This window comes from Coregonus clupeaformis, chromosome 28 (assembly GCF_020615455.1).
Source record: "Coregonus clupeaformis isolate EN_2021a chromosome 28, ASM2061545v1, whole genome shotgun sequence".
Lineage (NCBI taxonomy): Eukaryota > Metazoa > Chordata > Actinopteri > Salmoniformes > Salmonidae > Coregonus > Coregonus clupeaformis.
The window spans coordinates 33,644,196-33,715,297 of NC_059219.1; the positions used below are offsets into that span (position 1 = coordinate 33,644,196).

Here is a 71,102-nt window from a genome sequence, read left to right on the forward strand (position 1 = left end):
CATAGAGGGGTGGAGTTCCCGACCATACCAGCAGATGGAGCCATAGCTGTCTGGGTTTGCAGCCACCTCAGGGGGATGTAACGTCCCTCCAGGACACAGCCTCTCGTGACATCACAGTATGTACGTACGGTCACTGTGGGGACGACATCATCGATGCACTTATTGATGAAGCCAGTGACTGATGTGGTGTACTCCTCAATGCTATCTGAAGAATCCCGGAACATGTTCCAGTCTGTGCTAGCAAAACAGTCCTGTAGCTTAGCATCTGCGTCATCTGACCACTTTTTTATTAACCGAGTCACTGGTGCTTCCTAAATGTGCTTACAGTTGTGCAAATCTAGGCCGTGTTTTGCTCCTTGAGTGTAAGGTTTTGCTAATTGTGGGAAAGATTTAATTTTAGTGTGTAAGAAATTGAAAAAAACTGTAATAATAATGCAGAGGATTTTCCCAAGGTTGCTGTTGATGCTTATCATACGGTAGTTATTGGGGTCAAATTTGTCTCCACTTTTGTGAATTGGGGTGATCAGTCCTTGGTTCCAAATATTGGGGAAGATGCCAGAGCTGAGGATGATGTTAAAGAGTTTAAGTATAGCCAATTGGAATTTGTGGTCTGTATATTTTATAATTTCATTTAGGATACAATCAACACCACATGTCTTTTTGGGTTAGAGGGTTTGTATTTTGTCCTGTAGTTCATTCAATGTAATTGGAGAATCCAGTGGGTTCTGGTAGTCTTTAATAGTTGATTCTAAGATTTGTATTTGATCGTGTGTATGTTTTTGCTGTTTGTTCTTTGTTATAGAGCCAAAAAGATTGGAGAAGTGGTTTATCCATACATCTCCGTTTTGGATAGATAACTCTTCGTGTTGATGTTTGTTTAGTGTGTTCCAATTTTCACAGAAGTGGTTAGATTCTATGGATTCTTCAATTACAATGAGCTGATTTCTGACATGCTGTTCCTTCTTTTTCCATAGTGTATTTCTGTATTGTATTAGTGATTCACCATAGTGAAGGCTCAGGTTTTCTGGGTTTCTATGTTTTTGGTTGGATAGGTTTCTCAATGTCTTTCGTAGGTTTTTGCATTCTTCATCAAACCATTTGTCATTGTTTTTAATTATCTGATGTTGTCTGCTTGAAATGTTTAGATTTGATAGGGAAGCTGAGAGGTCAAATATACTGTTTAGGTTTTCTTCTGCCAAGTTTACACCTTCACTCTCTCTCTCTCTCTTGCCCCCCTCTCTTTCCCTCTGTTTGTTATCCTTTCAGCTAATGGACATAGGCTACATAGGCAATGAAACTGACTGCACATCATATGATAACAAGAGTGAGTGAGAAATGCATTTTGGTGACCAGATAAAAGGAAAGGTGACTCATCGGTCACTACACTCCAACATTCATGGATCTGGTCTCAGGGACGGCTAACTGGAGTTTCCTTCGATCTCCATTGAGTTAGGTAAACCTGCTTTTAGTTTTTTTGCACCTTACTTGTAGAATAATCTTCAAGGTTCTCTGAAATTGGATGTCATGGTTCCTCTAGGGCAATTCAAAAGGCTGATTGAGAACCTTTTTACTGAAGAATGTTTTTGTTTTCTATGATTGTGTTTTGCTTTTTGTGTATTGATGTGTATATTGATGTGTATAGTGTATATCAGGGATGGGCAACTGGCGTCCCAGTCCCAAGGATCAATACAAAATAAAAAATAAAAAATTAGTAACTGGAATAGTAGAATACACAAGGTGCAATTTCGAAATTTGGTTGTGCATCAGCAGTTTTTCTCTTGTTAAGTCATTCACTCAATTAGCCATGTCAACTAACAGTTTTTAGATTGGTAAATTAGTCTAGCTAGCTAATCATGGTCGAATTACGGACTGGGATCCCCCAATGATTTTGTAAGTCACTCTCAATCAGATATCATATTAACATGGCATAAGTCAGGGCAAAAGGAGTAGAATTGCATCAAATTTGTAGAATTGCAGGAAATTAACTCTAAAACAAAAAGTGTTTCTCTCTGCAGTCAAGAGGTGGGCTTCTAAAATATTTTGTTCGTAAGGTAGGATATTTTGTTGCTTAGGGCCCCCAAAAGGCTAGGGCCGGCTCTGACTGAATGTGTGGGTATGGATGTGAGTACGAAGACTTTATGAAGAATTCAGATTTTTTTTGTGGCCCCCACCCCCATTAAAGTTGCCCATCCTTGGTGTGTATTGATGTGTATAATGTGTATTTATGTGTATATCCTCTGAAAAAGAGACCTTGGTCTTACGTGACTCCCTGTCAAAATAAATCAAATACACACTGATCCAAATATAAAAGTTGCCCTAAAGGGTCATCTATACTTCGATTATTGTTGCATAACACAAGAATCCATTGTTGTTGACCAGCCCCTCAAAAATAATTACATAACTTTCTACATTACGATCAATACACAATGCACCAAGTGCAAAAAGCTGCTTCCTGCTAGCCCAGGCCATAGACACATACTGTAGATGTTTCATCGACCTGTTCCATCCCTGAGTGGCTGGGTAGCTCAATGTGTGTGTGTGTGTGTGTATGTATGTGTGTGTGTGTGTGCGCATGTGTGCGTGCGTGTGTATCTGTGGTTGGACATGCGCCTGTGCCCTTTATCCGGGCACCAGACGGACACACCGATCGAGCTTTTTTTTATCTAGGGAACATTGTTTGCCTCTGGAAATGTCTGCCAGCTATTTCAGGTCAGGTAACTTAATCACAGTCTGTCAAATCAATACAGTCGCCGTGACTCTCCCTGCCTCTCTCAGTCTCTTTGTCTGTCTTAGATTCCCCCCCTCACTCTCTCTCTCTTCCTCTCGCTCTCTCTCTCGCTCTCTCTTTCTTTCTCTCTTTCTCTCTCTCTCGCGCTCTCTCTCTCTTTCTTTCTTTCTTTCTCTCTCTCTCTCTTTTCTCTCTCTCCCTCTCTCTATCACTCTCTCTCCCTCTCGCTCTCTCGCTCCCTTTCTTTCTTTCTTTCTCTCTCTCTCTCTCTTTCTCTTTCTCTTTCTCTTTCTCTTTCTCTTTCTCTTTCTCTTTCTCTTTCTCTTTCTCTTTCTCTTTCTCTCTCTTTCTTCTGCCTTTCTGTTGCTCTCTCTGTCATGGAACAATGTCAAACTGTCTTTCAATGAACTTCTCTAATGCAACAGCTTTTTAGTTCCCTCCCTGAACACAATTAGGAACCCAGTTGGAGTTAGGAATAGGCTAACTAAAACCTACTGCAGTCATTCCTCCCCTTTAACTCCATATTCTATGTCCTTTTTAGTCCCAGGACACATAGAGAAAAGCTCTTGCTGAAATCCTTCCCTCCAAAGACCCCTGATAGATAGATAGGTCTGTTTATTCTTCATAATGATAAGACTTCTGTGCATTGCAAAATAATTATGCCCAGCAGGTACTTCTCATAATTAGGAAGTCACTGAGAGGCTAGTTTGGGGAAGTGTGTCTGAAGTCAAGCTCATCTGTGCAGTAGCGTCATATCCAGACACAGACTACATTTAATTGTTACGCAACATTTCTGAGTCATTTCATGGTTTCTTCCACCAGAACCATACTAGAGAAATTGTCAAATTTAACATACACAATGGCCTTAAGTTTACTGCTATCAGTCACCGCCAATTCTTGGAAAGAGTTGAGTCAATCCTGACACACTTCTCGAAAATACTTGATTAATCCATTGTTGTGACCAAACCCTCCGGAAACAAAGCCACCAACAAACCAAGGTTCCTGATAGTAACTTCCCAAGAAGCCTAGCATCCTGAACACTGAAGCCCAGCCCAGCTGCATCCTGGAAAAGCGATCATTTAGCTCCCCGGTGAAGCCTTAAATGGGACATATTGAAAATGCATCAGGGCTGATCATAGGGGAAACACTAATATAGAGAAGTGGCATTCCCCAGGCGGTAAATATTTACAAGCGTGCTCTAATCCGTCTTTACAGGAACATGGGGACTGGGGGGCTGAGGAGGAATAGCTCTCAGACACAGACTAGTGGGAATCAATACGGCTCCACTCTCCCTACAAACACTGCTTCTCCTTCCCATGTGGTGTGTCTGTGTGCGTGTGAGCGTGCGAGAGTGCGTGCGAGCGTGCGTGTGTGTGTGAGTGTGTGCATACTGTATCTTAGTGTGGGGAGACAGACAGAGTGCTTGCTTGCGGTTGATGAAAATGTAAGGATCTAAATGTTGTTTCAGTCTTTTCGTGGTTAAGGTGCTTTTCATGGTTTTCTTGGTTGAGGCTGTTATAAAAAACTTTAAAGAGATAGATTATGAAGATTATGCAGGTTACAGGACAGTGATGGTTGATGATGATTATACAGGTTACAGGACAGTGATTGTTGATGATGATTATACAGGTTACAGGACAGTGATGGTTGATGATGATTATACAGGTTACAGGACAGTGATGGTTGATGATGATTATACAGGTTACAGGGCACTGATGGTGAGGCAGAAGGGTGTGTGTGTGTGTGTGTGTGTGTTATTGCAGGTTGCTATCGCAAAAGAGAATCGGAGAATCTGTTCTCAATTCAAAATTCAAAATACATTTAAAAAGTGTGTGTGTGTGTGTGTGTTACAGAATTAGGCCACCAACACATCAGCCAGAATACACACGGTATCACCCACTATCCGGTGCAGGAGGCTGACATAGGAAGGATGGTGTTGGGAAAACGACAGATGGCAGAGAGAGAGAAGGAGAGGAACACCTGTGTGCCTGTGCCTCCAGGGAGATCAGCTTATATCCTCCATAAGCAGTACCAGCTCTCAGGCTACCCCACAGGGTCACACACCACCTCTGTCACGACAAACACCATCTAATCAGGGTACATAGACAGAATCTGTCCCTCTCTGTATGTGTGTGTGTGTGTGTGTGTGTGTGTGTGTGTGTATTTGTGAGAGAGAGAGAGAGAGAGAGAGAGAGAGAGAGAGAGAGAGAGAGAGAGAGAGAGAGAGAGAGAGAGAGAGAGAGAGAGAGAGAGAGAGAGAGAGAGAGAGAGAGAGAGAGAGAGACAATTAGATCCAACCAAATCATGAGAAAACAAAAAGATAATTACTTGACATGTTGGAAAGACAAAAGAATCAACAAAAAAACAGAGCAAACTGGAATGCTATTTGGCCCTAAACAGAGAGTACACAGTGGCAGAATACCTGACCACTGTGACTGACCCAAACTTAAGGAAAGCTTTGACTATGTACAGACTCAGTGAGCATAGCCTTGCTATTGAGAAAGGCTGCCTTAGGCAGACCTGGCTCTCAAGAGAAGACAGGCTATGTGCACACTGCCCACAAAATGAGTTGGAAACTGAGCTGCACTTCCTAACCTCCTGCCAAATGTATGACCATATTAGAGAAACATATTTATCTCAGATTACACAGATCCACAAAGAATTCGAAAACGAACCCAATTTTGATAAACTCCCATATCTATTGGGTGAAATACCACAGTGTGCCATCACAGCAGCAATATTTGTGACCTGTTGCCACAAGAAAAGAAACCAGTGAAGAACAAACACCATTTATTTTCCCCTTTGTACTATTTGCACATAATATGACATTTGAAATGTCTTTATTCTTTTGAAACTTTTGTGAGTGTAATGTTTACTGTACATTTTTTAATTGTTTATTTCACTTTTGTTTATTATCTATTTCACTTGCTTTGACAATGTAAACATATGTTTCCCATGCCAATAAAGCCCTTAAATTGAAATTGAATTGAGAGAGGGAGAGAAAGAGAGAGAGACAGAGCGAGAGAGAAGGGGGAGAGAGAGAGAGAGAGAGAGAAAGAGAGAGAGAGAAAGAGAGAGGGGGGAGAGAGTGAGAGAGCGAGAAAGAGAGAGAGATTACTCCACATAACAATAAGCTGTGATTAGAGCCTGGTGTTAATTACACCCCAGACATGATTTCCTGTTCTATCCTTCTCTCTATACATCTCTCTATCCTTCTCTCTATCCATCCCTCCATCCCCCCTCCTCCTCCTCCTCCTCCTCCCCATATAGCAGTACTCAGTGTCAGGCCAGATTAACAGGGTGCTGAGTGCCAGTCTGCCAGAGATTGGCATCTGACCCAATAACAGAAAGGGAGATAATGCAGTACATATAGAGATCCCAGCAGCAGGTCAGACTCTCTTTTCTCTGTGGCCCCTGTGACCTGGTCTACACTTTCACTTTCCCTATAGCCCTGCCTGTGTGTGCCTGTGTATGTGCTTGTGAATGTGTGTATGTGTGTGTGTATGTGTGTGTGTGTATGTGTGTGTGTGTGTGTGTGTGTGTGTGTGTGTGTGTGTGTGTGTGTGTGTGTGTGTGTGTGTGTGTGTGTGTGTGTGTGTGTGTGTGTGTGTGTGTGTGTGTGCTTGTCACAGTGTGTGCATGTGTTTACATGCACACACATATGTGTTCCTGCATTCCTGAGTGTGTGTTCCTTCATGCAGGCCCGTGTGAGAGAACAGCTGTGTCCCAGTAAGTGTCCTAGCTAGTGTCCGAGTAGGGTCAGAATGGAGGGTCCTTGCAGCTGTCCCTCATAACCTCTCTCTGTCACTCTCTTTATCTTTCACGTTCTATCCGTCACTCTCTCTCTCTGTCACTCTCTTTATCTTTCACATTCTATCTGTCACTCTCTCTCTGTCACTCTCTTTATCTTTCACATTCTTTCTGTCACCCTTTCTCTCTGTCACTCTCTTTATCTTTCACATTCTATCTGTCACTCTCTCTCTCCTTCTGTCTTTCTATCAGGCCCACTGGCACTCTGCCAAGAGGGATTCCCATCACGCTGCCAAGTCCAACTACTAGGCAAAGAAGGATATAAGAGCCATGGAGAGGGATAGAGAGATGAGGGAAAGAGAGATGAGGGAAGAGGAGGGATAGAGAGATGAGGGAGGAGGAGGGATAGAGAGATGAGGGAAGTGGAGGGATAGAGAGATGAGAGAAGGGGAGGGATAGAGAGATTAGGGAAGAGGAGGGATAGAGAGATTAGGGAAGAGGAGGGAAAGAGAGATGAGGGAAGAGGAGGGATAGAGAGATGAGGGAAGAGGAGGTAAAGAGAGATGAGGGAAGAGGAGGGATAGAGAGATGATGGAAGAGGAGGGAAAGAGAGATGAGGGAAGAGGAGGGATAGAGAGATGAGGGAAAGAGAGATGAGGGAAGAGGAGGGATAGAGAGATGAGGGAAGAGGAGGCAAAGAGAGATGAGGGAAGAGGAGGGATAGAGAGATGATGGAAGAGGAGGGAAAGAGAAATGCGGGAAGAGGAGGGCTAAAGAGATGAGGGAAGAGGAGGGATAGAGAGATGAGGGAAGAGGAGGGATACAGAGATGAGGGAAGAGGAGGGATAGAGAGATGAGGGAAGAGGAGGGATACAGAGATGAGGGAAGAGGAGGGAAAGAGAGATGAGGGAAGAGGAGGGATAGACATAGGGAATAGAGGGGTACACATAGGGAGGGGAGGGGTAGACATAGGGATGGGAGGGGAGTGGAGGGGTTAGGCAGTAGTTAGAGAAAGAGAAGCAGGCGGATGTCTAAATGAAGGGTGATCTGAGGAACAGAAAAGGGAGAGTGTGAGAGAGAAGTGTGAAGTGAGTGAGACAGACAGATGGGGAAGAGAAAGAAGGAGAGAAGGGGGATGAATGGGGGAACCAGAGAGGTTTCTGTGGGTCAGGGGAATAGAAAGGGAGAAGGAGACAGTGGGGGAACCAGAGAGGTCTCTGTGGGTCAGGGGAATAGAAAGGGAGAAGGAGACAGTGGGGGAACCAGAGAGGTCTCTGTGGGTCAGGGGAATAGAAAGGGAGAAGGAGACAGTGGGGGAACCAGAGAGGTCTATGTGGATCAGGGGAATAGAAAGGGAGAAGGAGGGAGTGGGGGAAAGTGGAAAAATAAGAGACTCCACCACGGTCTGTGAGAGAGTAAAGGCATCCACATGCTTCCCAGCCAAAACAGTTCGGAAGAGTTTGTGCATATATTATGATGACATTTTGTGACGTTTTTGTTATTTTTGGACTTCGGTGAGGGTTTTTCGGCTGTTCGGGCACACATAAAAATGTCCCTTCGTCTGTGATTGGTCAATAGTAGGGATTCTTCAATAAAGTATTTGTTGTCATTCAACGAGAGACGACTCGTTTTCATGCACATTTTTTCATTGAGGAATACTGCACCAAACATCTTAGTTAGATGTAAAATTGTGCGACTAAGATCTCCTCGGCAAAAACGTTAAAATTAATGACAGATTTCTTGAGTTATCTTGGATTAATTCTGACTATTTTGAGGAAGTGTATATTGGCTACGGCATTTCAAAATGGGCAAACAGTACTATTACCGCTTATTTCTCGATTTTCAAGCAAAGGTATTTTAAGGGAGTATGCGACCACGCTCGTTCCTTTCGGCTAGGCGCCAGCCGAACTGAAGCATGCTGACGCCTTAAGAGGTTGACCTGGTGACCTGCTCTAGTCTCTCTGGACTGAATAGCAGTGCTGCAACATCGATCAGTCACCTAAATCACACCTCCCTGGACACCATTTCAAACACAGACCCTGTTGTTCTCTCCCATGGCTGTCTTGATTCTCTCCACAGAGATGAAAGGATTTCCCCCTCTACCCAGGAGTCCCCACCCCTTTTTCTCTCCCTCTCCCTGTTTTTATTTATTTCTTCCTTTCTTTCCTCCTCTCCCTTCCTTTCTCCTTCCCTCTGCTTCAAATTCAAACTGTTTTATTTGCATGAAAAGGGCACTTGTGTTGTCAAAGCAGCCAAACATACATAGACACACTGTTCCTCTTACCGTCTCTCTGTCCCCTGGCTAGTTTTACAAACCTTCTTTAAGTCCGGAACCCCTCTGTTCTTGCATGGCTTGGAGGTTAAAGGGGGTGGATGAGAGGGGAGCTTGTAAATGACTTAACCAGAAAGATGACCACTTCAGTGGGTAGAGACTGCAAATCAGCCAGCCCCTGTCCTGGGGGGTGAGCTATAATGTAGACCATGGTGCTTCCAGGCCATGCTACATCAGAGACATGAAAGCCTTCGCCATGTAGCACTATTGTTGAACATACCAGCATTCCAGCCATGAGTCAGTGTTGTCCAGATAGCCAGGCTATTTAACACAGCCCAGGACCGTCTGAGGGTCAGTGAAGACTGGGGTTGAATAAGACTCCCACAGCCATGCCAACAGTGAGGGCCAGTGAAGACTGGGGTTGAATAAGACTCCCACAGCCATGCCAACAGTGAGGGTCAGTGAAGACTGGGGTTGAATAAGACTCCCACAGCCATGCCAACAGTGAGGGCCAGTGAAGACTGGGGTTGATTAAGACTCCCACAGCCATGCCAACAGTGAGGGCCAGTGAAGACTGGTGTTGAATAAGACTCCCACAGCCATGCCAACAGTGAGGGCCAGTGAAGACTGGGGTTGAATAAGACTCCCACAGCCATGCCAACAGTGAGGGCCAGTGAAGAATGGGGTTGAATAAGACTCCCACAGCCAGGCCAACAGTGAGGGCCAGTGAAGATTGGGGTTGAATAAGACTCCCACAGCCATGCCAACAGTGAGGGCCAGTGAAGACTGGGGTTGAATAAGACTCCCACAGCCATGCCAACAGTGAGGGCCAGTGAAGACTGGGGTTGAATAAGACTCCCACAGCCATGCCAACAGTGAGGGCCAGTGAAGACTGGGGTTGAATAAGACTCCCACAGCCATGCCAACAGTGAGGGCCAGTGAAGACTGGGGTTGAATAAGACTCCCACAGCCAGGCCAACAGTGAGGGCCAGTGAAGACTAGCCCTACCCAAAGTGCTACACACACCCCTTCCCTGGGAGGAGCCTTATGACCTACCAAGGGGTTGTTGATGTGTGTGTGTTTGTTTGTTTATGTGTGTGTGTGTGTGTGCGCGTGCGTGCGTGCGTGTGTGTATGTGTGTGCGTGCTTGTGTGTGTGCGTGTGTGTGTGTGTGTGTGTGTGTGTGTGAGGGGAACAACAGGGACCCCAGGGTCAGCATAACAAGGGCTGGGGTTGGCCATAATGACGTGTCCTATTCACTAGCCCCTGTCTGAGTAGCCCAGTGCTCCTTTCACCGTGCCGGGTAAAGTGCGTCACTAGCCATCATTAGTATCCTGTTCAGTCATAATCACACATTCCTCTGTCCATACCCTCTCTGGAGAAACACTCAGTCACTGTGTTTAGTAGTCACCCTTGCCCCCTCGTCTTCTCTCTTGACAAAGTGTACCACACTGATGCCTGTGGTTATCATCCATTCACTCAACAATAGAGTTGAAAAGTCTCCTGAAATGTTTCACACAGATCATGGAACATAACCACAGAGTATGTTTGACAACAGTTCTCGCCATTTGTATCCCATATTGGTGTAAAAAGGCATTAACAGTGAAGTACATAAATAAACGTCGCTTTATATTTGCCAAATGTATTACATAATGTGTAATTTCCATGTGGATGTAGCTATAATGTTATGAAGGGAATAACATGCTTTTAAACCATTAGAACCATTTAAACCATAAAACCAAAAATATAGGCACAGGTTTTACCAAAGGAGGCACCCTATGCTGTCAGCCTTTGTCATCTTCAACACAGCTGTGCTAGCGCTGCTAATTAGACTAACAAGCGTTTTATTGCCTCAACTGGTAGCCGGGCTCTGGGGTCCTCCTGATGTTGTTGGCTTCTCTCCCTGGAGAGAGGGAACTGGTGAGGGGATAACTGCAGATAGTCAGACAGACTGACGGAAAGACAGACAGACAGACAGACAGACAGACAGACAGCCTGAGGGAAAGGTGATTGTAGATGAGGGTGGAACGTGCTCAACTATATTTTCTTTACAGTTTTTTTCCAACTGCTTACACACGTTTTCAAAACTATGTCTCCTTTTTTCAAAACTCTACACACAATTCCCAAAACTGCACACACAAAATGCAAAATGCCTCCTTCAAAATGTAACACTGCATTCAAAATGCCATAAACACATGTCAGAATGAAGCATTTGCATCAAATGGCAAACACTTCTTTCATAATAGTACATTTGTGGATATACCATGTAAACACTGTTGTTCTAAATCTAAAGCTCTTTGGTCTTTCATAGGCTTATATCTACATTTCAATACAATGTTCTACAGTGAAAGTAATCTGCCTAGAGGGGTAACAAGTACACTGTAAACACCAATGCAATGTAGAAACAGCAAATATTTATTAGGCCAAACATTACTGTTGTATACAGTAGCATAGTGGTTAAGAGCGTTGTGCCAGTTACCGAAAGGTCGCTGGTTCTAATCCCCGAGCCGACTAGGTGAAAAATCTGTCGATGTGCCCTTGAGCAAGGCACTTAACCCTAATTGCTTATGTAAGTCGCTCTGGATAAGAGCGTCTGCTAAATGACGTAAATGTAATACAACAAAACCATAAACATATGTAAGCCAAAAGTATATTCTTTAGAATACAGTAAAGAACACAATTGTGTGTGTCTTCATCTCTTCTCCGGGCTGGGTCTGGCCACAATACTTTGTCCACATCACAAGATACGTTTTCTCTTTCCAAACATCGAGGGAAGTATCTCCTAGCATGGCGTATCCAACCTTGGACAGAGGCAACCTCTACGTCCCCACATGCGTCCTCCATTGCCTGGAGAAGCGGCATGCGGGCATAGGGTTGGCGATCTTACACTTTCCAGCCCAAGGCTGAAAATAATAATTCTATGGGATTTAGAAAAGGTGAATATGGGGGTAGGTACAAAACTACAAATTGTGGATGGGTGGCAAACCAGTTTTGGACCAGAACAGCCCGGTGGAAACTAACATTGTCCCATATAACCACAAATCTAGCAGGCTCCTGATCTGGATCAGGGACAAGCATTGTGTAAATTGCATCCAGAAAAGTGAGCATATGGCCGGTGTTGTACGGACCCAGTGTGGCATTGTGATGGAGGACCCCGTTTTGAGTGATGGCAGCACACATAGTTATATTACCCCCACGCTGTCCAGGGACATTGGTAATTGCCCTCGGTCCTATAACATTTCTTCATGGCGCCTGGTTTTGGTGAGGTTGAAGCCAACCTCATCCACATAAATACAGTTTTTCTCGATTGTTTACACACATTTTCTGAAAGCATGCCTCATATTCTCAGAACTCTACACACAAATCAAAAAACACACACACAATGGGCAAAACCCCACAATTCTCCAGCAAAATGAAACTTTACATTCAAAACAATCTTATTTCTTATCAAAATGGTATTTTGTTTTCAAATGACACACACAAACCATCATATGAATAGACATTTATAAGAACCAGTTGAACACTGATGTGCTCAATGTAAAACACTATGATGAATGGAAAACACTTCTTCTCCATTCATCATAATGACTTAGGCCTTTTTTTGGTTCAGTGTTGCCATTACTACAGACATAAGTGTGTTGTAAAATATTTGAGAATATTGTTTTCATACTCAGAACACACAAATACACGGTAACAAATATATTTCATTTTTCCCACAAAAACAATGTACACAGTGTACATCCCATTCCCAACCAACACAAAGTTGCACATACAGTGGTCTACATACAAAACAAAATAATTTAATGTATACAGTTACAGTAAAAATAAAAAATAAAATAAAATAAAATTGATGCATCCTCTCTTCTGTTGCGGTCTGGCCACAGCACCTCATCCACATCACAAGCAATGTTTTCCCTGGCCAAGCAGCGGGGGAAATATCGCCTAGCATGGCGATTCCAGCCATGAAAAGCATCAACTGCTATATCTCCACATGCGTCTTCCATAGCTTGGAGAAGAGGTATACGCGTTTGTGGATTTCGGTCATACACTTTCCATCTCCAGGCAGAAAAAATGGAGAATGGAGAATATGGAGGGAGATAAACAACTAAAAAGCGTGGGTGGGCAGTGAACCAGTTACGAACCAGAGCAGCCCTGTGGAAACTTACGTTGTCCCAAATGACAACGTACCTGAGCTGCTCTGGGCCATCTACCTGATCTGGTGGAATGAGTGTGTTGTGTAGGGTGTCCAGGAATGTGATCAGATGGGCGGTGTTGTAGGGGCTAAGGGTAGCATGGTGATGGATGACGCCGTGGTGGGTAATCGCTGCACACATTGTGACGTTCCCTCCGCGCTGGCCAGGGACTTGAACAATGGCACGCTGGACGATGATATTCCTTCCCCTCTTTCGTCTTTTTGTGAGGTTGAATCTAACCTCATCAATGAAGATGAACTGGTGCTCCACTGCAGCCACCTCTAACTCAAGGACTCTCTGAAACACACATGACAATATCAGAAATAGACATGGAGTGGTCACTATTGTGAAGCACAATCATTATGATTACAATACTGAAATATGTATAATTTATACAGTGTTGAGAGTATGCATCAATTGTGGGATTGTATAGGACTCACTTGCACATAGTTATATTGCAATTCTTTGACTCTTTCTGAATTGCGTTCAAATGGCACCCTGTAGACCTGCTTCATCCTGAGATTATTTCTGTGCAAGACACGGTCCAGTGTTGATAAGCTTACCCTATCAATATTTTGAAATATCTCATTGTTTTCTATTATTTTTCTTTGTATTTGCCGTAATGTTATGCCGTTATTTTCTAGGACCATGTTCATGATTTCAGTTTCCTGTTCAGGAGACAGAACACGTTCCCGACCACCTTGTGTTGGTAATCTTTCAGTTCTGCCAAACAAATAGTAAAATGCTGTAAATACAAAGTAGAAATACATTTCCCAAATACTTGAAACATACTTTATTTTTTACAGTCCTACAGAACAGTCCACAGGCAATACTGTACTACTGTACTCATTGAGTACTGTATTGATATGCAGTACTGCAATTTTCTAGTGAGAGTAGATGTCTTACCTATTCTCATTTCGGAATGTCCGGATGATGGATGCTACAGTGTACCTGCTCAAATTTGGCTGTACTCTTTTCCCAGCCTCCCTCATTGTTAGACCATGGTTGACCACATGATCAACCAAAGTGGCTCGGATCTCATCAGAGATTACGGTCCTTGGCCTTCCTCGTCCTCGTCCTTGTCCTCCCCGTCCTCCTCCTCTTACTCTCACTCCTCTGGCTCTGCCTCTGTTTCCAATGTTGGCATCCATTGCTCCAAAACAGAAGAGCTCACCTGTTGCCCTTTTATGCTAAAGCTCTGATTGCTAATTGTAAAACTGTGTGACGGGTGTTTGCCCATGTGATGAGTCAGTGTGCATATTTGAATGGCTGTGTGTTCATTGTGAAAATAAGAGATTTTCTGCATGAAAATTGTGCCAAATGCAAAGATTTGTGTGTCGTGTTTTGAAAAAAGTGTGTTGTAGAACTGCAATTTGAGTGTAAAGCAGGAATTGTGCTTGTAGTTGAGCAGAATTGGTTCAGGGGGTTGGTGCATGAGTTACATGTTGTGGTCATTGTGTCTCAAGTACCAGTATTTGTGTGTAAACAATTGAGAAAAACTGTAAATTCATGGCGAATTACATGGGCATCCATCTCCAATACAGATGAGTAAATATGGTATGTCTGAAGTACTGGAAGTAGTGTTGCATACATACCTCTACAAAGTCATGTCGTAGATTCTTGACTCTGTCAGAGTTTCTCTCAAATGCCACCTTGTAAAGTTATTTCATCGTCACTTGGTGCCATTGGAGGATGCATTGTATGGTCGACAGGCTTACAGCATTGATGTTAAATATGGTGTCATTATTCAAGATATGCTCTCTTATCTCTCGAATCCTAATTGCATTGTTGGCCAAAACCATATTTATTATTGCAGTCTCTTGTACATCTGTAAACAAGCGTCCTCGTCCTCCATGATGTCTTTGCCTTTCCACTCTGTACAGAATTCAAACACAGTATGTGTTCAGCATAGGAACTGTAAACAATGTACAAAAATATTTAGTACAGCATGATAACCAACCTCATTCATTCAATGCAGTGCAGTAAATGGATGGCTTAGAGTTATAAATGTTTATGCAATACTATGCAGTCATACATATTTTACAGTACATTACTGTAATGCTAAAATAGTCATTAGATAGTTGCATACATGTTCTAATTTCTGAAGGTTCCAATTATGGACGCCACTGTAAATTGACTCAAGTTGGGCTGGACTCTCAGTCCAGCCTCTCTCATGGTCAAACCGTGGTTGATCACATGATCAACAAGTGTTGCCCTAATCTCATCAGAGATGGCTCTCCTTCCTTCTATTCTTTGCCCTCGTCCTCTTCTTCCTCTTCCTCTTCCTCTTCCTCCTACTCCTCCTCCTCCTCTTCCAACTCTTCGTCTTTGAATTTGTCCTCGTTGTTGTCCCCTGCCTTTCCCTCCTACTCCTCTTGCTCTCTGTTCATTGTTGGCATCCATTGTTCAAAACAGGTAATCTGACCTTTGACCTATTTATAGGCCTATACTACAGTAAAGCAGTGATTGGTTAGTGATCAGTTAAACAATTAGTGTTTGCACATGTGAGGAGTGTGTGTGTGACCTGGTGAATAAGTGTAGCATTTTGATTGGTTGTGTTTGGAAAAGGAAAGCAAGTCACTTCCTGTTAGATTTTTGTGTTTTAGGTAGAGAATTGTGTGTAGTGTTTTGAAAAAAGTGTTTTATGCAATTGACAACTGAGTCAAAGGCTGAGAAATAGCTTATGGTTTTGGAGATTTGGTGTGTAGTTTTGCACTTTGAGTGAGAGGTTTCAAAAATCATGTGACATGAAAAGATTTTGTGTGTAAGCAGTTGGAAAAAACTGTAAAGGACAATAGGGAAACAAGCCTATATCTCCTTTGGGGGGAGACAGGGGTAAGATAGGGGGAGACAGGGGTAAGATAGGGGGAGACAGGCATTTATAAAAATTACCGGTAAGTGAACCGGTAAAGAGGAAGGCTGGTGCCGTACCCATTACCCCCACTAATGCCCAGACTGCCTGGCCTGATCAATCTTCCCATACCAACAGGATGCATTATCCCATTCCAGGCTTTTCAGGCCTTAGTGTTTGTGTGTGTGTGTGTATGTGTGTGTGTGTTTGTGTGTGTATAGTGCGTGCGTGTGTGTGTTCGTGTGTTCTTGTGTGTGTGTGTGTGTGTGTGTGTGTGTGTGTGTGTGTGTGTGTGTGTATGTGTATGTGTGTGTTGAGAGACTCCACCCTGGCACTCAGTCATTGATCCAGGCCATTACTGTATGTGGTTCTTTCTGTCAGGGTCCTGAATGAGGTTGTTCGATATGTCTGAGTATAGTGGTATTGGGAATGTAATGTCCAATGGATATAAAATAAAGTAGCTTTTACAGTGTCTCAAGTGGCAGTCCAGATGAGTCGATATTCAACTGAGCATAGCTCGCAGACTCTACAGGACAGAGATTGTCAAAGAGATAGCTAGTGTTTTCTGAACTAACATTTAGGGGAACTTGTATATACATACAGAAAATATGTTTATCCATTTTAGCAACAAGATCAGTCTATATGGTAATTATAGAGATGTTTGTCCTACCACTGACCTGTGACATTCTGTAACATTTGACCTCTCTAAGTTGCTGTTTACTTACCACCCGTGACAGGTCACATGTTGCTGTCATAAGTCTCTGCAATAGCTTAATAAGATCAGCTCTTTAGTGGAAGAAGAGCTGTCATCTGCTTACTGACTCTCAGTTCAAAGGTCTTCACCATTAGAACTATAAGGACATTTACATTACATTTACATTTACATTTTAGTCATTTAGCAGACGCTCTTATCCAGAGCGACTTACAGGAGCAATTAGGGTTAAGTGCCTTGCTCAAGGGCACATTAACGTCATTTAGCAGACGCTCTTAGCCAGAGCGACTCACAAATTGGTGCGTTCACCCTATAGCCAGTGGGATAACCACTTTACAATTTGGGGGGGTTAGAAGGAATACTTTATCCTATCCCAGGGACAGCATGTCTACTGAACCATTAGGCCTACAACCACAGCATGTCTACTGAACCATTAGGCCTATATGGACAGCATGTCTACTGAACCATTAGGTCTACAACCACAGCATGTCTATTGAACCATTAGGTCTGTAAGGACAGCATGTCTACTGAACCATTAGGCCTATAAGGACAGCATGTCTACTGAACCATTAAGCCTATAACTACATCATGTCTACTGAACCATTAGGCCTATAAGGACAGCTTGTCTACTGAACCGTTAGGCCTACAACCACAGCATGTCTACTGAACCATTAGACCTATAACCACATACTTTAAGATTTAAGATTTAAGTAATTTAACAGACGCTCTTATCCAGAGCGACTTACAAATTGGTGCATTCAACTTAGGATAGCCAGTGGGACAACCTCCACTGGGGGAGGAGGGGGGTGTAGAAGGATTACTGTTATACTATTCCAGGTATTCCTTAAAGAGGTAGGGTTTCAAGTGTCTCCGGAAGGTGGTCAGTGACTCCGCTGTCCTGGCATCGTGGGGAGCTTGTTCCACCATTGGGGTGCCAGAGCAGCGAATAGCTTTGACTGGGCTGAGTGGGAACTGTGCTTCCGTAGAGGTTGGGGGGCTAGCAGGCCAGAGGTGGATGAACGTAGTGCCCTCGTTTGGGTGTAGGATCAGAGCCTGAAGGTAAGGAGGTGCCGTTCCCCTCACAGCTCCGTAGGCAAGCACCATGGTTTTGTAGTAGATGCGAGCTTCAACTGGAAGCCAATGGAGTGTGCGGAGGAGCGGGGTGACATGAGAGAACTTGGGAAGGTTGAACACCAGACGGGCTGCAGCGTTCTGGATAAGTTGTAGGGGTTTAATGGCACAGGCAGGGAGCCCAGCCAACAGCGAGTTGCAGTAATCCAGACGGGAGATGACAAGTGCCTGGATTAGGACCTGTGCCGCTTTCTGTGTAAGGTAGGGTCGTACTCTGCGAATGTTGTAGAGCATGAACCTACAGGATCGGGTCACCGCTTTGATGTTAGCGGAGAATGACAGGGTGTTGTCCAGGGTCACGCCAAGTTTCTTTGCACTCTGGGAGGAGGACACAATGGAGTTGTCAACCGTGATGGCGAGATCATGGAGCGGGCAGTCCTTCCCCGGGAGGAAGAGCAGCTCCATCTTGCCGAATTTCAGCTTGAGGTGGTGATCCGACATCCACACTGATATGTCTGCCAGACATGCAGAGATGCGATTCGCCACCTGGTTATCAGAAGGGGGAAAGGAGAAAATTAATTGTTTGTCATCTGCGTAGCAATGATAGGAGAGACCATGTGAGGATATTTTTACATTTACATTTTAGTCATTTAGCAGACGCTCTTATCCAGAGCGACTTACACAAGCAATTAGGGTTAAGTGCCTTGCTTAAGGGCACATCGACAGATTTTTCACCTAGTCGGCTCAGGGATTAGAACCAGAGACCTTTCGGTTAATGGAACAACGCTCTTACCCACTAAGCTACCTGCCGCCCCAGAGCCAAGTGACTTGGTGTATAGAGAGAATAGGAGAGGGCCTAGAACTGAGCCCTGGGGGACACCAGTGGTGAGAGCACGTGGTGCGGAGACAGATTCTCGCCACATCACCTGGTAGGAGCGACCTGTCAGGTAGGATGCAATCCAAGAGTGAGCAGCGCCGGAGATGCCCAACTCTGAGAGGGTGGAGAGGAGGATCTGATGGTTCACAGTATAAAAGGCAGCATATAGGTCTAGAAGGATAAGAGCAGAGGAGAGAGAGTTAGCTTTAGCAGTGCGGAGAGCCTCCGTGACACAGAGAAGAGCAGTCTCAGTTGAATGACCAGTCTTGAAACCTGACTGGTTTGGATCAAGAAGGTCATTCTGAGAGAGATAGCAGGAGAGTTGGCTAGAGACGGCACACTCAAGAGTTTTGGAGAGAAAATAAAGAAGGGATACTGGTCTGTAGTTGTTGACATCGGAGGGATCGAGTGTAGGTTTTTTGAGGAGGGGTGCAACTCTCGCTCTCTTGAAGACGGAAGGGACATAGCCAGCGGTCAAGGATGAGTTGATGAGCGAGGTGAGGTAAGGGAGAAGGTCTCCGGAAATGGTCTGGAGAAGAGAAGAGGGGATAGGGTCAAGCGGGCAGGTTGTTGGGCGGCCGGCCGTCACAAGTCGCAAGATTTCATCTGGAGAGAGAGGGGAGAAAGAAGTCAAAGCATGGGGTAGGGCAGTGTGAGCAGGACCAGCGGTGTCATTTGACTTAATAAATGAGGATCGGATGTTGTCAACCTTCTTTTCAAAATGGTTGACGAAGTCATCCACAGAGAGGGAGGAGGGGGGAGGAGGAGGATTCAGCAGGGAGGAGAAGGTGGCAAAGAGCTTCCTAGGGTTAGAGGCAGAGGCTTGAAATTTAGAGTGGTAGAAAGTGGCTTTGGCAGCAGAAACAGAGGAAGAAAATGTAGAGAGGAGGGAGTGAAAAGATGACAGGTCCACAGGGAGTCTAGTTTTCCTCCATTTCCGCTCGGCTGCCGGAGCCCTGTTCTGTGAGCTCGCAATGAGTCGTCAAGCCACGGAGCAGGAGGAGAGAACCGAGCCGGCCGGGAGGATAGGGGACATAGAGAGTCAAAAGATGCAGAAAGGGAGGAGAGGAGGGTTGAGGAGGCAGAATCAGGAGATCGGAGGGAGAAGGATTTAGCAGAGGGAAGAGATGATAGGATGGAAGAGGAGAGAGTACTGGGAGAGAGAGAGCGAAGATTGCGACGGCACATTACCATCTGAGTAGGGGCAGAGTGAGTAGGGTTGGAGGAGAGCGAGAGAGAAAAGGATAAAAAGTAGTGGTCGGAGACTTGGAGGGGAGTTACAGTGAGATTAGTAGAAGAACAGCATCTAGTAAAGATGAGGTCAAGCATATTGCCTGCCTTGTGAGTAGGGGGGGACGGTGAGAGGGTGAGGTCAAAAGAGGAAAGGAGTGGAAAGAAGGAGGCAGAGAGAAATTAGTCAAAGGCAGATGTAGGGAGGTTAAAGTCACCCAGAACTGTGAGGGGTGAGCCATCCTCAGGAAAGGAACTTATCAAGGCATCAAGCTCATTGATGAACTCTCCAAGGGAACCTGGAGGGCGATAAATGATAAGGATGTTAAGCTTGAATGGGCTAGTGACTGTGACAGCATGGAATTCAAATGAGGAGATAGACAGATGGGTCAGGGGGAAAAGAGAGAATGTCCACTTGGGAGAGATGAGGATTCCTGTGCCACCGCCGCGCTGACCAGATGCTCTCGGGGTATGCGAGAACACATGATCAGACGAGGAAAGAGCAGTAGGAGTAGCAGTAATCCATGTTTCCGTCAGCGCCAAGAAGTCGAGGGACTGGAGGGTAGCATAGGCTGAGATTAACTCTGCCTTGTTGGCCGCAGAACGGCAGTTCCAGAGGCTGCCGGAGACCTGGAACTCCACGTGGGTCATGCGCGCAGGGACAACCAGCTAAGAGTCATCAAGTCTACTGAACCATTAGGCCTACAACCACAGCATGTCTACTGAACCATTAGGCCTACAACCACAGCATGTCTACTGAACCATTAGGCCTATAAGGACAGCATGTCTACTGAACCATTAGGCCTATAAGGACAGCATGTCTACTGAACCATTAGGCCTATAAGGACAGCATGTCTACTGACTCCTAACATTATTCTAAACCCTTGTAGTGTAGTCTATTATGCCCTATGAAGGTTACTATACTTATGGTGGTATTGTGTTTGTCTCAGCTTCTTTATTTCAGAGCACTTGCTGCAAGTCGACAGAAATAAGACTAAATATAAAAAATATGATTCATTGGGAACATGAAAGGACACCTGAGTAGTATGTTTAAAACAATTCAGTTTCGACTCAGTACCAGCAATCCTGGAAAGAGGCTGCAGGGTGCTTACTGTGTTGTAAGTGGACTACGCTGCTCTCTAGTGGCTCAATGATAATGGACACATTTCCCTCTGCTGGTTACTCCTGCTCACTGCATGTTAGAAAATCTTCACAGATGGAATAAGATAATCAAATTGATACAGTTTGATGCAAAACACGTTTTTTTTTATTCAAATGAATGTAAACAACAGAAACAAAGCTACAATTTCATTTGAGATAGTCCTTGTTGCTATGTTGCAAAATTACCTTGAAGAGGATCCGTCCTTGAAAAATAGAATGACCATCAGTAGTTTCCCATTTCAGGAGTGAATTCCAAAAGACAACTACTCTTTATAGTGTATCACCAAAACATTTAGGATAAACATGCTTTTACAGTGCCCTCAAGAAATAACCAGGTGAATACTTGGCAATAATTACCTGCAATCTCTAATGATCAAATTGTCATTTTAGTACAAATATACTATTTACCTGCTTATTTCATAAACACGACACTCTAGAGTGTTCAACTGCAGTAAATGCATGATCACCAGTGTAATATTCATCCCAATGTACTAAGCTATCAAGTACAACACTCTCAACTGACATTCATATTATCAGGCAGAGGCATCATGCCCATAGGGCAGATTTGTCCTGTTTAAAAAAAATTAAAAATTAAAAATAAAAAGCCTCCTAACAATTTTATTTACATAATGTATTATGAAGTTGGCTTTAGCTAGCCCAGATAGGTTCCCAATCTCCCAACCTCATAACTAGCTATAAAGAAGCCATTTCCGGCTATCAAACAAGTTAGAGTAGCTAGCTTGTCTAATTATCTTAGCTGGCATGCCTGCTGGCAAGGTTGGTATACTTTAGAAAAGCAAACAATTACTAAATGTACTGAATAAGACTCACATTCCTTTCAATCTTTTACCCATATTTTAGCAGAGATGCAGAGAATAATATTTTGTTTCTTTAAAAAAAGAACCACCAGTCAGGAGGATACAGACAGCTCAAAAAGTATGCTTAGATATAAAGAAAAATATACATATTTTTCACATAGAATTTGCCATAATAATCATGGCTCTAGATTGCAGGAAAAAGCTGTTTCAGGTGTTTGAAAAATGCTAAATTCACCAACTCCCCAGACATCCTCACGTACTTTGTGCCCCCTCAGATTTTTGGGGTACAAGACGCCCCTGTTAACAGGGGCCAGAATTCTACAAGAATGACTAGCGGTGGATGCTCCAAATGATTTCTCGGATATCTGATCTCCAGCATAGTGAGGTGAAAGGACTTTATGTCCTGAGTTGAGTTCCTACAGGTCTGTTAGTCTTTCAGTCTGCAATCTCCAAGGTAAGCATGGACGCCCCAGCCTGGTAACTATACATCACCCATGCATGTCTTTTTGAAGACTCCTTACAGGTTTTTTTTTATATTGAGAGGCCAGAGAAGGCTTGAGGATTGCTTGGTACGAGTCGTCCAATCTGTTGATGCTGATTGTCAGAGAGGGTTGGGGCTGTTCTAAGTTCATGAGTTCCCGGTTTTCAGATGGAGGGGGTTGTTCAGTCTTTCTCTATGGTTTGAAGGTGGAGGGGGTTGTTCAATCTTTCTCTATGGTTTGAAGGTGGAGGGGGTTGTTCAGTCTTTCTCTATGGTTTGAAGGTGGAGGGGGTTGTTCAGTCTTTCTCTATGGTTTTCAGATGGAGGGGGTTGTTCAGTCTTTCTCTATGTAACCCACCAGACGGGCACTCTCCTTCCAAAGCCTCTTGGCCACCGCATCATCCCTCCCCTCTGGGGCGGTCTCCATCACGACACAGTCACTGAGACACACATACAATAACACTTTACAAACCAGAGCTAAACAAGCTTGACAACAATTCAAAAACAATAGAATACAGTAACTTTGACTTACTGTCCATGTCCTATCCACCACTACTTTCACAACAGAGCTTACCTGAAGTAGCAGCCAGACTTGTGCTCCAATCCTGGGGTGACAGCACAGTAGATGGAGGTCTGGGCGCCCTGGGTGGAGGTCTTCATGAGGAGCACGGAGGGGGCTGACAGGATGGCCCTCAGCATGGGGAACCAGGTCTCCACGTGGCGGGTCAGCTCTGTCCTGATCACCCCGGGATGCAGGCTGTAGGACGTCACCCCCGTACCTACCAGGGGATCAGATCCCAGTGTGTTACACCTCTACACTGTGTCTGGGAAAAGTCCTATCTGCCAGTGAATTAAAACTGTTATTGGTGACAATATCGTTGTTGTAATGGTCGTAATAAATGTGCACAAAGCCAAAGACCACCGAGGGTATTTCCGTTTACCTTTCAACCTTCTGGCCAGCTCTCTGGAGAATAGCACGTTGGCCAGCTTGCTCTGTCTGTAACTGACCAGAGAGTTGTATGGCCTCTTGGCAAAGAAAAGATCATCAAACTGGATCTTACCTAGATGTAGGAAAATATATATAGTTTTTTTTTACATTGCATGGCACCTATATTATGGAAAGGAAGAAAAAAGTCCAATAGTCCGGTTTACCCCCTTTGTGTGCAATGCTAGACACATTGACCACACGGCTAGGGGCGGAGCTCTTGAGCTTCCCCAGAAGGAGATTGGTCAGCAGGAAGTGTCCGAGGTGATTGACAGCCAGTTGTGTCTCGAAGCCGTCCTCTGTTAGCCAGTTAGGGCACATCATCACACCTGATGGAGACAATCATCATGATGAACGCTATATAACTGGAATCAACCATCCTTATCAGTCATAATGCCATAGAGCCAGCTTCCCATTCAGGGCCCGTATTAACAAAGCATCTCAGTGTAGGAGTGCTGATCTAGGATCAGGTCCCCCCGGTCCATGTAATCTTATTCGTTATGATCTAAAAGGAGAAAAAAAACTATCCTAGATCAGCACTTTTCCCTCTGAGACATTTTGTGAATCTGTGCCCAGACATGGCTGTTCCAGTGGTTGCTGATGCCATAGAGCCAGCTTCCCATCCAGACATGGCTGTCCCAGTGGTTGCTGATGCTCACCGGCATTGTTGATGAGTATATCTAGGCGATCCTCACTGGCAATGAACTCTTTGGCCAACTCTCTGACAGAGTACATAGAGGCCAGGTCCAGGTGACGCACTACGATGTTGTTGTTCCCCGTGGCCTGACGAATCTCGTCCGCCGCCCTCGCAGCCCGTGTCAGGTCCCGGCACCCCATCACCACCCGCGCCCCTGCAGCTCCCCAAAGTCAGTTAGAGAAGGCACAAACACACAACACACGCCATCCCCCACAGAGTACATTCTGTCCAAAGAGGAGGGTACCCTGCTCCCAGTATTCCAACCATTTCCTGGGATGGAATGGTCGAAGGCAGCAGTATAACACCCAGCCTTAAAGTAGGTCAAAATGTGGCCATATCTGATACACACACACCACATACACACACACTTTGTGACATTGTGTACATAACTGTGCCATACCTCTACGTGCCATGTCACGGCACGTTTCCTTGCCAATGCCGGTGTTGGCACCGGTGACCAACACCGTCTTGCCACGTAATTGGACTGAAGATCGACACACACCCCCAGCAATCCATTTTCTCAACAGAACAATGCCTGGCGGTGCAACAAACAACATGAAAACAATGAATTCCTTCCCACATTATCACTTGAAAGCTGTACTCTCTTAGAAAAAAAGGTGCTATCTAGAACCTAAAAGGGTTCTTCGGTTTTTCTTCCGGGTAGAACCCTTTTGGTTCCATTTAGAACCCTTTCCACAGAGGGTTCTACATGGAACCCAAAAGTGTTCTACCTGAAACCTAAAAGGGTTCTACATGGAACCAAAATAGTTATCCTATGGGGACAGCCGAAGAACCCTTTTGGAACCTTTTTTTCTAAGAGTGTAGTGAGTAGATTTGAGTGCAAAATATTATGGTGACCAGGAATATGGACTAGAACTCTGACTGTGAAGCTCTGGTGTCTGAGCTGATGATGTTTTGGTGGAGGCAATTTTTTTTTTTTTTCTGACAGAAACTGAGTATTTTAAGATGCTCCTGGAATGTATGAGCAGGAGTGAACTGTGCATTTGATATTAAGAGCTGGGATATTTTTGTGGTAAAGAACTGTTCAAAAACATATATAACATAAAGATAACATCTTAATAACAGATGTCTGCAGAGAGAGCATAAATATATGCTGGCAAATTTAGTAAAGTGTTCTTCACAAATTAGAATTAACACCACCAATTTTGTTATTGTCTGTTTAATATTCAAAATAACAGCAAAGTTATCTATCTCTCTAATAAAACAATAAGAAGAAAGACAAAAAGACAAACCAAGTTGAATTATAATAGAGAATGAAAATTATCTTTAGAGCCTTTTTAAAAAACTGTTAAATCGATTTGATATTCTGAGTAATTTCCTTGCCCTGCCTTCACATTTAATTCAAAGTCTATTCTATATTTTTGACTTGGTTATTTCATTGAAACAAACACGCTTCAAATAGTACAAAGAACAACAAAGGCCAAGACTTACAGATCACTGTCACCGCTATGACAGCGCCATACTTAACCGGCGCAGACCGATCAACTTCATCCCACATTTTATCCGTAGCCTAGGCAAAGACCTGCCAGACCATAGGTGGACGGACCGAATACCGTCCTCCTTGGGATTCACTTCGTTCTAATCCAGGAATATTACGATGTTTGTCGGCTATGATGCTCTCATCTGAAAGCGAGGCTATTAATAGTTTTAAAGCAATTTAAATAGAGGGATTTAGCGTCTGTTTTCAGATTACGAAGCGATTACACTCGTATTCTCTATTGTATCATTGGCAATACGAGAGCAGCAGTGGTGTCGAAATACAAAGTGTTATGTTACATCTCTAGGTGTGAACTGAGTGAGCCCCGTCCAGCGAATGAAAACGCTGCAAACAAATGTTTACATACCAATGCAAATGAATAGAATTGTATAACAGTGCATTTTATTAGAATACAATTCCTAGATCATGATCTGACATTAAAGCTATATCCATGTCATGCCATTTAGGCTAATCTGCTGCCTACAATGATAAACTTTGACATCACAATGACAGGCTAATATCCTTATGTTTATAGGCTGCTGTGATAGTTGTTTGGTTAGGCTATTAGAGGTAAGACCTATTGCATAACACATATCCTTTATCAAATGTATAGGGACCAGAGGGAGATGGCATGCCTACTGTGCTACACTGATGCTACCCCACATTAATATTACTGGTCAGCATTACAATAGCCTAAACCTATAACCTAAGAGAATTAAATATGTATTTTTTTTATACACATTTCGAAATATATAGGCATAAGATTATGTTGAATAGATTTATTTTGTTGTAACCTATATTTTAAAGTACATTTGTATTAATAAGCACAAAAGTATACATTTGAGTAGGCTATGGGCCACACACTAAGCAGGCAATCAAACAGAAAGTTATTCACTTTTTGTCTCTGTTATATGTGTTTTTTTGTGTTAATTTCCAGTCTACGCTACTCATATATTTCATTTCCCAGTTGTAAATAATGTCCAAGAGAAGACATGATGGTCTGTAAACAAAATCTTTGATGAAGAAGAGTCTGAACTTGCCTGTTAACAGTTATTTGACTAGGCTACACATTGAAGTACCCTGGACATTAGTTTTTTTGTAATCTGAGTAATTTGTTACTCAACCCTGTCCAAGACAGTCTAGGCCTATAGTCTTTGTGTAACATTGTTTTGTTAAGTGGGCTACATGTAGGCCTATGTCATGTACATGAATCCAAAAGCAAATAAATTACCCTGGATGATTATCCTCTCTCTTTCACACACACACACACACACACACACACACTGTCACGATCGTCATAAACAGCGGACCAAGGCGCAGCGTGAGAAGCGTACATCTTTATTACTTGTACACACGAACAAACCAAAACAATAAACGATACGTGAAGTCCTAGGTTAAATACACAAACCTTCCGGAACAAGATCCCACACCTAACTGTGCAAAACAGGCTGCCTAAGTATGGTTCCCAATCAGAGACAACGAGCAACAGCTGCCTCTGATCGGGAACCACCCTGGCCAACATAGATCTAAACGATCTAGAATAAACACATAGAAACTACCACCCTGGCTCAACATAAAAGAGTCCCCAGAGCCAGGGCGTGACAGTACCCCCCCCCCCAAAGGCGCGGACTGCGACCGCGCCAACTAAACCCAACAGGGGAGGGGCCAGGTGGGCATTCCGCCTCGGAGGCGTATCCGGCTCCGGGCGTGACCACCACTCTCTCTCTCGCCCTCGTGGTCTAGCCCTGCTGGCCGGAGCTGGACTGAACACCGGTGGAGCGGATTGCTCTGGCTCCGGCGTGGAGCAGCTGACCGGTGCCGGACCAGGCACAGGTGGAACAGGCACGGACCGTGCCAGACTGACGACGCGCACCACTGGCTTGGTGCGGGGAGCGGGAACGGGCCGGACGACGCGCACCACTGGCTTGGTGCGGGGAGCAGGAACGGACCGTGCCAGACTGACGACGCGCACCACTGGCTTGGTGCGGGGAGCAGGAACAGGCCGAACCGGGCTGGCGACGCGCACCACTGGCTTGGTGCGGGGAGCAGGAACGGGCCGGGCCGGGCTGGCGACGCACACCACAGGCTTGGTGCGGGGAGCAGGAACAGGCCGGACCGGGCTGACGACGCGCACCACTGGCTTGGTGCGGGGAGCAGGAACAGGCCGGACCGGGCTGGCGACGCGCACCACTGACTTGGTGCGGGGAGCAGGAATGGGTCGGACCGGGCTGACGACGCGCACCACTGGCTTGGTGCGGGGAGCAGGAACAGGCCGGACCGTACTGGGAACACACACCACTGGCCTTGTGCGGGAATCAGGAACGGGCCGGACCGGACTGGTAACACACCCCAGTACCTCTCGCCGTGCCTCTACACTACACTTCTCCCTCGTGACCAGTGGCCCCCGTAACCTGGCGGCCTCCTCTGCTAACCTGCCGAACCGCTCTATCGCGGCCTCCCGCTGCCTCGCCGTCCACGGTGTGAGCCCCCCCCCCCCCTAAAAATGTATTGGGCTTGTCTCTACCCCGTGCTCAAGGCCTCCATCCCTCTTGCCAGACTCGCACTCATCTCCTCCCAAGTCCATCCTCTCTCCTCGTCACGCTGCTTGATCCAGTCTTGGTGGGATCTTCTGTCACGATCGTCATAAACAGCGGACCAAGGCGCAGCGTGAGAAGCGTACATCTTTATTACTTGTACACACGAACAAACCAAAACAATAAACGATACGTGAAGTCCTAGGTTAAATACACAAACCTTCCGGAACAAGATCCCACACCTAACTGTGCAAAACAGGCTGCCTAAGTATGGTTCCCAATCAGAGACAACGAGCAACAGCTGCCTCTGATCGGGAACCACCCTGGCCAACATAGATCTAAACGATCTAGAATAAACACATAGAAACTACCACCCTGGCTCAACATAAAAGAGGGCGTGACACACACACACAGTTCACTCTGTAAAATTGTAATGTGAGAACATAAAATTGCAGTGTGAGAATGTAACATTAATCAGCATATCAATAGTTAGTTCTCGAGAACCCAGACCTTCAGTTTTCAATTGAACGTATGGACCACAGCTGGATCAATGAACTACAATGCTATCACTCTGTTTTAAAGTTTAGAAACGTTAATAATCCTCACTTGCGATAGGCCTACGGTTTTGGAAACCTTTGTAACTTAAATTTCACATCAGGGTGAAAGAATCTTTCAAATACAAAATATACACTTACTGTATGCAGTTTAGCAAAGTTGCATCCTTGTTGCACCCTGCAGAATAAATAAAAAAACACAGCCCCCAGCCGAGGTACGAAACTTCCTCCCCAGTCATGCTCTATTGGAAATTGGAGGGGAGGAAGTGTAGTCTCGGTTTGAGGCAGCGTGCTTTCCTAAACTGCTTACAGTAAATTTATATTTTGTATGAGCAATTATTTCTTGCTAATATGAAAGTTAAGTTCCAAATGTTTCCAAAACTGTATCGCTTGCGAGGTGTATTTGCGTTTAGACAGAGCATTTTGGCAGCTTCGGAGCGTCTGGGCATTTCTCTCACAAGGCTAAAGAGGATGTCTAATGGCTCAATGTAATTGGAGTCATGAATAAGGGATAATCAATAGCATCATGATAGAACAAAATGGCTGCTTGCAGCTCCAATGAATTTGCCTTTATTGAGTGTATGGATATTAGTATTGACACACATTTGGTTGAAATTAATACTATTTGATCTATTTGAGTATTTATGACCGTGTTAGAAGGTAATTGAATTTAATTATTGAAGTTTTTAATGTAATTTCTGAAAACAACGCAGTTTTAGGACAAATCTATTTCCTGAAACGCTTAGCTCCGCCTCTCTTCTTTACATTGATGGAAGCCAATCACAGTGCAGATTTTAAAGCGGAAATGACGCAAAACTTTGTTTCGACCAATGTAATTTGCTGAAAGAGGTAAACGTCTGTCTCCTTCATGCGGATTAATATGCCTCCAATGGGGAACATGTAGCCCGCGAATAATTTTTGTGTGTTCTTGTTTATTAGCGTTCTGTTTTCGTATTGGAAAGGGTAAGTATTTACCTGTAATAGTTTATGGTCTACTTTTAGTTTAAGTGTGTCACAAATAATCATTTTTTTTTGCCGTAAATATATCTAATATGCACACTAAACGTCGCAGTGGAACGGCATCAATAGCGTAGCCTACGGTTGTGAGTCTCAGTAGTAACATGTCTTTCCCCCAAAGTGTGTGTGTGTGTGTGTGTGGGGGGGATCATGTCTTCTGCAATATATGTGTATAACTTGTATGACTCAAGGAACGAACGGCTGTTTATTGCAGACATGCACCTCAAATCTGTCATGCATGCAGAGAACTATTTCCCCCCGCCCCTTTCGTAAATTTCCTAGTGGTTGCCAGGGACATTTTGCGAGAATTTCTATCACAATGAACCAGAGAAGAATAATAGATGAACTCAATTATGTATATATATATATTTATTTATTTATTTTGCCTAAATAAGTTATCAGAGAAGCAATGTTTTCATTCAATACTTTACTTTAATATTTTGTTTATATGTTTAGAAATTCAATTTCATAAGATTATTTAAAGCCTGGACAGATTTTCTACAATGCTGAACCCAAGTCTCTGAGTCACATTGTCATCATTCAATCAATAGGCTATTTTTAAAATACTGTAGATTACAATATAATAAATGTGTGAAATAAATTAACTTTATAGTTTCATACAAGTTACACAAACACGTGACAGTTATAAAACATTGATATTTACTCAAGCGACAATGGCCTTTTTTAATGTACTGTATGGTGTTCTGACACTGTTCATAGTGCTCAAGCGATAGACCTACACTTATGAGTGTACACTTACTAGACATTTTAATTATTCAGTGTGTCTTAGTTGTTCATTAGACATATTTGATCCGTTCAGCAAAATGGACGGCGATTTATTCATGGAGTGTGAGGAGGAGGAGCTGGAGCCATGGCAACAGATGTATGACGACGTGGAGGAGGAATTGGAATTCATAGAGGGCGACATTGACAACGGTGAGCATGCCCATTGGCCAACTATTGCCACGGAGACAGACTGGCACATCCTCTTGACTGTCATCTTGGTGACTGACTGACCACTGCGGCCCTTGTCATGGTCTGAACATGTATGAATGGTCAATGACCCAGTCATATAGGCTGTTAGCATAAGACGTGTCAAACTCGTTCCATGGAGGGCCGAGTGTCTGCAGGTTTTCTCTCCTCCCTTGTACTTGATTGATGAATTAAGGTCAGTAATTAGTAAGGAACACCCCTCATCCGGTTGTCTAGATCTTCACTGAAAGGAAAAACCAAAAACAAGCAGACACTAGGCCCTGCATGGAATGAGTTTGACACCCCTGGCATAAGACTATGCTGTGAAATACAATCAAAGTTTATTTGTTCTGTGCACAGGATACAACAGGCCTAAATAGTACAGTGAAAAGCTTACTTGCAAGCTCTTCCTCAACAATGGAATATTCAATATCAAAGGTAAAGAAGTAAAAAATCCAGAATAGAAATGGAAAAAAAGGTCAGATAAAATAAAAACACAGGAGAATGTACGCTAATTCTCATGTAGTTCAACTGTACCTTGCTGTTTATGCCGTTGTGTGTTTCCTGCAGTCTGTGAAACCTCCTTTTCCTCCACGACATCCCGAGAGACTCCGGTTCCCAGCATACCCTCCCTCACTCACTCAGCTGCACAGCGTGTCCCGGCAACGGTTTCCAACACAGGCCAGTCCTCCTCCTCTGTCTTGCAACGCACCACTATAGCACATGAGTTGATGTTTTGGGGGAAGGCTGGTGTCTCAAACACACACTGCCGAAAGGCTAAAACAGCCGTCGTTACTTTCAGAAACACAGGAAATGCTCAGTAATGGATTTTGATTATTTGATTGTACAGGAGTATTTATAAATGCGTTATACACCTCGGAGTCAGAAACTAAAGAGAATGCAACACTGATTATAATATGCAGTAGGCCTACACTTAGAACCGCGGGGCGAAGCAGTTGTAGAAGACATGAGTCTGGCTCATGGTCTCGTGATGAGGTAGCACCTGCCTGCGACTTCAAAATCAGTGTCACCCTCACCAAAGGGGGAATGTCCTCTTGGTCTAACGGTCAAGACATTGGTTTCTCCCTTGGTAGACACAGGGTTCAGATCCCACCCGTGACACTAACCACTAGGTTGTCCCCCTTCCTCTGTGTCCCTCAGCTCCTGTGTCGTCATCAGTGTTATCTCAATTTATGGTCCCCACGGGGGTCCCTGGTATGCCCTCTCTGGTGCCATCGGGCATGGTCCAGGGACAACAGCTGATCCAGATCCAAACCCCTACAGGTCTGAGCACCATGCTACTGCCCACAGCTGTTAACCCTGGTGCCGGCCCTGCCAATGCCCAGCAGATCTACTTCACCCAGGTACGGACTGCATCAGTGCTCACGGATCTTCTCTGGCCTGCTTCGGTTCAGTTCAGCAAGGGGGAATGCATTTAAGAATGTATTTAACTTCAACTCATTATTACATCTCACAGGGTTTCCCGGTCCGAAATGTGAGGCCTGGGCAGAACCCTATGGGGATAGTTCTGAATTTACAACAAGGGCAGATGATTCGACCCATCACTCTACTCTCTGGTAATTGTATCTCTTACTTCTTTATCCAATGCTGTTTTCACAGCTCTACAACAGACAGGTCCCGCAACATACTGGGGTCCCAAACACTCATTTTTGAAAAGTCTCCAGGAAGCAAGTTATTGACAGCAGCCATTTTGGACAACATAGTGTATAGTAACACCATTTTGTTAACAGCCCCCTCTCTCCTATGGTAGGACCTGGAGGGCAGTTCTTTGCTCCGTCTATGGGGATGCCTCAGGTTGTGAGCCAGCCTGCACAGATTAGGCCCACTGCTGGCCCTAGTGGTGTTTTACGGCAGGCAGCGCCCGGCACCTTTGCCACTATGCAAATCCCTGCCACCCTCACCATCCGCGGGGCCAGTCATGCCCCCCTCACAACCACAGCTAGCACCATGGGCAACCGGCCCACCCTACTCAACCCTTCCTCACAGCCTCAGATTTGTAAGTTCTTATTTTATGGGTGGATCTCAATAGTCTAAATTCAATAAAGTACAGCTTTTGTATCTATTGTGAAATCTGTTGAACTTATCATGACCAACTCATGAGTTGTGTTCCTCTGCTTTTCTTTGTGCTATAGTGAAATGGAACCAAGTCCCAGTCGCTCTCCAATCGCAGCTACTGCAGATCGTCAAGAGCAACAGCCAGGCCAATGTACCCGTGGCCACGCCCCTGACACAGGGCAACACCAAAGGTACAGTAAATACACCCATATCAGAACTATTGCTCATTATCATATGCACTCGCTGGTTCTAAGTGTAAAAATGTTTCCCTGTTCCGTTTGTTTTACAGTTGATCAGGCGCTGAAAATATGCCCCCGATGTGGAGCCCAATTCAAAATGCAAGAAGCACTTCAAGGACATATGTGTGTAAGAAGCTTTATCATATGCACCTTAGAACATCCCAAATATTAAACCATGAACCACAGGTATGATGAGCATGATGGCAATTTAAACTGCATTGAATTCCTCCCTCACAGTTCTGCTGTCCAGAACTGGTCAATACTGCAGGGCCTTCCAGCAGCAGTGGCACTCAGAACCCCCTGCCAGAGCGGGCCCCCAGCTCCAATCCAGACCCTCCGCCTAAGGTGGTTATGCTAGTGGATGATTTCTACTATGGCCGCTTCGCGGGCCAACAGTCCCTGGTCGACAGCCAGCCCACCAAGCTGAACTACTCCTTCAAATGTGTCATCTGCCCCAAGAGGTCCAATAGCAACATTAGGTGAGAATGAGGTCAGCTGCTCCACACACACACACACACACACACACACACAGTATGTACACATACAGGCTGACCATAAATTGATTTGAAATGACAACATTTAGGGGCAGAGGTATCAACCAGATGTTTGCATGTGATACATTGCCACAAAGGTATCTGGACCACTTATTCAAGTGTTAGAACTATGCAAATGCAAATCTCAATTGATGGAAGGATGTTAACTGTGTTTGCGTGTGTGTGTGTACGTGCTCGGCAGGCTGATGGACCACATGAAGCAGCACCCAGAGATGACTAAATGGGTGGACCAACTGACCTCCTGCCAGCACTGCTTCCGCCAGTTCTCTACCAGCGCCCAGCTCCAGCACCATGTGGAGAATGCCCACGGGCCCACTCAGTCTTCCAGTACGCCCTCACATATGACAATACTTACATATTAATCTGTTGTTAAATATGCATCCTGTGACATTTTTGAAAATCATGTTTTCTCTATTGACCGTGCAGCTTGTTGCAAGATCTGTGAGTGGGCGTTTGAGAGTGAGCCTGTGTTCCTGCATCACATGAAGAACACCCACAAACCAGGAGAGATGCCCTATATTTGCCAGGTTGGTGACCTTTCACCTCCAGTTGAACATGATAGAATAAATGCTGCCCACCTTCCCATTTACTCTCAGAACCACACCTTCCTGAAATCCCATCCCTTCTTTTCAAGGTGTGTCAGTACCGATCTTCTTTCTTTTCGGATGTGTACAACCACTTCTGTACCAGTCATGCAAAGACATGCAACCAGCTGTGTGTTTACTGCCTGAAGGTGTTCAAGAGCCCCAACTCCTACCAGCAGCACTACATACGACACCAGGTAGAGAAACAACCCAGGAGCATTACATTTTACATTTACGTCATTTAGCAGACGCTCTTATCCAGAGCAAAAAAGTATTTATGGCCTGGTTTCCCGCGCTCATATTAAACCTAGTCTTGGATTAAACACCAATCTCAATAGAGAATCTTCATTGTAAGTGTGTTTTTAGTCCAGGACTAGGTTAAATCTGGGTCTGGGAAACGATCCCGTATGTTTTATAAAGGCAGTGGTACTGCAAAGTAGGCGTTGCAAGAAAAATTGTTTTGTAAACTCTTGTACAAAGGAAAAAAGAGATCAGCAGTTTCTTCTGCAATTTATGTATAACGCTGAAACACTGAACCCAACTCTTGATTTTTCAGGCCAGTAGAGCGAGTCACTGCAACAAGTGCCGTTTGCAGTTCCTCTCCGCCACGGACAGGATGGAGCACAAAACCCACAGCCACAGGACCTTCCGCAAGCCCAAGCAGCTGGAGGGGCTCCAACCTGGGACTAAAGTGAGTTGATGAACAGCTTCATTTCACTGATTAGTCCTTCTCCTAGTTGTGCCACACTCTTAGTAGAAAAGGTGCTATCTAGAACCTAAAAGGGTTATTCTGCTGTTCCCATAGGAGAACCCTTTGAAGAACCCTTTTTGGTTCTGGGGTAGAACCCTTTTGGGTTCCATGTAGAACCCTTACAGAGGGTTCTACATGGAACCCAAAAGAAGGGTTCTACATGGAACCCAAAAGTGTTTTCCTATGGGGACAGCCGAAGAACCCTTTTGGACCCCTTTTTTCTAAGAGTGTAGAGATTCAGGCAATTCACTTGTTGGACAGAACAACAGTTAACCAAAAAGCAATGCATGTCCTAGATCAAGAAGGAGTTATATTAGTGTAGGTATAATATTCATTGGTAGAATGGGGTTAAACACAGTGTTGTATTCTTGTCTGTGTACTTAGGTGACCATCAGGGCATATGCCCACCACAAGGGACAGTTGCCCAAGAATGTACCTGTGGACTATAAGACGACAGGCCCCACTCCTCAGGCGGGCCAGACCTACACTAACAGCAACATACAACACAAACCTCATCAGTCCAAACCACCTCCACAAACAACCAAAACCACCATGAGGAAATCCATCAAGCAGTTGGACCTGCTCACCAAGTTTCAGAAACGGAGGTGAATAATAGTCATATTGTTGTGCATTTCTTCTCCATGGAGCTACTACAAATCCCAGGAGGACATTCAGTCTTCTATCTTTAATCTCAGACTTAGTTTTTGATTGAGCTATATGATAGTAGGGCTACCTTGCCCTCTGATAGCATGTATAAACATAATCATCATTTGGTGGGTGTTTTATATTTGTTATTTTTCACACATGTACAAGTGTGTACTAATACGCGTGTGTGTGAATTGGAAATACTTTTTTTTGCATATCCCAACTCTCTCTGAGACACCCTCGGAGAGTGGGGTCACTGCCAGGGTGATCATATAAACGCATATATTGTGGCTGAAGTGTCTGACCTCTGTTTGACCTCCTCTACAGTGTGTCGCTAGTCAAGCAGCGGTGCATGGAGTGCAGCTCAGACGTACCCAGCTTCCCCGACCACTACCCCACCTTCGTCCACTGTGCCGTGTGTCCCTACAGCACCTGCTGCTCGCGCTCCTACGCAGACCACATGATCACGTGAGTCAAGTTTCATTATCGATATAGATCATGTTTTATTAGCCAAAGAAACAATAGTTCATTCATTGATCATAGATGACTTGGAAGGTTTGATAGCGGTTCATTTCTCTTGTTGCAGAAATCATGCACCACGTATGAAAACCAACCACGTACCCCTGCACAAGCGGCCACCCCCTTGGTAATGGACACTGTTTCCCGCTGTGTTGTGTTTTTGATATTTTTTGCTTGCCAGTTACTAGGGACACTTGCCAACCTTCTCTCCCTCTGTCCCACACAGCTATTTGAAGCTGCTGTGTGAGGTCTGTGACTTCAGCTCTCAGACGGGTGACCTTATGGCCAAGCACCTGGCCCAGTACCCAAGTCACGGCTCCAGCACCTGTACACCAAACGGTGGGTGTCGTCAAGCTCCCCACAGAACTCCAAACAGATAGCCTTTGCATGTATATGTCAGTTTTACCATGGAAGGGGAGAGATGTGGTCCTCTGTAGCTCAATTGGTAGAGCATTCCGCTTGTAATGCCAGGGTAGTGGGTTCGATCCCCATGACCACCCATACGTAAAAAGGTATGCGCACATGACTGTAAGTCGCTTTGGATAAAAGCGTCTGCTAAATGGCTTATTATTATTATTATTATTAGATGCTTTATATTTGCAGTCTAGAAAAGGTTTTGAAACTGCTATAGCATTAATCTTATTCATTAAACATACTATAACGTGTAACCAGGATGGCAACACTAATAAAAAAGAGTACCATGATTTGAAAAAGATATCTAGTTGTGGTGGGTTGGTGTCCTTATCTTAAAAAATATATCTAGTTGTGGTGGGTTGGTGTCCTTATCTTAAAAAATATATCTAGTTGTGGTGGGTTGGTGTCCTTATCTTTAAAAATATATCTAGTTGTGGTGGGCTGGTGTCCTTATCTTTAAAAAGATACCTAGTTGTGGTGGGTTGGTGTCCTTATCTTTAAAAAGATATCTAGTTGTGGTGGGTTGGTGTCCTTATCTTTAAAAAGATATCTAGTGGTGGGTTGGTGTCCTTATCTTTTTCTGTTTGCTTCGTTGTTTAACTTGGCCTGATGCCAACTGTTTTGTTGCACAGGTTGAGCTTATCTCCACTTGTGAACACTGAGAGACATGGTGCACACCAGATCTTGTACAGTGAGAGACATGGTGCACACCAGATCTTGTACAGTGAGAGACATGGTGCACACCAGATCTTGTACAGTGAGAGATATGGTGCACACCAGATCTTGTACAGTGAGAAACATGGTGCACACCAGATCTTGTACAGTGAGAGACATGGTTCACACCAGATCTTGTACAGTGAGAGACATGGTGCACACCAGATCTTGTACAGTGAGAGACATGGTTCACACCAGATCTTGTACAGTGAGAGACATGGTGCACACCAGATCTTGTACAGTGAGAGACATGGTTCACACCAGATCTTGTACAGTGAGAGACATGGTGCACACCAGATCTTGTACAGTGAGAGACATGGTGCACACCAGATCTTGTACAGTGAGAGACATGGTGCACACCAGATCTTGTACAGTGAGAGACATGGTTCACACCAGATCTTGTACAGTGAGAGACATGGTGCACACCAGATCTTGTACAGTGAGAGACATGGTTCACACCAGATCTTGTACAGTGAGAGACATGGTGCACACCAGATCTTGTACAGTGAGAGACATGGTTCACACCAGATCTTGTACAGTGAGAGACATGGTTCACACCAGATCTTGTACAGTGAGAGACATGGTGCACACCAGATCTTGTACAGTGAGATACATGGTGCACACTAGATCTTGTACAGTGCCCATAAAATCCCCTCATATAGGACACCAGAGGGGCCCTTCTCTCATAAATATTTGTACATCTATATTGGTTAGGTCAAAGCCTTATGTTCTGGTCATGTGGTCGCACAAAAACTATTGGCCCTACCTAATGTAAAACTATTTTTACAAACTTGTAACACTAATACAATTGAAATTGTGAGGGAGTATAGGCCTGTGTGTGTTTGTCTACAGAAAGTAATGTGGCAAAAGATTACCCACACAATACCCCTTCTCTTCATTAATGAGGTAAAACAACGCTACATGGCCACCGCATCCCATGTTGCTAGTTCACACATAGCAGGGATCATCAACTAGATTCAACCACGTGACGATTTTATTTAATTTTTTCTTGAGGGGATGGTCAGGGGTCCGAAACATAATTACAAATAATTTGTAGACTGCAAATTGACCTCAAGAAGCCCAAACGGATATAATATTTGACTAAAACATAATCATTTCAAACCTTGCTTGCATTTGTATACGATCACATATCTCTTTATAATGCGTGGGAATACAGGCCAAATTCGGCCTGCGGGCCGCCAGTTGGGGAACCCTGCGCTACAGGAACTGGCAAACAGATTTTTGTACATCAAGACACACTCCAAAGCATGTTTTGTGCCAAAGTAAATAGGAAAATGTGTGGAGTCCAAAAATGACCCAAGTGCAGAGGAGGAATGTCTTACCAAGGAGACAGTCTGCATACCAATCTGTTTTCTTCTGCCATTTATGTTGTCTTCAGACTACTGGCCAATTGAAGGGGTTATATTTTCCCCTGTTCTCTTTCTATCCACATGGTGTCGTAAAAGTGGACTAGCGCTGACATAAGAAATGGCCCATGGTGTTATAAAAGAAAAGTTGTGTCAACTTGGCTCTGTGGAGCAGAAAACTAACTGTTGTTCCTGTGATTCCCCTCCCTCCCTCACAGAGTCTCTGGAGTCTGACATTGAGTTCTGCCAAGAGGAGGACAAATCAGGAGAGGATGTAGATGTGGTGAGGTCTGAATGGGCATTAATGGAGAACTGGAGAGAACCTCTGCTGAGAGGCACCGACTGCCCCATCGCAACCATCCTCGACTTCACAGAGAGCTGCGGTCCTCGCCAGTCCTTAAACAAAAACAGCGACGCTGTCGACTACTTCAACCTGCTCTTCCCGTACTCGCTCATGGAGCTCATCGCCAGCGAGACCAACGCCAAGGCCAAGACCTGCCAGTTTCTTGGGCAGAGCGACCCGGACTGGGTCCCTGTCACCGCTCACGAGATCAAGGGCTTCATTGGTCTCAGTATACTCATGGGCCTTCAGAGCCTCCCAGAGCCTGCCAACTACTGGTCCTGGCAGCACTACGACAACTGCCACACCTTCTTCAGGGCCATGTCCATCAAGCGCTTCCAGCAGATCTCCACCAACATCCGGATGGGTAGTCTACTCACCTCCATGGAGGAGGAGGGAGAGGGCAGTGGCAGCGACAGGCTGCGTCTCTTCAGACCTATGCTGAACATCCTTGGCGACTCCATGTGGGAAGCCTACAAACCCAACCGGTGCCTGGCCATCGACCGGGCCCTGCTGCCCAGCCTGGAAACGGAGGCCGGCCAAGCAAAAGGGAACCCCAAGGCCCAACCAGGGGTGTGGCTGCTGTGTGACTCCAAGTCGGGCTACTGCCACCGACTGCTCATCCACATGGGGAGGGAGAAGGAGAAGGAGCTGGGGTTCAGTGTAGTGCTCCCCTTAGTGGAGGGACTCCAGGAGAAACACCACCAGCTCTTCCTGGGTAGCTCACTGGCCTCTGCCCCCCTCATGCAGAAGCTCTTGGACCAGGGCATTTACACCTCCAGCTCCTTTCCTCCACCAAGCCCCATCCTCCCCAGGGAGCTGTGGGAGCAGGGTCAGCTGGAGAAGCCTGGGGACTTCCTGCAGAGGCAGTTGGGCCCCCTTCTGGCCACCCGCTGGAAAGACACCAAGGAGATGGGCTGCCTGTCCACCAACGCTGAGCCGGGGCAGCCAGACACAGTGTGGAGGAAGTCTCAAACTAAAGTGGGCGAACTCAGCCCCATCGAGCGTCCCTTAGCCTTCCGACTTCTGCAGGAGAACATGCGAGGCGTCGACATCTGCAAACAGCTGCTGGCCTGCAACCCGCTAGGAGGGCTGCCACTAGACAAGCACTGGCGCAGTCTCTTCTGGTTCCTGGTCAACCTGAGCATAGTCAATGCCTTCATAGTGCTGCGGGAGAGCCGCAAAGAGAACCCTCCATCGTGGGTGCAGGGCGGGCTCTTTACCCAGGCAAACTTTCGCAAGCGCTTAGGGCACCAGCTGGCCAAGTGCGCAGAAAGACAAGCACGCATCCACTCTGAGACTAAGGAGGGACCAGCGGGCGTGCGAGAGGTTGCACTGCAAGGCAATCCAAATAAACTAAGGCACAGATTGGTTAAACTCACCGCCAAGACCAAGAGATGCAAGAACTGCAATCTGAAGAACCTGCGCCATGAGAGCGTGTTTGGATGCATCGTTTGCAAAGCCAACCTGTGCAAGCAGCCCAGCTGCTTCTGGGAGTATCATGGCTTCTCACCCCACCACTTGGGTCAATCATTTATGTGATGCTTTGTAGATGCACACACAAGAATATGATACCAAAACACATATATAATCAATCCCAAGACTAGCTTAATCTCCATGAGTATACAAGGGTCAAAAACATTGTCTGTGACTGCTTGACAGTGAAAGTGTAAAGGTGATGGATGATATTACTAATACATTACGGTAGGGAAAACAAAGTCAACATAGTTCAACCTGAAACAGAAATGTTTATGTTGTAACACATTTAGCTGCATGCTCTTTCTCTTCAAATCTAAACTCTTATCCTCTTTTTTTACAGGCTCCCCTAATGTTGGATTCATCATGGAGGACATGAGGTACTTTACGAGACGCACTCCAGCCGTTTCACCCTGGTTTCACACGATTTACTCCCACAAAATATATTGTGATTTAATTTAGATGTTTTATCTGTCATGCCTCAAGTACCACTCATCTTTCTTTCCTGCTTTGTCTTTCTGCAGAAACACCACGGGAGCAGACCGCTTTGACGACAGCAGCGAGTGGGGTCCCTTAGGGCCGGAGAGTGACCTGGACGAGGCAATGGCCCCAGTGGAGGACATGGGCTCAGACACAGACGATGAAGAAATGGAGGTTGAAGGTCTTGATAAGGACGTTGATGAAGTTTTTCATGAAGGGGAGTCTAAACAGCAGCCTGCCGCATCTGATCCTCCCGTCACCCCTCCGACAGTACGTCCGGTGGTAAAAGAACGAGAGGACACCCTCTCTGTGCGTCTACTGAGGATAGTGCTGTTCGCCCTCTGCTGCGGGGAACGCCAAGCTGCCAAGCAGCTATCCACCCAGTCCAATCTCATCCGGGCCTGGCTGAAGGATAAGAAGAAGCAGCTGGAGCGTGATGGCCGGGGACCCGGCAAGGGAGAGGCGGTGGAGCGCATGGTGGAGTGGGTCATGGCCCAGCGAGAGCAGCAGCTACCGCTCAATGAGAAGAACCTTTTTCAGAGGGCTTCTGAGATCCACAGCCAGGACGGCCACAGCAGCGCCTTCCGCATCTCTTACGACTGGGCTGTGAGCTTCATGCTGCAGCATAGCCTTGGCTGGCAGGCTGTTGGGCGGACCGCCACGGTCAGCCGGCGCTTGCCACGCTCCATGGAGGACAACGCAAACTCCTTCACCAAGTTCACCCGCAAGCACATCCAGGCCCACGATCTCCCCCACACAGGCATAGCTGCCATGGACGAGCTGTCTGTCTTTGTAGACATTGAGGCACTTGCGGATCCAGCCAAAGTGGACAAAGAAGGGGCTCTCCAGCTGGTGGGAACCAGGGAACCTCTGGTCACCATCTATCTGTCAGCGCTGGCCGATGGCACCATGCTACGCACCCTGGTTCTAATCAAGGGGCAGCTCCCCGAGATGCAGGGCACAGGCCTGCCCAACTCTGTCCTGCTGGAGGCCAAGGTGGAGGGATTCACCAGGGACGAGGAGTTGGCACTGTGGGAGTCTCTGGTGTGGCGTCAACACATGCTGGACCAGAGCAGGAGTACCAAAGGCATGCTGATCCTGGACGGTCACCGCGGACACCTGTCTAAGGACTTCCTGACCACCCTTGGTGCCACTGGCACCCTTCCGGCTGTGGTCCCCGCCGGCTGCACCTGTCGCCTCCAGCCCCTGGAGATGTGCCTGCGGCCCGTTCTGCAGAGTTTCCTGCTGGCCCGCTGGGCCCGGCTGGCTGCAGAGGGCGGGGCAGCAGGGGCCAGACACAAAGACCTGGTGCAACTGCTAGTTGCCTGGCTAGTGGAGGCCTTGTCCTACTTAGAGGAACAGCCTGATCTGCTGCGACAGTCCTTCCACCTTACTGACTTGGTCCCTGGGCAGCGGGACCAGAAAATGACCAAGACTCTGGCAGAGACCCAGTCAGAGCTAATGAGTACTCTCAGAGAGGCCCTGCTAGGTCCTGAGGTTCTGGAGCCGGAGTCACCAGCAGAGCTCGAGCAGGAAGACAGCAGGGGCACAGAGGACATGGAGGCTGGAGAAGAGAGGGTAGATGAGGAGCAAGATGCTGGAGAAGAGAGGGTAGATGAGGAGCAAGAGGTTAAAGAAGGGAAGGTAGATGAGGAGCAAGAGGCTGGAGAAGAGAGGGTAGATGAGGAGCAAGAGGTTAAAGAAGGGAAGGTAGATGAGGAGCAAGAGGTTGGAGAAGAGAGGGTAGATGAGGAGCAGGAAAGTGGAGATGAAAAGGTAGATGAGAATCACAAGGCAGCTATAGAAATGGACACAACAAAGGATAACATCTTGGAAAAGGGAGAGGAAGAGATGGAGCCGCTGCCAGAGAGCCAGGAGACTGGAGGGTCCCATGAGGAGGTCTCCCCCTCTTAGTCCTTCCCTTTCACAAACTCTGAGTAGAATACTGCTCTTCGGTCCTACACAAGAACATCTGCCGTGTTGCCTTAGGCCACACCGCCTGTGGGTCTTCCCTGCAAATGGCCACAGAAGATTACAGTGCATACTGTTACAGTACAATCGGTCAACCTTTTTAACCTTTTTTATGTAATCAGTGTGGGGAAACTGAGTGGGGATCCCTTGTTGGACTTGACAGGTTCTATGTTTTGCTTTAATGAACACTATAAGACACACAACAGACTGGATCCAAACTCCATGAACCATAAGGCATGTTCTTGCGGTGGAAGTTGTTGTAGTGGTAGAAATCAAGGCCTAAACTGATCATCAACTGAACACAAAACATTTTAAGGTGCTATACTGTTCTTTCATTCAGTTTGATGATATTTACTATGCCATGTTTAGTATTTTCTAAAAATGCAATGCCTTTGACAGATTGGTGTTGGTTTACACATTTCCCCCCAACTTTTGCTTCCTTATTGCACTCAAATGACTTTAAATATGTTCTTTGCTTACCTTGAAAGTAGCCTAATCTATGGGCGAGAGAGACTCCGCCATATTGCTAGAAGGCTAGTGATGACTAGGCCCACAGCTATACAGAGTATTCTATTTCTCTTAATAAGGACTTTTAAGACAAATACCACGTTCTCTTATCTGTGTCTCAGTCAATAGATTGTAGTACTGAGGAAGGATTGGTAAGCTTGAGAAATGGCGGAAATGTTGAGTTCCTTAGGGAGTTACATAATATCTAATGCATTTTGCAGATGTCCAATATGTTCTTTAACAATTATCTGAACTGTACCTCATTTGTCACAGACACACAAATATTACATTCATTTCATCCTTTCCTTTTCTGATTTGTGTTTGGTCTTCTCAAAACTTCCAAAGACACATGGGGGATATTGAAATGGTGACAACTTCATTCCTGAAGTTTTTGAATCTCTTGGAAGAAAAACATTTCCTAATTAAATGTGTAGGCGTTAGAGGCACAATCTGTGATATTTCCTGCCGCTCAAAGGTCATTTTGATTATTGATATAGCCTACCCTTTCAATTCTTGAAAAATATAACTTAAAGATGTCTTATGGGCTTAGTACAATTATCTACTGTCATATCATAGGCCTAATTCACAATATATGGTTGTAATACTCTATTGTTTATGTTTTGTCATTTGAGTCTTTAATGTATATCTTCAAAATATGATTAAAAAAGCTAAATCAATTTTATGGATTAAGTCCTTAAATCCATAGCTGCGTCTCATTTGAAATAGGTTGTTTTTCGTGCGGACTGAAACACAATATTGTTAAAACTCCAGATTGTGGCATTAATCTAAACTCACGTTCCCCCATATTGAGTTGCGCAAGAGATGACCCCTTGCCACAGTTTAAGTAGGATCAATAGCACGACTTTAATAGACCGTATATCTAATCAGTATGGACCAAAGTAAATAAACGGTCAAATAAATTAAACAAAAATGCATATTCCTTACGTTTAAATGTTTTTCTTTTATATTGTATTGAATGCAGAACATGTTACCTTGCTTTGCGCCAGAAACGTGTCGGATAATATTTGAAGGCAACAACATTTTACTTCACGCACTTGAAACCGGTTGTAGAAAGTATTATCAAACCATGACAGAGGGCAGGACTATCGCACTGGGGTATCTCTTCGTTCATATATTAATGGCAAATGTCGTTTTGCATCGCCCTGTACCCCGGTTGGGCGGGGTTTACATATTTTAGATTAAACCATTGGTCGCAAAATGAAATCTCCTCCGCCTGGGCACCGGGTCATGCAAAACCGCACTCAATAGTTATTTCTACGTGCAACGCTATGTTGCCAAAAACACTCCCCTTTCCTCCCTCGGGCCATTTATCCTACAAAACCTTCCCAGGCATTCCTTCACTATCATACCAGCTGAAGTAACCTATAGAAAGCTCAGATCCCTGTGGACACCTTGGACGAATAAAGTCTGCAAGATGGGTTTGTGCAATCTTCTTGCTTTTTCACTCATTTTCATAACTTTTAGGAAATCTGTCAAACAAACATTTTTGCCAACAATTACGTATACACATGTATATTTGTGCTAGTGTAGGCTATATTGGCACTCGTGCATTGGTTCAAAATGCAGAAGGAATGGATGAAATAGAAGTAACAGCGACATCTCAATTCGATTTAATCATGTAATGTTTCCCTGATTAAGCTGCTTGCTATGTTTTTACCATTGGATACTTCGCCTTTCACACACCATTTTGAATTAATGAATAACCCTGAGTAAAAACAGTGTTCTGCATGGACCTTCACACCTGGTCACACAATTGCATTGGTTTGGTGGTCTAAATCAGTGGTACTGATACTCTGTACTTTGCTATGTTCATCATTGCCTCGATCCTGACTAGTCTACCAGTCCCTGCTGCTGAAAAACATCCCCACAGCAAGATGCTGCCACCACCATGCTTCACCGTAGGGATGGTGCCAGGTTTCCTCCAGACGTGATACTTGGCATTCAGGCCAAAGAGTTCAATCTTGGTTTAATCAGACCAGAGAATCTTGTTTCTCATGGTCTGAGTCTCTTTAGGTGCCTTTTGGCAAACTCCAAGCGGGCTGTCATGTGCCTTTTACTGAGGAGTGGCTTCCGTCTGGTCACTCTACCATAAAGGCCTGATTGGTGGAGTGCTGCAGAGATGGTTGTCCTTCTGGAAGGTTCTCCCATCTCCACAGAGGAACTCTGGAGCTCAGTGAGTGTGACCATCGGGTTCTTGGTCACCTCCCTGACCAAGGTCCTTCTCCCCCGATTGCTCAGTTTGGCTGGGCGGCCAGCTCTAGAAAGAGTCTTGGTGGTTCTAAACTTCTTCCATTTTAAGAATGATGGAGGCCACTGTGTTCTTGGGGACCTTCAATACTGCAGAATTGTTTTGGTACCCTTCCCCAGATCTGTGCCTCGACACAATCCTGTCTCGGAGCTCTACGGACAATTCCTTCGACCTCATGGCTTGGTTTTTGCTCTGACATGCACTGTCAACTGTGGGACCTTTATATAGACCGGTGTGTGCCTTTCCAAATCATGTCCAATCAATTTAATTTACCACAGGTGGACTCCAAGTTGTAGAAACATCTCAAGGATGATCAATGGAAACAGGATGCACCTGAGCTCAATTTCGAGTCTCATAGCAAAGGGTCTGAATACTTATGTAAATAAGGTATTTCTGTTTTTTGATTTGAATTAATTTGCAAAAGTTCTCATCCTCTTTTCACTTTGTCATTATGGGATATTGATGATCCATTTTAGAATAAGGCTGTAATGTAACAAAATGTGGAAAAAGTCAAGGGGTCTGAGAACTTTCTGAATGAACTGTATATAACATTACAGATACATAACATCACAGATTAGTACAGTAAAAGTGTTTTGGGTTGTGTGCATTTACCTATGATTCTGATGGCTGCCAGTAACGGCAACCTTGACAAAGTGAACGAGTGAATGACCTCTTTCACACACTCATTCTGCAACAGTTTTACAACTAAAAAAAGTATGAAAAATGGCTCTCTACAAGACTTACCTGTGGTGAAACTTCTAGGTCATTTTAAACATATTCCTAACATCTGTATGACGAATGCATGTATGACTTATAGGTGTGAAAAGTTTCTGTGGTTATTACCTGCCATAGATGTCCAGCAGTAATAGTAAACACAGAGATTGCTGTGTGTGGCAGTAAAGTTATTTTGAGCGCTCTATGAAAAGGGCACTTGCTGTTTGTGTTTTTCCAGCAACTAAATGCACAGGCTGTGGACCTGGCTACAAAAGCCCTCTGGATGCCATGAAGGGTGAGTGTCATTTTCTGGAAAACACAAGCTCAGCTCACCCCATGTGTTTTAGGAGGGATTGACATTAAGATCTAAATGGCACTTGCCCATCGCACAAGTCGGGAGTATTTTTGGGTTGCCTGAGAGTTTGTCAGTTGCATGAAAATGTTGTTTACACGCACAAATGCCATAAATTGTCTGTCTTTTACTTAAACATTGGGAGGAACCAGACATATCGGTTTTAGGCTACTAGAATTATTTGTAGTTTGATTCATTGCGCTTTGTGTTTTGGTTGTATTCAGTTTTTAAAAAATCACCTCCCCAATGGGGAAACCACAGAGCAGGCTCAACTTACCCGACTGGTCAGTTGACTGGGGAAATAGTGCAACCCTTATGTTACGAACCCCGTGGCTTTAAAAGTCTAGGGTGGATGGAACAGAGACCCGTAACATCATTCATGCAAATTAGAATCATGACATGGAAACAGTGAGAACAAACTACACCGACAATCATAAACTACCGTCAAACACAATATGTTTATTTTGAACACACAGTAAAGGTTTGGGAAAAAGGGCTGAGCAGGACCCAAGAAATGAAACAATAATGTAAAAAAAAAACTAAACTGATCTTGCCTGCTTCAAGAACTGCTAATCTACTGCTAATCATACAAAAATTACAGTGGGTGGTCCGCTCAGGTCTAACTAGTGTTTTTAGACAATTTTCTTCCTACGGGTAATGTATGCCCATGGGCAACTTGCTTAAATCCCCATTTTCCCAGAATAACACAACAAAGTTACCAAACAAAGTAACCAGCAAATGAGTGAGTACACAGGACACCACAGTATCCATACTCACATACGGAAATAGTCTCTTCCAACAAACACAACTGACTGGCTTTTAAAACAATGGTGTAAGTGAAAAAACAGAAACAGGTGGTGCAATACAGAGGAATGTCCACTAATTGGTCCACCTCAGCAATCAGCAGCCAAACGGATGTCGGACAGGTGGGACACCCCAACGACCACCAATCAGGAACATAAAGGACACCTGTGATTAGGGCAGAAGGAGAGGAAAAACACAAAAACACACACAGGATACCTGTATCCGTAACACCTTAATATCAATCCCACTTTGGGGTTTGCGGATGTCATGGTTCTTGCCCTTGTGGTCAGGGAGGAGTGAATGACAGTAGTGCCTCCTGAAACGGGGATCTTGTTTTTGAAGGTCCACGTGAGGAGATTGTGCCCTGCATTTATCGCAACACTGACATCCAGAAACCAGACTACCTTGCCACTGTCGATGTGGACCCCAAGTCTCCCACTTATTGTCAGGTACTTCTGATTTATATCAATCAACCACTGCCTTGCTTTTGATTTTCACACCTGTCTTAGGTTAGTCAGAGTGGTTGGTAGTTGAAACACTGAAGAGTATTATCCATGATGACCTTTGACCATAGGTTGTGGATTAAAGAGTGACCTGGTAATGTCTGTGCCTACAGGTCATCCACAGGCTGCCCATGCCCAACATGAATGACGAGCTACACCACTCTGGTTGGAACGCCTGCAGCAGCTGTTTTGGTGACTCATCCAAGAAGCGCAACCGACTTATCCTGCCCTCGCTCATCTCCTCCCGGGTCTATGTAGTGGACACTGGAACAGACCCCCGTGCTCCACAGATGCACAAGGTAAAGGGTCACCCTTCTACAGCGGGTGATGGGTTACAGTGCTACTACAGTACTTGGTGACCATGTTGCACAGCTAAGGTTATGCAATTTATTTTTAATATTTCACTATCTTATATTTAAGCAATAAGACACAAGGGGGTGTGGTATATGGCCAATACGGACAGATTATGATCAGCAGCATGGGAGATCCATCTGGCAATGGCAAGGGTAGGAGGAGACAACATGCTGCAGCAGGGGGACAGACAGTGTGTTCTGGGAAAAAGAAAGCAGACAACACCTGATGCTTCTTTCCTTGTCCTCAGCCTCATACAATGTAGGCGACCTAGAAACACTTTACTTTGTATCATACAGATCGGGATTAATAACACACTCCTATATTCAAGCAATAATGCCTGAGGGGGTGTGGTGCCTGGATACATCCCTTAGCCGTGGTATATTGGCCATATACCACAAACCCCCAAGGTGCCAAATTGCTATTATAAACGGCTTACAAACGTAATTAGAACAGTACAAATAAATATTTTGTTATACCCGTGGTATACGGTCTGATATACCACGGCTTTCAGCATTCAGGGCTGGAACCACCCAGTTTATAATAAGGGACTAAGAAGGCTCTACAATCCACCATGATAAAGAATACTGGGCGGGGCAAGGGAGTGTGTCATTTAGACAAGTTAATATTGATTTGGATTAGATGACTGATGCAGGATATGTTTCTCTCAGGTGGCTTTATCTTACAGGATGGTGCAACGTTTGAGGTGGTTGGTAACTGGGAGCTGCCTGGTGAGGCGGCACCCTTTGGTTATGACTTCTGGTACCAGCCCCAACACAACGTCATGATGAGCACCGAATGGGGAGTGCCCAAAGCCCTCGCCGACGGCTTCAACCTGGAACATGTCAAAGAAGGTGTGTAAATAGAGGTGATACGTGTGTGTGCATGTGTTTGTGTGCATGCGTGTGTGTGTGTGCATGTGTGTTTGTGTTACACTTGTTGAGTAGACAGAACAAGGTTTCAATGCTGCTGTTGTGTCTGCAGGTCACTATGGATCGAAGATCCACGTGTGGGACTGGACCACTCACAAGCGGCTGCAGTCCCTGGACCTGGGGGAGGAGGGCGCCATTCCTCTGGAGATCCGCTTCCTCCATGATCCTGCCGCCACGGAGGGCTACGTCGGCTGTGCACTCCAAGGAACCGTCTTCCGTTTCTACAGGACACCGGTGAGGAAAAAGTAGAGCGAATAGAATAACATTTATGAACTCTCTTGCTTCCTTGCTGTTGTGTTTGGCAGTGTGTCTTATAAAAAGTTACTGTCTCAACATTGACACGTTATTTTTCTCTGTGCAGAAAGGAGACTGGGCTGCTGAGAAGGTTATTTAGGTCCGCAGTAAGAAAGTGGAGGGATGGGCTTTGCCAGTGATGCCAAGTGAGTGGGTGTGGAAAATGTTGATGGGAGAATACTGCAGATTAGGGATACATTTAACACTTCCAGTGCATGTTTGGGTGTAGCTACCCATTCCATAGTAAAATGTATACCTGAATTTGACGGATGCTGTGTGATCTGTTCATTTCAGGTTTGATCACAGATATTCTGATCTCCCTGGATGACCGCTTCCTATACTTCAGTAAGTGGCTGCACGGAGACATACGACAGTATGACATCAGACAGGAGGAACCCACGTCTGGCTGGCCAGGTGAAATCACAAGTTTACAACATGGCTGATTTTATTATCTTAAACCCACAAAACATTTTTCATGTAGGTACTTACTAAAATGAATCATCTTCATCAGTCTGCCAATGTGATGCATACCTGTGTTAGGGTCAAGCAAGTGGCCTCTAACATTTACATTTTGGTCATCTAGCCCAGGGCTTCCCAAACTTTTTCACTCGGGGCCCCCCTTCCAGCATTCGGGAACATCCCGCACCACGCGTGCATGCACCACGTCTATTTCTATGGGCACAAGCACGGTTCATGACACAAACTGTTCACTCTCACAACTCTCTTGTTGGTGGAGAGAATTTAGCAGGTTTAAAGCGTATTTCCTGCAATTCTACACATTTTGTCATGGGGTGCAAAGACAATTTTGGCACCCCAACATTTTGCCATGTCTAATGTGTATTTGAGTGACAAAAAATTACAACTATCTAGGGGCTAAAAAACCTAAATAAAAAAACGCTAGCTGACATGGGCTAGTTGATCTGGACATTTCTGACAAGGTATAAATAGCTCTCTAAGGTATGCAATGACTAACATGACAAGAGGAAAACTGATGCATTACCCAATTTCGAAATTGCACCTTGTGCATTATCCCCCGCTCCCCCCCTGCCGATCCCTTGCGCCCCTCTAGGGGGTGTGCCCCACAGTTTGGGAACCACTGATCTAGCAGACGCTCTTATCCAGAGCGACTTACATGCAGTTAATTCCACTTAAGGTAGCTAGGGAAAACAGTCTCCTGAAATGATTGAAGTTGTGCACTGACTGTGTTTATGTCTCTCTGTGTATTCAGCTCTTTTTGGGAGGGAGCATCCCAAACGATGGCCCTGTCAAAGTACTGGAGGACCCAGAGAATCAGAGCCAACCACACCCACGCACAATCAAGGTGTGTAAGAATAATAATCTATACCCAAACTCACGCTTCACACACACACTGGCAGAATGTCTGCATAAGGACAAAAGTAGGTGTTTAGGTTGCGTTTGTAAGGTGCAGACACCGACTTGTGTGTACATATGATCCACACCAGGGGAAGAGGATCCCAGGGAGCCCCCAGATGTTGCAGCTCAGTCTGGATGGAAAGAGACTGAGCGTCACCACCTCTCTCTACAGTGGCTGGGACAAGCAGTTCTACCCAGAAATGATCAAGTGAGGACCTGTTTATCTGTCTGAGATTTTTTTTATCGCACGTACTTGTGGTCAATGCACACACAACATGTCAGTAACAGGTTTCAGTTGCAAGCTATCAAAACTGTTATTTGTACGCTTTCACTCAATATCATGGGCTGCTTCAATAAGATATTTTGATTGACTTTTGAACACCCATAGCTAGAAACATGATCATATGGAATACTTGACTCTGTTTCTAATTTGCCCTAGGGAGGGTTCTGTGATGATGCAGATTGACGTGGACACAGCCGATGGTGGCCTCAAGGTGAACGAGAACTTCCTGGTCGACTTTGGGAAAGGGTTACGCAGGAGGCCACAGTTCTCCCCTTCTCATTCCCAACATACTTTACATAAACTTCATGCAACTCATATTAGCTGGGAACAGGTGGGAAAGGAGGCAAACTCTCGAGCCTCATGGCCGATAATGCTGCCTATTCATTCCATGCTGCTTTGCATTAAATGCATTATTGTGCCTTTTGTCATTATCTCATCTATGGACCAAACGTCATCTATTATTCTCTGTTACTTCCAATGCCAATGGTGAAACTGAGGTTTAAAAAAAGTTAACATATGGAATTCATAGACTAACATCTGATGGCGATTTATAGCCTACTTTTTTAAGAATATGAAGACATTCAAATTTGTCAACATTCCTTAATGGCCCGAGTGTGTGTGTGTGTGTGTGTGTTCAGCAGGGTTGAATGAGTCGAGGTATACCAAACCTTTTTTGATATACTATTTCTGGACTATTGTTTTACTCTTAATGTAATAGTAAAATAGATGTTTTATTGTCACATACACCAGATAGGTGTAGTGAAACATGTTGTTTTACAGGGTTAGCCATAGTAGTACAGTGTCCCTGTAGTAAATTAGGGTTAAGTGACATGCTCAAATGCGCATCAACAGATTTTTCACCTTGTCAGCTCAGGTATTGGAACCAGCAACCTTTCAGTTACCAGCCCAACGCTCTAACCGCTAGGCTAACTACCTCTAACCACTAGGCTACCAATTTTGCTACATTAATAATGCTTTGCATAATTATTATGTAGTTCATTTAATTGAAAATTGCACTACATTGATGTTCATTTCCAAGATATGGATGGTTTTAAATAATACATGTCAGCGTTTAATAAATATACTGCATATTCATACTGATTTATAGCCATTGAATGATAATAATTGACCATTGAGTCTCATAGCTACAGTACCGGTCAATAATTTTAGAACACCTACTCATTCAAGGGTTTTTCTTTACTTTTACTATTTTCTACATTGTAGAATAATAGTGAAGACATCAAAACTATGAAATAACACATATGGAATCATGTAGTAACCAAAAAGGTGTTAAACAAATCAAAATATTTTTTATATTTCAGATTCTTCAAATAGCTACACTTTGCCTTGATGACAGCTTTGCACACTCTTGGCATTCTCTCAACCAGCTTCATGAGGTAGTCACCTGGAATGCATTTCAATTAACAGGTGTGCCTTGTTAAATGTTAATTTGTGGAATTGATTTCCTTCTTAATGCGTTTGAGCCAATCAGTTGTGTTGTGACAAGGTAGGGTAGCCCTATTGTGTTGTGACAGAAGATAGCCCTATTTGGTAAAGGCAGAGTCCATATTATGGCAAGAACAGCTCAAATAAGCAAAGAGAAATTACAGTCCATCATTACTTTAAGACATGAAGGTCAGTCAATACGGAAAATTTCAAGAACTTTTAAAGTTTCTTTAAGTGTAGTCGCAAAAACCATCAAGTGCAATGATGAAACTATCTCTCATGAGGACTGCCACAGGAATGGAAGACCCAGAGCTACCTCTGCTGCAGAGGATAAGTTCATTAGAGTTACCAGCCTCAAAAATTGCAGCCCAAATAAATGCTTCACAGAGTTCAAGTAACAGACACATCTCAACATCAACAGTTCAGAGGAGACTGTAAATCAGGCCTTCATGGTTGAATTGCTGCAAAGAAACCACTACTAAATGACACCAATAAGAAGAAGAGACTTGCTTGGGCCAAGAAACACAAGCAATGGACATTAGACCAGTGGAAATGTGTCCTTTGGTCTGGAGTCCAAATTGGGAGATTTTTGGTTCCAACTGCTGTGTCTTTGTGAGACGCGGTGTGGGTGAATAGATGATCTCCGCATGTGTATTTCCCACCATAAAGCATGGAGGAGGAGGAGGTGTTTTGGTGTGGGGGTGCTTAGCTGGTGACACTGTCTGTGATTTATTTAGAATTCAAGGCACACGTAACCAGCATGGCTACCACAGCATTCTGCAGCGATACGCCATCCATCTGGTTTGGGCTTAGTAGGACTATCATTTGTTTTTCAGCAGGACAATGACCCAACACACCTCCAGGCTGTGTAAGGGCTATTTTACCAAGAAGGAGAGTGATGGAGTGTTGCATCAGATGACCTGGCCTCCACAATCCCCCGACCTCAACCAAATTGAGATGGTTTAGGATGAGTCGGACCCCAGAGTGAAGGAAAAGCAGCCAACAAGTGCTCAGCATATGTGGGAACTCCTTCAAGACTGTTGGAAAAGCATTCCAGGTGAAGCTGTTTCAGAGAATGGCAAGAGTGTGCAAAGCTGTCATCAAGGCAAAGGGTGGCTACTTTGAAGAATCTCAAATATAAAATATATTTTGATTTGTTTAACACTTTTTTGGTTACTACATGATTCCATATGTGTTATTTCATAGTTTTGATGTCTTCACTATTATTCTACAATGTAGAAAATAGTAAAAAATAAAGAAAAACCCTTGAATTTTTGAAGGACTTAACATTTTGGCATTACTGGTTTGCATTGGAAAATAACTCTGATGAACTTTTGATGGTGGCCAAGTTGTGTGAACTGGAGCAAAAATACACTGCTCAAAAAAATAAAGGGAACACTTAAACAACACAATGTAACTCCAAGTCAATCACACTTCTGTGAAATCAAACTGTCCACTTAGGAAGCAACACTGATTGACAATAAATTTCACATGCTGTTGTGCAAATGGAATAGACAACAGGTGGAAATTATAGGCAATTAGCAAGACACCCCCAATAAAGGAGTGGTTCTGCAGGTGGTGACGACAGACCACTTCTCAGTTCCTATGCTTCCTGGCTGATGTTTTGGTCACTTTTGAATGCTGGCGGTGCTTTCACTCTAGTGGTAGCATGAGACGGAGTCTACAACCCACACAAGTGGCTCAGGTAGTGCAGCTCATCCAGGATGGCACATCAATGCAAGCTGTGGCAAGAAGGTTTGCTGTGTCTGTCAGCGTAGTGTCCAGAGCATGGAGGCGCTACCAGGAGACAGGCCAGTACATCAGGAGACGTGGAGGAGGGCAACAACCCAGCAGCAGGACCGCTACCTCCGCCTTTGTGCAAGGAGGAGCAGGAGGAGCACTGCCAGAGCCCTGCAAAATGACCTCCAGCAGGCCACAAATGTGCATGTGTCTGCTCAAACGGTCATAAACAGACTCCATGAGGGTGGTATGAGGGCCCGACATCCACAGGTGGGGGTTGTGCTTACAGCCCAACACCGTGCAAGACGTTTGGCATTTGCCAGAAAACACCAAGATTGGCAAATTCGCCACTGGCGCCATGTGCTCTTCACAGATGAAAGCAGGTTCACACTGAGCACATGTGACAGACGTGACAGAGTCTGGAGACACCGTGGAGAACGTTCTGCTGCCTGCAACATCCTCCAGCATGACCGGTTTGGCGGTGGGTCAGTCATGGTGTGGGGTGGCACCTCCATGTGCTCGCCAGAGGTAGCCTGACTGCCATTAGGTACCGAGATGAGATCCTCAGACCCCTTGTGAGACCATATGCTGGTGCGGTTGGCCCTGGGTTCCTCCTAATGCAAGACAATGCTAGACCTCATGTGGCTGGAGTGTGTCAGCAGTTCCTGCAAGAGGAAGGCATTGATGCTATGGACTGGCCCGCCCGTTCCCCAGACCTGAATCCAATTGAGCACATCTGGGACATCATGTCTCGCTCCATCCACCAACGCCACGTTGCACCACAGACTGTCCAGGAGTTGGCGGATGCTTTAGTCCAGGTCTGGGAGGAGATCCCTCAGGAGACCATCCGCCACCTCATCAGGAGCATGCCCAGGCGTTGTAGGGAGGTCATACAGGCACGTGGAGGCCACACACACTACTGAGCCTCATTTTGACTTGTTTTAAGGACATTACATCAAAGTTGGATCAGCCTGTAGTGTGGTTTTCCACTTTAATTTTGAGGGTGACTCCAAATCCAGACCTCAATGGGTTGATACATTTGATTTCCATTGATAATTTTTGTGTGATTTTGTTGTCAGCACATTCAACTATGTAACGAAAAAAGTATTTAATAAGATTATTTCATTCATTCAGATCTAGGATGTGTTATTTTAGTGTTCCCTTTATTTTTTTGAGCAGTGTATTTTGGCTGGCAGGAGTTAGTGGTTAGTGAGCCTTATAATTTATACCTGCTCAACAGCGCCTGCTACTGCACAGATCAGGCGCAGGTGACCTATAAACGTTTCTCAATGTTCCTCCAGGCATGATTTGGGCAGCTACATTCCTACATCCTAAACAGAATAAATCCAGACTTCTTTCAGATCCAATGACATGGTTAATCAACATCAGAAGTAAGAAAATAATATTGTCAGATAATGCAAAAAGATAATTGCTATCAGCACGGCAATCCTATTTTCATGCCAGGCTTGGTCATACATGTGTGTGACGGTGGAAACTCCAGAGTGGACAAACTCTCAACCCTCCACTCCACACGAACACACCCAAGAAGCACCATGGTCTGAGGCAACAGTACTTCTAGGTCTGGGGCAACAGTACTTCTAGGTCTGGGGCAACAGTACTACTGGGTCTGGGGCAACAGTACTTCTAGGTCTCAGGAGAGCAGTAATGATGCACCGCTACATCCGTTTCCCTTCGACATCCTCCTTCTTCTCCTGCAACCGCTGCAGCCAGGCAGAGCACGACTGTGTGATCCAAGTCAAAGCACTGTGACAAAGTGGGAAACCCCTCATACAACATACTGAAGAAGCATACTATTGACCCATAAAAGGCATTTCTGTATCTGGGGCAACAGTGCTTCTACATCTCTGGAAGCTTCCAGAGATTCACTTAGCCATCCGCTATGACACATTTCTACATCTCTGGAAGCTTCCAGCGATGCACTTAGCCATCCGCTATGACACATTAAACAAGTGTATAATAATGAAAGGTATATTATCAATACTCTAGTAAAGGATAGGCCTATGTCAGTGGAGGCTGCTGAGGGGAGGACGCTCATAATGGAATGGAGCGAATGGAATGGTATCAAACGCATGGAAACCATGTGTCTGACCTTTCCACTTATTCTGCTCCAGCCATTACTCCGTGCCCGTCCTCCCCAATTAAGGTGCCACCAACCTCCTGTGGCATATGTATAATACACTGGTAGCATACAGTAGAGTGGACCCTACTCTTTTCACCAATTACTCACTTTTGGATGTAGCTAAAATTGTACAAGTTCTTCATTTTGGATGTAGCTAAAATTGTACAAGTTCTTCATTTAGCAATTGTCCATGTTTTACAACAATATGAATAACAGTTATTGTAGAGTAGTTTGTCATAATGCACAAATATATTTTATACAGGCACTAAACAGGCAGCCCTAGAAAGTGTAATTATTGTCAGGAAACAGAAACCATGGAGCATGTATTGCGACAGTGTGGGCAGTATCAGAGGAAAAGGGAGAGGATGAGATCTAGTATGAGGGAGAAGGGGATACAGGAAATTAGTTTAAATAGTATATTGAGTAGAACGCCATTAGATATAGTCTCAAATATTTTGTTATCTTTTTTAAGAGCAACGGGCTGGCAGGTAGGATTTAGTTTCTCCCTGTCTCTGGCCCACACTCCAGTTCAGAAGGTGGCGGTAATGCACCATAACGTTGGATGCCAACCGCCAATAAACCCCATTGAAGAAGAAGAAGAACAGGCAGCCCTAGCCCGTCTGTCACTTCTCCATGAAGTTGATCAGAGAACTCCGGACTGAACGCATTCTAAATGGACCAGAGACATTGGAGATAAAAATAAACTTTCATAGCTAACCAGCCAACACAATTTTAAGGTATGAGTTATGTCTCTGCGTGTTTATAGCACTCGATGAGTGGCATAGGTTTGAAGGCAACGAGGAGTTTGATACGCAAGTTAGCCACTAAGCTAGCTAGTGTAGCTACTTATGTGATAGCAAGCAAACTAGCTAATCCCTCAGGTTTAGGTTACTCTACTAACGTTAGCAGCCAGTGACTAGCTAGCTAGTCAGTTATTAACGTGGTAGCTAGCTATTAGATACAAAAACACCCGAGTAAAGAATTTGTCATAATGGTTAATTTAGCTACGATGATAAGACCGGTATTTCTTGTCATCATCGTTTAAAGAACATATGTATATAACGTTTGCTAGTTTAGCTAGCTACATCTGACCACCAAGAATGAAAGGGAGGCGGCTCTAGTTAGCTAGCTAAAATAACGTTTACTAATGTTAGCAACCTAGCAAATAAGCTAGCTAATTAGGTATAAAATCAAACACTAACTAGCTAACGTTACTCACCTGAAGCGAGTTAGCCATCTCTCGATCTAACGTTAGTATTCTAGTAAATGTTTTGCCAAAGTTAGCTACTAGCTAGCTAACTTAGTAGCTAGCAAAGTTACTTTCAACAGTTGGCATCTGCAGCATATTTAAAACGTTAACCACACGTGCCAAATGTTTGTATACCTACCTCCATGACACACCCCTTGCTTGGGCGGTGTTGGCTGGCTAGACACCTGTATGATTCTGTTGGGACTGTTAGGAACTGCTAGGATAACGGTACTTGTCCCTGCTTCTTGAAACGGCTAATTCAACAACAACTTGCTGCAGCCAGCTAGCAAATGGTACATTCAAATTCCATCTGCTGAACACTGTAAACATACCTGACACTTCTGTTCTACACCCACCAGCCCTTTCAGGGTTTTTTCTCCATTGTCTGATGCTAGTCCTATATAATTTTTCAGCATATTGAACAAAGAAAAAGACTGATGGATACTAGCCCAGTGAGGAAGTACTTTGCTCCGCCACCCACACAAGTATTATACAGCAGGACCAGTGTTACACTGCACCCATTCATCTCAATGATGGAGGCCCTTAGCCCACATTGTTGATGCAACAATGTGAAAAATGTATTGGTTTCATTTTAGTAGTCATTAAGTTTCTGGTAGATCCATGTTCACTTTCTGTGTTCCATGATGGATGGCTTGTGATGGGGTGCTATTAACCATGTTGAAGATATGCTAGGCTCCAACATTTCTATCCATGAGTCTGGGAGAGAACGTATAGGCCTAGGCGATGCTGTTGGTTTCGTTGATTGTGCAGGGAGGCTTACAGAGTTATTAGCCTACAATTATAGTGAATTTTTATTTCATTTTGAAATAGCCTAGTAACAGGGCATTAAAACATATTTTAATAATGAATAGGCTGACACATTACCATTAGTTACATGCTCCTCAAAGAGTGGTTGATGTGTGGAGTGAAATAACTGGAGTAGCCTACCTGGCATGATTGAACTATTTACTGTCAGGAAAGCGGCCTCCAAGTTGCTTTTTTTTCGCGACTTTCTCAAATCATCAATAGCCTATAGTCTCATCATGCAGCCCATATATGTTTTGATTTCTAAGACATTCTAAGCAGGTTTGTACCATTCACAGCTAAAGTTGCCAAATAACTCTAAATCTAGCGTATAGGACGGGTTTCAAATGATCACTTTTACGCTCAACATAGCCACTTCATATGCGCACTCACCCTCGAATTTGAAAAATATAATTTATATTTTATTCAATTATATTCTTCATACTATAATTAAGCAATAAGGCACAAGGGGGTGTGTTATATGGCCAATATACCACGGCTAAGGGCTGTTCTTAGCCACGACGTATCGCGGTGTGCCTGGACACAGCCCTTAGCCGTGGTATATTGGCCATATACCACAAACCCCTGAGGTGCCTTATTGCTATTATAAACTGGTTACCAATGTAATTAGAGCAGTACAAATAAATGGTTTGTCATACCCGTGGTATACGGTCTGATATACCACGTCTGTCAGCCAATCAGCATTCAGGGCTCGAACCAATCATATAATATAAAATAATGGCACAGGACTTATAAGCATATATTTTCTGCTAAATGAACAAGCCTACAGCCTATGGCATGGCGCATAGCCAGATAACATAGTGTTCTGTTCTTCTGAAATACATTTTCTTCATATCATGTTTCTTAAGACCTGCCTAAAATATATAATGGATTTATTTTGATTGTGTATATTAAATAGATCTATTAGACTTTGTAAAAATGTAGACGTTCCAAAGGCGCGCATTAGGGGCTTTTATGCGGCTTGTATGCGTGGAGGTCAGAGTGGTTTGGATATGCGAAACGTGTTTGTTAATTAACGGTCAATTACCGTGAGACCGGCAGTCTTTTGCATGACGATAACCTGCTGACAAAATGTCATGACCGCCACAGCCTTAGGCCTGTCACACGTTGAGTGCAAAAATATTAATAATAATGAAACCACTCTGTTTCCTATTCACTCTCTCACTCTACCCCCCCTTCATAATCGTCTCCTCCCACCTCTCTCTCTCACTCTACCCCCCCTTCATAATCCTCTCCTCCCCCCCTCTCTCTCACTCTACCCCCCTTCATAATCCTCTCCTCCCCACCTCTCTCTCTCACTCTACCCCCTCCCCCCTTCATAATCATCTCCTCCCCACTTCTCTCTCACTCACTCTACCCCCCCTTCATAATCCTCTCCTCCCCACTTCTCTTTCACTCACTCTACCCCCCCCTTCATAATCCTCTCCTCCCCACTTCTCTTTCACTCACTCTACCCCCTTCATAATCCTCTCCTCCCCACTTCTTTCACTCACTCTACCCCCCCCTTCATAATCCTCTCCTCCCCACTTCTCCCTCACTCACTCAACCCCCCTTCATAATCCCTCCCCACGTCTCTCTCTCTGTGGCCACAGTGGGAGTGCGGTGAGCGGCCGTGATGGGTGACACGGAGCTGGGGCTGTCTGCTGCACAGCCAGAGGAACTAGAACCGCAGAGCTCCTCCACAGCCGCCTCCTCTCTGTCCATCTCCTCCTCTCCTTCCCGCTCTCTGCCCTCCTCCCCTTCCTCTGGACACTACCACCACCAGCAGACCCCCAGTCCCAGCCCCACTCACAGCGATGGTCCAGCCACCTCCAGCCCACCCCTGGACGTCATCTCAGAGGGCGTGGGCGAGCTGACCCTGGTCATCGACCCCGAGGTGGCCAAGATGGCCTGCCAGGAGGTGCTGCAGAAGGTGAAGTTCCTCAAAGGCAAAAGTAAGGGGTCAGGATCTGGGTCTGACGGTGGCAATAGCACAGACCACACACTGGTCAACGGGACTGTATATACAGAGCCTATCAAGCCCCCCAAAATCCCCGGGGAGGAGGACTCTGAGGCACTGCCCCCAGGCTCGGTGAAAAGCGCGCGGCGGCGCCAGCGCCACAACCCCTCCAAGCAGTCGTGGTTGCTGCGGCTGTTTGAGTCCAAACTCTTCGACGTGTCAATGGCCATCTCCTACCTACACAACTCCAAGGAGCCGGGTGTGCAGGCCTACATTGGCAACCGCCTGTTCAGCTTCCGCCACGAGGAGGTGGACTTCTACCTGCCGCAGCTGCTTAACATGTACATCCACATGGACGAGGACGTGGGAGACGCCATCAAGCCCTACGTGGTGCGTATGTTACTGTCCTGAATCATCTCTGTGGCTAGCTAGTCATAAGAGTTAGAAATGTATCCTTTCTAAAGCCCCTTTCACATCAAATGATTTATTTTCCCCACAGGTGCACCGCTGCCGTCAGAGTATCTCCTTCTCGCTGCAGTGCGCCTGGCTGCTGGGCGCCTACTCCTCCGACATGCACATCTCCACACAGCGACACTCACGCGGCACCAAGCTACGCAAACTCATCTTCTCCGACGAACTCAAACCAGCCGCGGTCCGTGCCCGCCAGCCACTGACGTTGACCCCCTTCTGCCCACTTCCGACCTCTGCGCCATCCCTGCATGGGCACGGCTTGGGCGGGGAGCACGGTCTGTCGCCTACCAAGCGCACGCATCAGCGCTCCAAGTCGGATGCCACGGTCAGCATCAGCCTGAGCAGCAACCTGAAGAGGACCGCGAGCAACCCCAAGGTGGAGAGCAACCAGGACGAGGTGTGTACTGGGAGTATATACAAGTTTTTGTTTTCCACCAAGTCAGTTTGTTTCTCTGTATCTTGGCCGGTGTCTCACAAAGTGGGATAGCTAACTTTGGAAGCAACTGCTTGGGGTCCAACGGGGCGGGGGACACAGTCCAGCACCCTTACGCTGTAGCGGTTATCACCAGTTTAAAAAAAAAATAGGCCCAAAGATGACATGATATTGAGGTGAGGGGTCAATGGAATGCACATATTCCAGACAGAGCACAGAATAATACTTCCTAATCTGTCTCTGTATAGAAAGTGTCATGGCTACATATCCACAGAGACTCACACGTGGTCCCGTGTAGCTCAGTTGGTAGAGCATGGCCAGGGTGGTGGGTTCGATTCCCATGGGGGACCAGTATGAAAAAAGTATGAAAATATATGCGCTCACTACTGTAAGTTGCTCTGGATAAGAGCGTCTGCTAAATGACTAAAATGTTGAAGAGAGGACCTTTGACCAATGAAGCTCTATCTATATGTGTCTGTGTCCGTGCATGCATGCGTGTACGTGACTACCACACCAAACTTAATCAGCAGTTCAGTTTCAAGCTCAGTGATTTCCCTGTGGTCACGTCCTCCTTTCTCTCTTAGCTCCCTCTTCGGGTTTACGTTGGCATCATGACACCCTTACAATGTTATACAAACATGGAGACACTGTTACTGTAGGGTCACAGTGCCTCTATAAACACCATGCCCAAAGCTCTCTATTGAGGTCTGGTATTATCTTGATGATACTAGTTCACTATGGTGACTGACCATGTGGTGACATCATCAGTACTCGGCTATTAACCTGGTAGCTATTGGATACAAAAACACCAGAGTAAAGAATTTGTCATAATGGTTAATTTAGCTATGATGTTAAGACCGGTATTTCTTGTCATCGTCGTTTAAGGAAGATGGGTAGCTAACGGTTACATGCACACAATAATACGATTATTGTGAATAATCAGATTAATATAATAGATTAAAAACGTTTACATGCTTTGCAAAAATAATGATTTCCCTAATAATCCTGTTTCCATGGACACATCTGAAATCAGGCTACCTGATGGGACTTTGATAAAGCCGAAAATCGCTCATGCTAGCACATGCACAGATCAAATACACTGCTATAACAAATCATTTGAAAGATTGCTCAGAAAACCAGGTCTTTTAATCGGCGTATGCTTACTTCGATTATGACCTTACGTCGATTAAAATAAGCAGAGTAAGGTGTTTATATGACTAATGCCTTACTCAGCCTACTGCCATAATCAGTTTAGTATCTAATTATTAGTGTGCATATAAACGTACTCAGTGATTCAGTCATCACCACTACAGGGTATTGGGCACTCAAGGACTGTCCCTGAAACTGCAGAGCTGTCATTATGTAAAAGGATGTACCCTCTCCTGACCTCAGCCAGATATGCTCTGATATGGGATATTACCTAGGACTATGCAGTCTTCTCATGCATGAGAAGGGTCTGTTATATAACATTTGAACACTTTAAGTTGTTGTTTAGTTAGTTGTTGGATACACAATTGAACATTGGTACAAATCACTTCATGAGTCACTGATACACCAGTTCGGTTCCTTTAGTCATCAATGAGTCATTGACACAACTTCCTTCCTGTTCTTATAGAGGTACCAAAACACAATCTTCCTACTCTCTTAAGACTACTATAGAGACATACTGCCCCATCATTACATTTACATTTTAGTCATTTAGCAGACACTCTTATCCAGAGCGACTTACAGTTAGTGAGTGCATACATTTTCATACTGGCCCCCCGTGGGAAACGAACCCACAACCCTGGCTTTGCAAGCGACATGCTCTACCAACTGAGCTACAGGGGACAGTTGGGCCATGATGGGCCAAGCTACAGTTGGCCCATCATGGAGTGGATAATACGATGGCGCCAGGTCAGAATCAATTCCAGGCCAATTCAGGAAGGGAATTGAAATATTCTGTTATGTGATGGGCCAACTTCATGTCATCGGGCAGCAGAAAATGCTTTCTCAATCTCACATGTGACCTTCTGCAAAGGGTGGTAAACACAAAGTGTGAACGAAGACTGCTATCGCGCCATCACTGTTGTTAAGCTGGGTGTAAAGTTCAAGGTGTCTAGTGATTGTGTGGAATCTATTTACAGTGCCTTCAGAAAATATTCACACCCCTTGACTTTTCCCCCAGTTTGTAAAACAAATTCTGAAAAATAAAACACTAATATATCTTGATTACATAAGTATTCAACCACCTGAGTCAATACATGTTAGAATCACCTTTGAATCTTTCTGGGTAAGTCTCTAAGAGCTTTGCACACCTGGATTGTACAACATTTGCACATTTATTCTTTTTAAATTCTTCAAGTTCTGTCAAGTTGGTTGTTGATCATTGCTAGACAGCCATTTTCAAGTCTTGCCATAGATTTTCCAGCTGATTTAAGTCAAAACTGTAGCTAGGCCACTCAGGAACATTCAATGTCATCTTGGTAAGCAACTCCAGTGTATATTTGGCCTTGTGTTTTAGCTTATTGTCCTGCTGAAAGGTGAATTTGTCTCCCAGTGTCTGTTGGATAGCATACTGAACCAGGATTTCCTCTACGATTTTGCCTGTGTTAGCTTTAAGCCGTTTCTTTTTTTCCTAAAAAACTCCCTAAGTCCTTGCCAATGACAAACATACCCATAACATGGTGCAGCCACCACCATGCTTGAAAATATATAGAGTGGTACTCAGTGATGTGTTGTGTTGGATTTGCCCCAAACATAATGCTTTGTATTCATGACTTAAAGTTAATTTCTTAGCCACATTTTTTTGTAGTTTTACTTTAGTGCCTTATTGCAAACAGGATGCATGTTTTGGAATATGTTTTATTCTGTACAGGCGTCCTTCTTTTCACTCTGTTATTTAGGTTAGTATTGTGGAATAACTATAATGTTATTGATCCATTCTCAGTTTTCTCCTATCATAGCCATCAAACTCTGTAACTGTTTTAAAGTCACCATTGGCCTCATGGTGAAATCCCTGAGCGGTTTCCTTCCTATCCGGAAACTGAGTTAGGAAAGATGCCTGTAACTTTGTAGTGACTGGGTGTATTGATCCAAAGTGTAATTAATAACTTCACCATGCTCAATGGAATATTCAATGTCTGCTTTAATTTCTTTTTTATCTACCAATAGGTATCTTTCATTTCGAGGCATTGGAAAACCTCCCTGGTCTTTGTGGTTGAATCTGTGTTTGAAATGCACTGCTCGACGGAGTGACCTTACAGATAATTATATGTGTGGGGTACAGAGATGAGGTAGTCATTCAAAAATCATGTTAAACACTATTATTACACACAGAGTGAGTCCATGCAATTTATTATGTGACTTGTTAAGCACATTTTGACTCCTGAATTGATTTAGGCTTGCCATAACAAAGGGATTGAAGACTTAGGCCTATTGACTCAAGTCATTTCAGCTCTTCATTTTTTATTCATTTGTACACATTTCTAAAAACATAATTCCACTTGGACATTATGGGGTATTGTGTGTAAGCTAGTGACCCAAAATCTCAATTGAATCCTTTTTAAATTCAGGCTGTAACACAACAAAATGTGGATAAAGTCAAGGGGTGTGAATACTTTCTGCAGGCACTGTATCTAGAAGAGTTTGGACTCTTCCCAACATCACTCCTCCTCCCCCTGGTTAATGTGTAGTGAGACATTGTCTGTTGTGAGTAACCATTCAGAAACACCGGACGTCACTAGACTTTCATAAAGGAAGCTTTTCTCTTTATACCTTTATTTTTATTTTCTCTGCTCTTTTCTTTCTCTTAATGTCTTCCTTGTCCTTGATTCCCCAAGCTCTATAGAGAGAGCTTTCATCTCTCTCTCGCTTTCCTATTTTCTGTTCCCCTGCTCTGTGACCTTTAGTGTCATGTGACGGTGTTAGTAGTAGTTCACCCAGACAACAGTGATCATGGTAGATCTGCAGTTATGTGTTGTCACTCCTCACGACAAGACCCTGGAATGCACAGGCACAATGCAGCCTCTTCCCATTCACTGGCCCACACTAATCAAGGATAGTACCTAATTATGATTGTCGTTGCTGATAAAAACAAAAACAAAAAAAACATTGTTAATGTTCTTATCTTGCCCTCCACCCCCCTTTCCTTTCCTTACTTTGTACTTTAACCTGTCACCTTTCCCAGGATCTTAGCTCCAGCTCAGAAAGTCTTGATTGTTAGACTAAGACTGGTACAGTAAGTTAACGGCCTCCATCACCACATACTTATGTGGTGCATTCTGGGATGATGGCTGCCTGTCTCCATTGGCAGCCGGGGTGTAGACTATTCTCTGTATGTGAAGTGAGGAGTCGTAAGTAAGCATGTATCTCAATATGCAACTTTGGGCTCCAGAGCTAAAAAGCCCTCAGGGGTCATTGGTGGCAGCAGTGGGATCCGTTCGTCATTGCTTTTTTGGTCAGTTGTGTATCTATGATTGTTACGGGTGCAGATTGTGATACATGCTTATAAACCTCCACTCTAATGGTTTAATTTTCTATTTTTCCTGTTTTAGGATAAAATATGTGTGTATGACGTTTTGGGGCTTGTGTAGACTTTGACTTCGCTAAACCACTGCTGAAATAATTTAGCCTCAAATGAATGATTTGCTAATGGTTTCAAGTTCTGGTCTTTCTTGTTTCAACTAGTCTTATCTTCTGACATTTGTGTCAAGTTGGTTGCTGAAGTGTGTCAGCTTTTAAAAGGCTATTTTGAGACTACAGGCGATTATACACATTTGCTCACTTGAATCAGCTGCAATAATGGGCCCTGACTCCTGAATCATTTCAAACAAACTTGACACAAATGGACCAGCGGCTCATGGCTGTATATCTAAGTTGCTGTTGTAATTTCACAAGGGAGTGGTGCTCTGATTTCCCAACTCTCTGGGGGTCAACATGAGAAGGTGTGTTGTGTTGAGAGTATTTGGTTCCAACACAACACTGAACTATTCTTACAAAACACTATTCCTCCAAAAGGTCATTATGTTCATACATCTTATTTACTCTTGCCGTGCTTCCTCCTCCTCTGTAGCCAGTACGTCTGGCACCCCAGAGAGAGTTCATCAAGTCCCTGATGGGCATTGGGAAGCGGCTGGCCACGCTTCCCACCAAGGAGCAGAAGACGTCCCGGCTCATCTCGGAGCTGTCGCTGCTCAACCACAAGCTGCCCGCCCGCGTCTGGCTGCCCACCGCCGCCTTCGACCACCACGTAGTGCGCGTCCCTCACACACAGGCTGTGGTGCTCAACTCCAAAGACAAGGTGGGGGGAGACACACACACACACACAGTGTAGAATGAGACGACGCACCAATTCAAACATGTAAACAATCACCTCTACCTCATCAGGCGCCATACCTCATCTATGTAGAGGTTCTGGAGTGTGAGGACTTTGAGACCTCCAACGTTCCGTTGCGGATCTCCGAGACGAGGATCCGCAGTACGCGCTCAGTGGAGAACCTTCCGGACTGCGGCATCACAGCGGATCAGCGCGCCGGGGGCTTCTCAACAGTTCACAACTACGATGAGGATAACGAAGCCTGGTCTGTGGACGACATCGGGGATCTGCAGGTGGAGGTAGGGGTCAGGAGCCAAACATTTTAAGTGGTACCCACCCATATCAGATAGTGAAGGAGTGTTGTAAACCCTTGTGTTTTCACACCTCTCATGTGGGCTGTAGACTCACTCTCTCCCCTGTTCTTTCCCTCTCCTCTGTTTTCCCAGCTCGCAGAGTTCCACACCAACAGCTGTGACAACATCTCCCAGTTCTCAGTGGACAGCATCACCAGCCTAGACAGCAAGGAGCCCATCTTCATCGCTGCTGGAGACATCAGGTACAGAGGAATAGCTTTGGGTGGTATATTGTAGTCTTTCAAACTGTTATGTATATGATGCTTCTTCAGTAGTGTTCCTCTTGTATAACAGTGAGAGTGTGTTTCTTCCCCCCACTACATAGGCGCCGGCTATCAGAGCAGCTAGCTCACACACCGACCACATTCAAGCGGGACCCAGAGGACCCTTCAGCAGTGGCCCTCAAGGAGCCGTGGCAGGAGAAGGTTCAGTGCGTACTCAATCCCTGCAGTGGACCATAGAGGTGTTGCATGCCTCGATTGTAACCTCAAGGCTAGAGGAAAGGTTTGAGCTTTGCTAATTGTATGTGCCTGTACTTTTTGTGTTCTTTTGAACAGGCGGATAAGGGAGGGTTCCCCCTATGGTCACATCCCTACCTGGCGGTTATTGTCAGTCATCGTCAAGTGTGGCGACGACCTTCGGCAAGAGCTCCTGGCCTCTCAAGTGCTGCAGCAGCTCCAGGTAATTATGGACACTCTAGCTCCAACTCCACATACACCGCAAAGATGAGCTTCTCTTTCCACATATCCACACTCAGTATTTAGACTACAGTATATACTTTATCTGTACTAATCATGTACCTCTCTCCCTCTCCCAGATCATCTGGGAACAGGAACGTGTGCCTATCTGGATCAAACCCTACAAGATCCTGGTGATCTCCTCTGACAGCGGCATGATTGAACCCATAGTCAATGCAGTGTCCATCCACCAGGTGAGCGGGCTCAGAAAGGCTCCAACAAAATCACACACAAAAACAAACTTTGCTATTAGTAGTATTTAACATTACTATTTGAGAACATTACTCTCGCAAAACCTTTCCCTCCTCAGCCAGCTAGATCAATACCTTTTCTTCCAGATATTAGGCTTCTAGCGGCAGGTAGCCTAGCGGTTAGGGCGTTAGAGCATTGGCCCAGTAACCGAAATGTCGCTAGTTAGAATCCCCAAGCCGACAAGGTGAAAAATATGTTGATGCGCCCTTGAGCAAGGCACTTGACCCTAATTTCTCCAGGATCACTGTTGATAATGCCCTGGCCGTGACCCCACTCTCCGAGAGTGTCTCAGGGGGAGTTGGGATATGCAAAAAATATATATATATACAGTGAGGGAAAAAAGTATTTGATCCCCTGCTGATTTTGTACGTTTGCCCACTGACAAAGAAATTATCAGTCTATAATTTTAATGGTAGGTTTATTTGAACAGTGAGAGACAGAATAACAACAAAAAAATCCAGAAAAAACGCATGTCAAAAATGTTATAAATTGATTTGCATTTTAATGAGGGAAATAAGTATTTTACCCCCTCTCAATCAGAAAGATTTCTGGCTCCCAGGTGTCTTTTATACAGGTAACGAGCTGAGATTAGGAGCACACTCTTAAAGGGAGTGCTCCTAATCTCAGCTTGTTACCTGTATAAAAGACACCTGTCCACAGAAGGTCCTCTGTAGCTCAATTGGTAGAGCATGGCGCTTGTAACGCCAGGGTAGTGGGTTCGATCCCCGGGACCACCCATACGTAAAAATGTATGCACACATGACTGTAAGTCGCTTTGGATAAAAGCGTCTGCTAAATGGCATATTATAGAAGCAATCAATCAATCAGATTCCAAACTCTCCACCATGGCCAAGACCAAAGAGCTCTCCAAGGATGTCAGGGACAAGATTGTAGACCTAAACAAGGATGGAATGGGCTACAAGACCATCGCCAAGCAGCTTGGTGAGAAGGTGACAACAGTTGGTGCGATTATTCGCAAATGGAAGATACACAAAATAACTGTCAATCTCCCTCGGCCTGGGGCTCCATGCAAGTTCTCACCTCGTGGAGTTGCAATGATCATGAGAACGTTGAGGAATCAGCCCAGAACTACACGGGAGGATCTTGTCAATGATCTCAAGGCAGCTGGGACCATAGTCACCAAGAAAACAATAGGTAACACACTACGCCGTGAACGACTGAAATCCTGCAGCGCCCACAAGGTCCCCCTGCTCAAGAAAGCACATATACAGGGCCGTCTGAACTTTGCCAATGAACATCTGAATGATTCAGAGGAGAATTGGGTGAAAGTGTAGTGGTCAGATGAGACCAAAATGGAGCTCTTTGGCATCAACTCAACTCGCCGTGTTTGGAGGAGGAATGCTGCCTATGACCCCAAGAACACCATCCCCGCCGTCAAACATGGAGGTGGAAACATGATGCTTTGGGGGTGTTTTTCTGCTAAGGGGACAGGACAACTTCACCGCATCAAAGGGACGATGGACGGGGCCATGTACCGTCAAATCTTGGGTGAGAACCTCCTTCCCTCAGCCAGGGCATTGAAAATGGGTTGTGGATGAGTATTCCAGCATGACAATGACCCAAAACACACGGCCAAGGCAACAAAGGAGTGGCTCAAGAAGAAGCACATTAAGGTCCTGGAGTGGCCTAGCCAGTCTCCAGACCTTAATCCCATAGAAAATCTGTGGAGGGAGCTGAAGGTTCGAGTTGCCAAACGTCAGCCTCGAAACCTTAATGACTTGGAGAAGATCTGCAAAGAGTAGTGGGACAAAATCCCTCCTGAGATGTGTGCAAACCTGGTGGCCAACTACAAGAAACGTCTGACCTCTGTGATTGCCAACGGGTTTTGCCACCAAGTACTAAGTCATGTTTTGCAGAGGGGTCTTATTTCCCTCATTAAAATGCAAATGAATTTATAACATTTTTGACATGCGTTTTTCTGGATTTGTTTTGTTATTCTGTCTCTCACTGTTCAAATAAACATACCATTAAAATTATAGACTGATCATGTCTTTCTCAGTGGGCAAACGTACAAAATCAGCAGGGGATGACTGGACCACCTATTAAGGTGTCATGACTGGACCACCTATTAAGATGTGCCTTTTGTTAAGTAAATCAGCTGTTAAAGGAGGTGAAAAGGTGACTGGAATGGGACTTTAAATGTTAAAGTTCTCTGTTATCCCTCCGCCAGGTGAAGAAACAGAGCCAGATGCCTCTGCTGGACTACTTCCTGCAGGAACACGGTACCCACACCACTGAGGCCTTCCTCACGGCCCAGCGCAACTTTGTTCAGAGCTGTGCAGGCTACTGTCTCATCTGCTACCTGCTGCAGGTCAAAGACAGGTCAGACACTCCCACTACTCCCTCTCATTCACTCCTTCATCCTCTTTCATCGCTTACATCCTGATCACTCTCATCTCGTTCCCCTCTTTCTTTCTGACCATTTCTGTTCTCTCATCTCTCTCCTCCTGTCATTTCTCTCCAGACACAATGGCAACATCCTGTTGGACGCCGAGGGCCACATCATCCACATAGACTTTGGCTTCATTCTGTCCAGCTCGCCCCGCAACCTGGGCTTCGAGACCTCTGCTTTCAAGCTCACCAGCGAGTTTGTAGATGTGAGTTAAATGACAGGAACACTAATTGGACATTCTGATTCAGATTTGCACTCTGTTGAACCAGGAGTAAAGCAGAGGTTTGAAACACTTTGTCATCTTGAACAAAGCAAATGGATTATTACAACAGTGGTTCTTGTGACTGTCTCTCTCTAGGTGATGGGAGGTCTGGATGGAGACATGTTTAATTACTATAAGATGCTCTGTCTCTCTAGGTGATGGGAGGTCTGGATGGAGACATGTTTAATTACTAGAAGATGCTCTGTCTCTCTCTAGGTGATGGGAGGTCTGGATGGAGACATGTTTAATTACTATAAGATGCTCTGTCTCTCTAGGTGATGGAAGGTCTGGATGGAGACATGTTTAATTACTAGAAGATGCTCTGTCTCTCTTTAGGTGATGGGAGGTCTGGATGGAGACATGTTTAATTACTAGAAGATGCTCTGTCTCTCTCTAGGTGATGGGAGGTCTGGATGGAGACATGTTTAATTACTATAAGATGCTCTGTCTCTCTAGGTGATGGGAGGTCTGGATGGAGACATGTTTAATTACTATAAGATGCTCTGTCTCTCTAGGTGATGGGAGGTCTGGATGGAGACATGTTTAATTACTATAAGATGCTCTGTCTCTCTCTAGGTGATGGGAGGTCTGGATGGAGACATGTTTAATTACTATAAGATGCTCTGTCTCTC

The 71,102-nt window shown here is 44.9% G+C and overlaps 3 protein-coding genes and 1 pseudogene across 8 annotated transcripts in view; 3 read left to right on the plus strand and 1 right to left on the minus strand.

Moving 5' to 3' along the window:
* Positions 1-22,376: 22,376 nt before the first annotated feature.
* On the minus strand, positions 22,377-25,674 carry LOC121543286 (retinol dehydrogenase 12). The gene is made up of 7 exons (XM_041853041.2): positions 25,279-25,674; positions 24,227-24,361; positions 23,789-23,980; positions 23,297-23,458; positions 23,086-23,205; positions 22,719-22,923; positions 22,377-22,584 (listed from the first exon to the last, which is right to left on the minus strand). The coding sequence occupies exons 1-7, from the start codon at positions 25,343-25,345 to the stop codon at positions 22,479-22,481; spliced, it is 987 nt and encodes a 328-aa protein (XP_041708975.2). The 5' UTR covers positions 25,346-25,674; the 3' UTR covers positions 22,377-22,478.
* A 3,586-nt stretch (positions 25,675-29,260) lies between these two features.
* Positions 29,261-43,715, plus strand: LOC121543901 (pogo transposable element with ZNF domain). Of its 5 annotated transcripts, XM_045208906.1 has the most exons (21): positions 29,261-29,375; positions 30,250-30,365; positions 30,972-31,082; positions 31,563-31,765; positions 31,879-31,978; positions 32,173-32,418; positions 32,555-32,668; positions 32,767-32,843; positions 32,954-33,195; positions 33,452-33,597; positions 33,697-33,797; positions 33,905-34,051; positions 34,411-34,545; positions 34,990-35,210; positions 35,578-35,718; positions 35,837-35,896; positions 35,996-36,108; positions 38,483-40,129; positions 40,424-40,460; positions 40,605-42,222; positions 42,289-43,715. In XM_045208906.1, the coding sequence occupies exons 2-21, from the start codon at positions 30,254-30,256 to the stop codon at positions 42,472-42,474; spliced, it is 5,757 nt and encodes a 1,918-aa protein (XP_045064841.1). In that variant the 5' UTR covers positions 29,261-29,375; positions 30,250-30,253; the 3' UTR covers positions 42,475-43,715. The 5 variants fall into 5 exon arrangements, with proteins under 5 accessions (XP_045064841.1, XP_045064840.1, XP_045064843.1 ...); XM_045208905.1 differs by having other exon boundaries at positions 29,262-29,375; positions 40,605-43,715; XM_045208907.1 differs by lacking the exon at positions 29,261-29,375 and adding an exon at positions 30,762-30,839 and having other exon boundaries at positions 30,279-30,365; positions 30,972-31,765; positions 40,605-43,715.
* Positions 43,716-46,309: 2,594 nt separating this feature from the next.
* Positions 46,310-51,713, plus strand: LOC123482104 (annotated as a pseudogene).
* A 5,112-nt stretch (positions 51,714-56,825) lies between these two features.
* LOC121543900 (phosphatidylinositol 4-kinase beta) overlaps positions 56,826-71,102 on the plus strand; it is a 16,619-nt gene continuing 2,342 nt past the window's right edge. The window contains exons 1-12 of one of the 2 annotated variants that reach the window (XM_045208914.1): positions 56,826-56,977; positions 59,907-60,643; positions 60,753-61,121; positions 66,211-66,438; positions 66,525-66,752; positions 66,900-67,009; positions 67,132-67,236; positions 67,364-67,487; positions 67,624-67,737; positions 69,987-70,138; positions 70,281-70,413; positions 70,567-71,068. In XM_045208914.1, the coding sequence (XP_045064849.1) occupies positions 59,930-60,643; positions 60,753-61,121; positions 66,211-66,438; positions 66,525-66,752; positions 66,900-67,009; positions 67,132-67,236; positions 67,364-67,487; positions 67,624-67,737; positions 69,987-70,138; positions 70,281-70,413; positions 70,567-70,629 (2,340 nt within the window). In that variant the 5' untranslated portion in view covers positions 56,826-56,977; positions 59,907-59,929 and the 3' untranslated portion in view covers positions 70,630-71,068. Of the gene's footprint in view, positions 56,978-59,906; positions 60,644-60,752; positions 61,122-66,210; positions 66,439-66,524; positions 66,753-66,899; positions 67,010-67,131; positions 67,237-67,363; positions 67,488-67,623; positions 67,738-69,986; positions 70,139-70,280; positions 70,414-70,566; positions 71,069-71,102 lie in introns of those variants that run through there. The other variant, XM_045208913.1, reaches the window with a different exon arrangement.

Excerpts from the sequence above, each read along its gene's own strand:
- LOC121543286 (XM_041853041.2), bottom strand. The coding sequence starts at position 25,345 with ATGTGGGATGAAGTTGATCGGTCTGCGCCGGTTAAGTATGGCGCTGTC. Across the intron at positions 23,981-24,226 it reads CCGTGACATGGCACGTAGAG|GGGCGCGGGTGGTGATGGGG; the intron begins GTATGGCACAGT and ends GGGGAGCTGCAG. Across the intron at positions 22,585-22,718 it reads AAGTCTGGCTGCTACTTCAG|TGACTGTGTCGTGATGGAGA; the intron begins GTAAGCTCTGTT and ends TGTGTGTCTCAG.
- LOC121543901 (XM_045208905.1), top strand. The coding sequence starts at position 30,254 with ATGGACGGCGATTTATTCATGGAGTGTGAGGAGGAGGAGCTGGAGCCA. Across the intron at positions 32,844-32,953 it reads CACTTCAAGGACATATGTGT|TTCTGCTGTCCAGAACTGGT; the intron begins GTAAGAAGCTTT and ends CCTCCCTCACAG. Across the intron at positions 35,719-35,836 it reads TACGCAGACCACATGATCAC|AAATCATGCACCACGTATGA; the intron begins GTGAGTCAAGTT and ends CTCTTGTTGCAG.